Below are 60,575 nucleotides of genomic sequence, written 5' to 3'. Positions count from 1 at the left end.
AATTTTAAATATTTAATTTTAAAAATAGAGTGATTAATCTATTAATTCTATTAAAATTCAGAAATTAAACTGTAATTTATTTTTAAAAAAGTGAAGGCTATTACTCCTCCATCTTTTCTGTTCTTATTTATTTTTCAAAGTTGTTTCTTTATCAGCTTGCGTTGTATTGCAAGGACCAGGGAGGAAAGGAGAATTGCCATAAGGGCAAAATATTTGACAAGGATGTAGTGAGGTTTTCAAGATGTGGGTGGTTTCACAATCGTGAAGTTGAACATTTTGAGGGGAAGGTAAGTGCATGTTAATTAATTAGTGCAGTTTAGTCTTCGGGATTTTATGTTAGTTAGACGTACTCAATATTTATATTTATGATATTAAAATATATTAAATAAATAAAATTAATTTTTAAAATTTTTTAATAAAAATATAAATAGACTAATATGATAATTTATTAAAAGCCATGGGTCTCACCTGTGATTATCACGTGACGCCCATATAGCAAACTTAAGATAGATGACTTCAAGTATTACTAATGCATCTGCCGAAAGCAATTTCCAGTTGCGCTTTTTTTTTTTTCCAAAAAAAAAAAAAAAAGAAAATACAAGATGTCCTTGCCCTTAACGGCAAACTTTGGAAACCTATAAAATTGCAGACTGGTTGTTATATTCATTGTTCAAGAGCGGAGAAAGTGACAATTTGTATGTATTTGTTTATACATTATATATGGAGAAGAGAGAGAGTTTAGAGATAAAAGACAGAAATTTTTTTATTTAATTAGTAATATTTAAGAAAGTTCCATGGATAATTTCCATGAATCAAACATGTCAAATGAATTGTTTAACTGGACCTGAAAAGTCTCACCCACAGCCACAAGGAATAGGAAGGGAAACTGCTTGGAAGTTTTCTTTCTGGAAATTAGTTAATTAACTATCTCATATCTTTCTCAAACGCTTCAAACTATCATAATTTTTCTACTTCTGGCTAGTTCCGACAATTTCACCAACTGGGTATTACTTCTAATTGAAACTTGTTAATGGCAACTCGGGATTCTGAGACATCAAGAGAATCAATGTCCCAAGGGGAAGATGATACTGTATATGTGGCTCTGGGAAAAGATGTTGAACAGCAAAAGTTGACTTTGTTATGGGCATTAGAGAATTTTCCTGGAAAGAAATTTTGCATTCTTCATGTTCATCAGCCTTCAAAAACAATCCCCTGCGGTAAAGCTATACAATCAAATTCCTGTGGATGCATTTCTCAAGACTTCAGATTTTATTACTTTGTGGGTCCTCTGACTCTTTCATTTTGTTTTGGTTTGCAGTTGGCGGAAACTTTCTTGCCAACAGGGTTGATCAACAAGAACTCAAAGAATTCCAAGAACTTGAAAGGAAGATAATGCACAGAATCCTGGAGTATTACCTTCTCCTGTGTCACCAAGTTGAAGTATAATTCATCTTCCATTACTTGCTCATAAATTATTATCATGATGATTATTAATTTTTGTAATAGTTGAATACTGACCTCTTTCAGATCATTGTGCTAGTTTTGAATCTTTAATTTATGTTCTCTCTCTGTGCTAATATGGATGGAGTTGATCCATCTCATTCAGAAAATTTTCCCCAAAAGCAATCTTTTCAAGATCAGTTTGATGTTACATACCTTAAAAACTGAAGTATTTAAACGTTCTTGGATTGATTTTGAAGGTCCAAGCAGAAAAGCTATGTATTGAAATGGATGATACAGGGAAAGGGATTGTGGAGCTCGCATATCAGCATGGTATCAAGAAGCTTGTTATGGGAGCTGCTGCTGACAAACGCTATTCAGAGTACAATCCCCATTTATTATTTTTCTCCGAAGGACTTGTCTCTATCTGCCGAGTTACTATGTGTTATTTGTCCGCAATTGCTTAGAGAAATAGTTGAATGTCTGCAGGGACATGGCGGATCTCAAGTCCAGGAAGGCAAAATATGTCCAACAGCGGATTCCTCTTTGCTGTCAAGTTTGGTATGTCTGCAAGGGATACCTCGTACACACAGGGTACGCTTGATGATCATGCTGTTGCAGTTTCGTAATGTCTGTATACATTTGCTTGCAGATATTGGGATACATTGCTGACTAGTACCATATATTGTGTAGGGAAGGTGAATTGACATGCTCTTCTGCTAATGCACTTGGTCACCATGATTCTGCTTCATCAGAGAGAATTGACGAGACTGGTCTTGAGTTAGAATTGTGTGAAGTGCCTCAATCAGAGGAAGATATTCATTTACATAATCCTGATGCATTGGTATTCTTTGGTATCTTTTGTATTTCTATTCAGTGAACTAAATACTGTGGTAAGGTCTAAAATGATATGTATTTTGATAGGAGGAGAGTAGTACTAATCAGCTTTATGAACAACTGGAGCAAGCTTTGATGGAGGCTGAAAAGTTTAAGCGAGAAGCATTCGAAGAGTCCCTCAAGCATTGGGAAGCTGAAAAAATCGCCATTAAGGCTATTCGCCGGGTAAGATATGCTATCAGTTGGCTGTTCTTTGTCTGTAGTCTTATCCTGAGTTCTTACATGAAGCTGATGTGCATCAACCAGAGAAGCATAACTACCTTAATAGTCTTGTGAAAATTGCTCATCAGTTCATGTTTCTTGCAATCAATTTCCAGGCTAAAGCGTTAGAAAGCTTGTATGCTAAGGAGTTGAAGCTCAGGAAAGAATCTGAGGAAGCACTAGTGAAAGAAAAAGAAGACCATCAAAGGACAAAAAAACAGTGGGATGAAGATCGTTTGATTACCATGGATCAGAGACTGTTACAACAGATCCAGTCTTCAAATTTTGATAACAAGATAAAAGAAATGAACGACGAAATTCTTACTGCTGTAGAGCAGTGCAAAGAATATAAGAAAGAAAGAGATGAGTTGGAACTAGAGCGTGACATAGTTCTCAAAATAGCTGAAGAGATTTCAAAATTTCAGGCAGGAGATCTCGAGATTGACATAGCACTAAAAATAGCTGAAGAGCTTTCAAAAAGGCAGGCAGAGGATGCCTCAGCCATCCATATGGGTCAGTTTCTTTCTGTCTTCTCTTTGTCAGAAATCAAGGAAGCAACTCGCAACTTTGACCCATCATTCAAGATTGGGGAAGGTGGATATGGAAGCATATATAAAGGTGTTCTCCGTTACACGCCTGTGGCTATAAAGGTGTTGAACCCAGATAGCATGCAAGGGCCATTGGAGTTTAAACAGGAGGTGAGAGCTTGAGTTCCAGGAATTGTTATTTTAGCTTTTGCAATATGAGCTTGGCCTGTATCACATACTATGGTTTTATTTCAGGTTGAGATGTTGAGTAAATTGCGGCATCCAAACCTGGTGATTCTTATTGGAGCCTGCTTGGAAGCTTTTGCTCTAATCTATGAATATTTACCAAATGGAAGCCTTGAAGACCGACTGAGCTGCAAGGACAACAGTTCCCCTTTGCCCTGGCAAGCTCGGATACGCATAGCAACTGAGTTGTGCTCTGTTCTCATATTTCTTCATTCCAGTAACCCCCACAGCATTGTACATGGAGATCTAAAACCTGGAAACATTCTTCTTGATGCTAAACTCGCATGCAAACTCAGCGACTTTGGAATCTGTCGAGCACTTTCTCTCCAGGAAAATTCAAGGAACAGGACCCTCTATCACAAAACTGATCCCAAAGGCACTTTCCTCTACTTGGATCCTTATTTCCTTGCAACAGGAGAATTATCTCCCAAGTCAGACACTTACTCATTTGGAGTTATACTGTTACAGTTGCTAACAGGGAGATCAGCCTTTGGCATTGTAAAGCAAATTGGAGATGCACTAGATGAAGGAACTTTGAGTTCCTTTTTGGATCCTTTAGCTGGGGACTGGCCATTTGTGCAAGCGAAGCAATTGGCTCGCTTGGCTTTGAGGTGCTGCTCAATGAACCGAAACAGCCGACCAGACCTTGCGATAGAAGCTTGGAGGGTGCTTGAACCCATGAGAGCATCTTGTGGAGATTCATCATCACTCCAGTTTAGCTCTCTATGGCGTCAACAGTCTCCTTCATATTTCTTGTGTCCCATTTTACAGGTAAATGTACTGCTCCAAATCAATTTAAGTGTTGTTGGATTGTTAACATACGAGTTTGATGATGATTTTGCAGGAAATGATGCGAGATCCTCATGTGGCAGCAGATGGATTTACTTACGAAGCAGAGGCATTGATAGGATGGCTGGAGAGTGGCCATAACACTTCGCCAATGACAAACCTGGAGCTTCAACACTTCAATCTCGTCCCTAACCACTCTCTTCGTTCCGCTATTCAGGAATGGCAGCAATTCTCCAGATCCTCTTGACTTCCAATAAGCTACCAATCCATTGCTGCTCATGATTTATTGGCAGTTTGATTTAGCAGTTGAATATGGGGCATATGTACATATCTACTTACAGAAATCTTATATTACCCTAATAGATAAATATTAAATTAATCAACTGAATTTATGGTTTGAAATTCGAGTTTCATTTGAATATTTTAAAATTATCTTGATTTTGATATGATTTTAAATTTAATTATTTAAAATTTTGAAAATTGATTTTAGTTCCAAATTAAATTAATTGATTCAATATAATTTGAAATTAAATTAAATTAATTTCCATTTGAGTTATCTAAGTCTGATATGATTCTAAAGTGATAGGACAGTGTATGGCCTGCATGATTTTCTTTCTTTTTCTTTTAGTTGACCTAAACAGCTTGACTTGCTAATCTTCTTCAGCATACAATAAGGGAAGGGCTTTATATTATAAGTTATCTGTGAACAGGGTGGATCCCACCTGATTAATCACCATCATCAGAGCTAAGGCTAGGATGTGGATCCGGCATTAATCCACACGTGTGATCCCACCATTACATGTGGAGCAAGTGTGAAGACATTTTATCCATGTGCGGGTCCCCTCCTTTTTAGCTCTACACTATACTCTACTGCCGTATCATCAACGAAAGTATACTGCTCAAATGAGACGCGCTCCACTCCAAGTTGAGCCTCGTGTCATCATTCTATTGGATTCAAGAACTTAAGACTTCCCATGTTTGACTTTTCGTATTCCTCCTTCAGTTCTTGGCCAATGGAATTTTCGCTTGTGAAAAGGTTTACACATACTTATCCCAGCTGATATTAACTCTTTCATAATTATTATTTAATTTGTATTCGTACGGCGCATACGGACCATATTTACCTGTTTAGGCTGTAGACGGTAACCCTCGAATGCAATTAAAATACTACCCCACGCGCTAAGCCCTTTTACAACCACTTTCGGGGAGTTGGGTGGGTACAATCACCAACCATCTTCCACCCTCTTCTAACTCGTTGCGGAACGGTCAAAGCACGCAAGAGAGGAAAAACCTTTTATTTTTAGGCTTAATTTGTTTTAAGAAAAATATTTTAAAAATTTTTAAGTGTTTAAAATATTTATAAAATTTAATTAATAAAAAATATTTTTTAATAATAAAAGGAAATAAATTATTTATTTTTATGAAGACTTATATATAAATTTATTAGTAAATTTTATTTTTTAAATTAAAATTAAATAATAAAAAATAAATTATCCTATTAAAAATATTTTTTACATAAAATATTTTTCATTAAAAATATTTTCTAAGAACAATATTTTTAAATATAAGTTATTTTTCATAAATAAATGAAGTGTTAAATTAAAAAAAGTTTATTTTTAAATTATAAAATTAAATTTTAATGCTAAAAATTAAAAAAATATAATAAATATAAAAATATATTTATAATTTCACAATTTTTTCCTAATTTTGAAAAAGAACGAGAGTATGTCATATCTGTATAAAATCATCTAAATAATACTAAACAAGTAAAGTGAAATAAAATAATAAAATTAATAACTTTAATAAAATAGAATAACACTGATTTAATTTTTAATTACTAAATTTAAAGCAAATAATACTAAAATGATTGATCATCTCTGAATAAAATTAAATTATTTTATAATAATTTATCAATTTTTTAATTAATTTTTTAAACATTATGATTATTTTGTTTAAAGTTATATCAATTAAATTTTTATTTTTCATTCAATTAATATTATTGTGATATTATTTTCAATTCAATTATAAAATATTTTTTATATTAATATCAAAAGAAATTTATTTAAACATTTTTTTTGAATATAAAGAAATTTATTTAAACATTTAAATGTACTAAAAATATTAATCTTAAGAATTAATATTGAATAAAAAAATTAATTTCAATAATTTTAAGAGAATAATTACATGAAGTCTCCTACTAAAAGAGATTTAATTATTTATATTCAATAATAAATTCAATTGAAAAATTATCAAAAATTATTCTAAAATAATTATCAACACCAAATAAAAAATAAGAGAATAAATAAAAAATTAAATGGGTGAATTTTTTTCTTTTAAATTTTTTAATTATTTCTTATTGAATTCATCACGATTTTTATTGTATATAAATATTTAAAAATAATAAAAAATTATTCAATTTCTGAAGTATGATATACCTGTATATATATTTTTCAATGTGAAATTTTATTTTATTTATAACTTATTTTTATAATTTTATTAAATATAAAAAATTTTATTTTTTGCCGATATAAAAATGAAACTTTATTTTTATGTTTTTTTAAAACATTTTTTCAGTTTTAAATAAAATGTATAGACACTTTCATCGGTTAATATTAAAAATAAAAATATTTATATATTTTTACTTTTAAAATTATTTTTTTGCTTTCAAAAAACAGAATTACTGTTTTTTTGAAATAAGACTTTTAGAATTTTTTTTTTTTCAAATGGAAATTGGGGATCGGGGGTGATGACCGCCGAGCTTTCTCTACTCTGGGTGTGGCTGGGCCCAAGAGGAAAGCAATGACCCAAAACCCATCGAACCCTCCTTAGGTTGACCAGCTCAGCATCTTAGGTCTCGACCCAAACACGCCGGGCCGGATGGGTTACCCGCGAGCCCAGACCCAGCAGGAAGAAGCACAGCCCGGTGATGTGATGTGAGGGAGAGGAGTCGGTCCAATCACTTCGCAGTCCTGCCCGCACAAGCGCCGAGAAAATTAAATGACCGCCTGGTATGGAGAGGGGGTCTGACACGTCCGTACGTACGGGTCTAAATAACATAGACAGATAACACAATAGCAAGGAGAAAAAAAATGTGAGGGGCAAGTAAAAAGGAGAGGGTCTTCTCTGTAACAGCCCGGAAACCGAACTGCCACCGGCACTAGGATCCAGATCGACTTAAGGTCGCCGGGACCCGTAGTAAGCCTGCTATCCTGTCTATAGACCTGTGAAATCCCATACATGATCATACATATCTGTAAAAACATAAAACTTTTCTTCAGTCCAAGGCTTAACCTGTGCATGCACTCTCTCTGTGCTCTACTAATCCCTACTAGAGCTCCTCATGGCTCTAGGCGGATCAAACTCATAATGTTAAGCCTGGTTTGCTCATAAACATACAAGAATAAAGAAACATACATAAACTGATCATGTGACTCCACAAAGGGATTACAAGTCTTATACATCAAGCACCATTCTATACATATACACTATCGCTATACAATTACATGTCCACACTAGCTATTACAAAACTCTGTACTCTTTCTGTACCCTGCTGAATGCTCTCTGACCTCTGAACCTGCACAACTGGAGTTAGGGGAGAGGGATGAGCTACTATAGCCCAGTGAGTAGAATAGTAAAATAACAGGTGATAAAACATGCTCTCATGGAATGCAACATATAAGCACATCACCTCGGCCGGACGGATCAAAAAATCCCTCTATCTCATCTGGGGTACCTAAGTACCATGTGCCTGGTCCCCGTAGGGCTGTTCCAGGTCTTTGTGTTGTGCCTGGTCCCCGTAGGGCTGTTCCAGGTCTTCCTCTGAGGGCTAATGAATCCTCACGAAGTCCGTGCCGTCTCACATAAGCAATGTACAAGGAGCAATGCCAAGTACAAGGATAAATGCAATGCATCATCTTTGTGTACACTAATGCACTCACCCTATAGCATATTCATGATGCATGAAGCATGATAAAAGACTCAGTTCTCAGATTAAAACATTACATTAAATTCCACTCACCTCTGGTTATCTCTGAACTGACTCTGCAGGTTCTGACACTGGACTCACTGCTGACCTCCCTGATTCCTCTGGTCCGTACCTACACAGGTGGACTCAAATGAGGGACCAAACTCACTCAAGAACATCTCTAAGAAACTCCCCAAAACCCCTCTAAACAATCCTAAAACCATCACATAAAACATGCAAAAGAAAGCTGGACAGGGCACTTTCGGCGGCAGGTTCGGCGGCCGAAACCCCACTCCAGAGACGAAACTCATGCACGTTCGGCGGCACCTTCGGTGGCCGAAGGTCTCGTCCAGAGACGAAACTCACACACTTTCGGCGGCCGAACTCCCTCTTTCGGCGGCCGAAAGTCCCTTTCTAAACCGAAAGCCTAGCTTTCGGGGGCAACCTTTGGCAGCCGAACTGCCTCCACAAAGGGTTCGGCGGCCGAACCTTCCTTCGGCGGCCGAACCTGGTTTTGCCCGAAGGGCAGAACCCTGCTCTGTTTCATGCAAACTTTGCCCAAAAACCTACAAACATGCATATCCACTACTCCCAACTAGCATATACACATATATATGCAAAAAGGGGTCTAAAACTACCCTAAAACCCCAAACAAACATAGCACATAACACTAAAACATGCTGGAACACCACAAATCACCACAAACCTCACCTAAACCTAAACATGCTTACTACCCATACAAACGTCATAAAACCTTTCCAAATCAACAAAGAAGCTCAGGATCTTCACGTACCTCTTACACAACTTGAGGATGAAGGATCCTAACGTGGAGATATGAAGAAAAGCTCTTCCAAAGCTCCAAGCTTCAAAACTTGGTTCTTTTGCTCAAAACCTTCATAAGTCACCAAAACTCTTAAAACTCTTGAAAGATTTGAGGAAAATCATGGAAAACATGAAAGTCAACGTGGAGAGGCTGAAACTCACCTCTGGCTGCAAGTGGAGGAGAAAATACCCTCCTCTCACCGACCTTTGGCCCTTTTATAGGTGGCTGGCCAGACCACCTTCGGCAGCCGAACGTGAAGCCGCAACCATGCAATGTTCGGCGGCCGAAAGTACCCTTCGGCGGCCGAACCTTTGCATTTCTCCCTTGTTGCTTTTCTTTCAAAACTCAAGTCTTTTAACACTTCAACACATGAAAACCAGTAAAACAAATACCTTGGAAAACATATGCATTACCCTTCTCGAGGGTTCCGACACCCGAGATTCCGCCGGACTACAGGAATTCCGCTGCCGGACTCAAGCCGGGTATTACATTCTCTTTCCTTCTTCTTCTTTTGGCTTCTTCCTCAGCTCAATATATTATTTTTCTCTGCAACTCTTGCCTATCGATACTACACTAGTTCATGAATCTGACTTGAACGTCGGAGGGTCTCCACCGGGGGCATCCGCGGTAGACCCATGACCATCTTTCCTTATTTTACAGGTCCTTTCATTAAATCGAACATTGAGAGACCATATGATGGAGCAACAAGAAGACCAGATCTATAATGGAATAAGAGAAAAATATGATGTATCAATTGGCGCCGTCTGTGGGAACGAAATAGATTTTTACTATCTCTAAAGTTTCTAAATTCACCCATTGAGATCCACATGAATGTATAAAAGTTTATACAAAAAGGAAACGGGAGGTTTACAATAATCCAGCTAAAAAGAAATATTCATTATGTTCAGAAATATTTTGATAGTATTTCAGATAGTTTATTTTAATATTTATTGAATTTTATTACTACTAAATTTTTCTTTGAAATCTGGTGAAGTGAAATTTCAGATCGAAATACTTATTTATGAGTATAAAATTTTAATATTTTCTATAAAAATAAATAAATAAAATAAGTGATGTATATATTTGTTGAAATTGTGAGGTAGGCCATATATATGTTGTAAAAGTTAGATGGGCAGGTCGGCTATAGAGTCCCAAGTTAGTAAATTAGAGAGAATATTAATAAATAAAAAATAAAATAAAATAAAAAAGAAGGATCTGCGAGAAAAAATGAAGCAGGTTGGGTAGATTGGACAACTCTCTGACTGGACAACAAATAGGCGAGGTCGGACTACACAACAAATGATGAAAAATAGATCAGCAGAAGAGCTCAGGTGAAAAGACTCCAACTGTTCAAAATTGCCTCTTGTTGTGTATGCTTATTATTTTGCTTTAGAATTTTAAGACTGCCTTTAGTTACTCGCAATTATTTTTTTATTAATTATTATTGAATACAAAGGATTTGATAAATAATTAAAAGATATACTTTGCATGTAAATAATAATGCTAAATTTAATTAAAGTATACTTCTATGAGTTTAAATATCTTGATAATTGCTTACATAATATTAGAATTCAAGTATTGTCATGACAATTTTATTATTAATGTTAGCACATACATTTCTAAGCAAAAGATCATGTATTTTATAGATTGAAAATTTTTGGAGAAATTTACACATGCAAAATATTATTTATTGAATTTTTAAATTGCATGAGTTAATATTGTTAGTTAGAGCTAATATTTACATTCATCTGAAATCTAAAACTAAGTGACATGTGCGACATATTATTTATTAAAGAATATTATTGAATTAACAACGAGTATCCTCGTTATATACGCTCTTATTTTGCAGAAAAAATTCTGAATTCTAAGTGAAGACCTTGGTGAGGTAGATGACCAGTCTCAAAAAATGACCTCCGGCACCACAAAACCGGCTGAGATGGAAGCGACAGTAAGGCCAATGAGCCTGAATCCCATACAAGGCTAAAGAGCCTGGAAGCGACAGTAAAGCCAAAGAGTCTGAATCTTGCGCAAGACCTCAATGAGGTAGGTGACCGGCCTCGAAAAATGGCCTTCGGCACCATAAAACCGGCTGAGATGACGAAGCAACAGTAAGGCCAATGAGCTTGAATCCTATGCAAGGCTAGAGAGCCTAGAATCGACAGTAAGGCCTAAGAGCCTGAATCTTGCGTAAGACCTCAGTGAGGTAGGTGATCGGGCTTAGAAAATGACCCCGGCACCACAAAACTGGCTGAGATGATGAAGCGACAGTAAGGCCAAAGAGCCTGAATCCTGCGCAAGACCTCAGTGAGGTAGGTGACTGGGCTCAGAAAAAATGATCCCGGCACCACAAAACCAGCTGAGATGATGAAGCGACAGTAAGGCCAAAGAGCTTGAATCCTGCGCAAGACCTCAGTGAGGTAGGTGACCGGGCTCAGAAAATGACCCCGGCACCACAAAACCGGCTGAGATGATGAAGCGATAGTAAGGCCAAAGAGTCTGAATCCTGCGCAAGACCTCAGTGAGGTAGGTGACCGGCCTCGAAAAATGACCCCCGGCACCACAAAACTGGTTGAGATGACGAAGCTACAGTAAGGCCAATGAACCTGAATCCTATGCAAGGCTAAAGAGCCTGGAAGCGACAGTAAGGCCTAAGAGTTTGAATCTTGAGCAAGCCCTCAGTGAGGTAGGTGACTGGTCTCGGAAAATGACCGCCAGCATCACAAAATCGAGCTGAGAGGATGAAGGAAACTATTCTTTCTCCTTTTATTAAAAAATACTGTATGCTCACAGCAAACAGCGGCATACGATGACAACATGCAAAAATAACTCATAAGAACACAGCTTCGACCTCACATAAAATATTGGGGCACTGGACCATAAATGAAAAGTTAAACTACGACCTCCTAAAGGAGCTCAGGTCATAAGGTAAAGAGACTTTGATATCACACAACAACCAAAAGCACCAAAGCGCCATGCTGACCTCAAGAGGGTGCTGGAACAGAAATAAAAAATCTGAATCCGACCTCTCGAAAGAGCTCGGATTACAGGCTAATAAGACCTTGATCTCTTAAAATAGCCAGCATATAACGAAATTAAACTAAGGCGCTCCAATGCCTGTATCATGTAGCAATGCGACCTACTAAAGGCCAATGCAAGGCTCACGGCGCCAAAGCGCCAAATTGCCATGCCGATCTCAAGAAAATGAGCTCGGTACTGGTAAATCCAATAGGCAGACCAAATTAAGGCGGGGCGAATCCTAAGCAAACTGCATACCAAGATAGAGAACCAAACAAAGGACCAAGGGTAATCATAGGAGGCACTGACCTTGAGAATCAACCGCTAGCACTAAACCAGCTCGTCTAGCCTAGAGAAAGGTCTAAGCAGCAAAGAGCTCACAAAACGCTTGAGGGAAGACAGCTCAGAAAGCACTCAAGGGCAAATAACTCAAACAACCGAGACATACTCAAGGACCAAATGCTCAGATAAAGGATCAAGGGGACAAGAGCAATGTAAAATTCCAAATTAACCATTCTGAATGATTGGACGGGGCAGTGGAAAGTCTTGACTCATTGGATACAAAAAAATCGAACCCCAATATGGTCAAACCCAAAGCAGATAGTCCAACCTCTTCGACCCGGGGTCGATCTTCCCAAAAGCCCAGAGGGGCCATACATACCTCCCTGCTGAGCCTTATGTCTGTGCTGGTGAGGCTATAAACCTATAAAAGAAAGGTTAAAAGCTGAACAAATAAGCAGTCAGGCCGAAACATAGCCTGTGTAAGGCTAGACAAGAAAATAAGAAATTAAGTCCGACTTCACAAAAGAGCTCGGGGCACCAAAGTAAAGAAAATGAAATCTCGAACTCTCAAACACATAGCACAAGCAGCATCACGGGCTATAGGCATAAAAGCCTAAGCAAAGAACAAAAATCCGAGCTCCCAAACTCGCAGTACGGACAGACTCACAACAAGTAAACAATCAAGCTGAATAAAGCTAAGTGTAGAAGAAACAACAGAGAGCCGAGCTTCCTATATGAAAAGGCCCGCCAATGCGAAACGCACAAAAGGATAAACGAAAGCGAAGGGTCATGCTCACAGCTCGGATTAACCCATAGTAAACAAACACTTAGCAAAGATGACCCAGGAAGAGGAAGACGACAAAAGGCCAAGCTCCCTATCCTAGCGGAGCACATAACTCAGACCACACTGACCGCCAGAAGGTTACATCCAGAGGGACAAGATGTCCGAGCTCGTAACAAGAACAAGATTTAAAATCGTCTAATGCGAAGCACTCATGCAAATAAGACATTCCTCTAGGTATTATATATCCGAGCTCGCAGCACTGACGAGGTCATGAGCCAAAAACAGAAATGCCCTCATGAGAATAAAAAAAACTCGCAAGTCAGAAGTTTAGCCAGACGCCGAGCTCTTAGCCCGGGTCAATTCGACTAGCAAAGTCCCAGTAGAGATAGCTTGGTCCATCAATTAAGTAAAATTGACAAAGCCAGAAGACAGTCTGAGTAAAAAATAATAATGAGGTACATGCCGAGGTGAGCTATCATTCATCATCAAATACACATCTCCAGATTGCCATTCATTCAAACATCAAAGTGAATAGACAAAGAAATAAAAAGGCAAGAAAATGACACTTTTGACAAGAGAAGTTCTCGGGCCACGCGGTCTTAAATAGAGTTTAAGGATTTACCCCCTCGCCACTCATGTAATAACTGCCGAGGAGGTAAAGGGGCAATTGATGACCGCCGGGCTTCCTCTACCCTAGGTGAGGTCGGGCCTAAGAGGAGAGCAATAGCCCAAAGCCCATCGAGCCCTCCTTAGGCTGACCAACTCAGCATCTCAGGCCTCGACCCGGACACGCCGGGCCAGATGGGTTATCCGCGAGCCCAGACCCAGCAGGAAGAAGCCCAGCTCGATGATGTGATGTGAGAGAGAGGAGCCGGTCCAGTCACTTCGTAGCTGCCTGCACGTGCGCCGGGGGAATTAAATGGCCGCCTAGCGTGGAGAGGGGATCTGACACGTTCGTACGTACGGGGCTGAGTGGCATAGACAGGTAGCACAATAGCAGGGAGGAAAAAACGTGAGGGGCAGGTAAAAAGGAGGGGGGGTCTTCTCTTTCGTTCTTCTTCTTCTGGCTTCTTCCTCAGCTCAATATATTATTTTTCTCTGCAACTCTTGCCTATCGATACTACATTAGTTCATGAACCTGACTTGAACGTCGGAGGGTCTCCACTGGGAGCATTCCCGGTAGACCCATGACCATCTTTCCTTATTTTGTAGGTCCTTTCATCAAATCGAACATTGAGAGACCCATATGATCGAGTAAGAAGAAAACTAGATCTTTTATGGAGTAAGAGGAAAATATGATGTATCAGGAAGGATAAAACTTGAGACCTCTCAGATTTATTCAGATGTACTTTCCATCAAATTAAGTCTGTGAGTGCACTTTTAGAATTACTTAACATGTATTATTTGTTGTTTGATTATTTCATTAAAATATCATTAATTTTTATTATTGTAATTGAATATTTTAAATAGTTATTCCATTTTAATAACGAAAAATTATAATATAACTTTAGTTATACAATTATTATTATATTTTAAAATTAATTAGAAAACATATATATTTTTTTAAAGGAAAGCACTATAAAATTACTCGAGACAGTTTCTAAATTTTACTGAAATTTTTAAAAATTGAAAATGATTTTCAATGCTTTATTTAAAAATTAATATGTGGCCATAAATATTTTATTTTCTACAATTTTCTAAAAACGACCATGAGTTCACCGACGTGATCAAACTTTCGTACAAGATCTCTCCAACGGCGAAAGAAATTCAAGCAGTGTGTAACACGCATCGACAAGGCGCGTCACTAAACCTACCTTAGAACTTTCAAAACGCGGAAAGAACCGGTTCAATGACGGTTACCAGACGGCGTTTTCCTCATGTACCATGCTAAAACGACAAGGAAAAAAAAAAAAAAAAAAAAAGCTACAGAAAAATTCACGGCTTTTCTCCGTCGCCCCCTCCATTTCACATCTCCTATTTTCCTCTGCCTTTCAACTATCTCGTCCTCTCTCTGTAGAACCCTAGAGCTCCAGCTAATCTGTTCTCGAAATGGGTATTTATGGACCTCTGCATATAATAGTAGCTGTATTAGCTTTATCTCCATGTTTCGCCTCTGCTGGAGACATAGTACATCAAGACGATGTAGCTCCCAAGAGGCCTGGCTGCGATAATAACTTTGTTCTGGTACATCTTAACTGTACTTTCTTTTTCTTCTCTAGTCTTATTTTGAGTTCATGTTCAAATTTTATTTTGATTTTTCAATGGTTACTGTTGATTTCTGTTTGGTTGCCGGGAAAATTTCAAAAGAAATGGAAAAAAGGGGCGGATTATTTTACTCTATGGTTGGATGTTGGCTTTTGGTATTCACTATAGTAAATAAGCTTACTGGCTTAGTTAGATTGGATGCTGAGTCGCTTAACAGATTCACTTTAGTTCAGTATTTGGTTTGATATATTTTGTTTTGTTACTATTTGTTTTCTGTTTGCTTGCTTAGAAAATGGGGAAATTTGGTAACGCAAGGGAAATATGAGGATTTTTTTCCCCTTGTGCTGCTTTGGGATTGCAAAATGAAGGGCTCGATTGAATGGTCTTAATGAACCGATTAACTCACTCTGTTTTCTGTGTATGAGTGTTTAAGTGCTGAAAAAATTAGGGAAAAGTTCGATGTAAGAGCAGCAAAAAATTTGTCTAGCATTATGCATTAGGTCGTGTTGGAAGATAATTGTTATGAGAGAAAAAGAAGGATGAGGAATTAAAAATCTTAACTCTAATTTTACTGAAGATTTAGTATTAGGTTCAGTCAGGTGGTGCTTTCCGTTTTTGGGCATTAAATAGTAACATTTTTAAGTTATAAAGTGGAATTATGCCATGAATAAAATCCAATACTCTCTTTCTTTTCAGATATTGTTTCAACTCCAGGGGTAAGCTTGCTTGTTGCTTTGTGATGTTCATTTCCTCTGAATATTTGTCTATTGTATGCTATGTTTGATTTGTTCCTGTTTTATTTAATAGGTAAAAGTCCCTACTTGGGTTGATGGTGTTGAAGATATCGAGTATGTTGGTGTTGGTGCCCGCTTTGGTCCTACTCTGGAATCAAAAGAAAAACATGCCAACAAAACTAGACTCGTTTTGGCAGACCCTCCTGATCTTTGCAGGCCACACAAAAATAAGGTTTTCAAATGGTGTTCTATTTGTGATTAAGTCATTCGTTCCAACTCTCATAATGTCTTATTTTCAGAGACTTCAAACTTGCTAATATTCTAGTTCAAAGTCTGATATAATTGTTATTTGGACTATGCTGCCCCTTGGTAGCTTAACAGAGAAGTCATTCTGGTGCATCGAGGTAATTGCAGTTTCACAACCAAGTCAAATATTGCTGATGGGGCTAATGCTTCAGCTATTCTTATAATAAACAACCGAACAGGTATTTATGTAATTTTAATCTTTTATTTATTTATCTACTTTTTAAGTGTTTTCTCCTTCTTGACAAAACTATTTAAGTGTTTTCTCCTTCCTGACAAATTCACAATGACCTATTGAGTAACAAGGTCAATGTGCATTGCATATATGGTCATATGATAGGGACTTGCTTTCAAAAATTGGTACATTTGTTAGGTTGTTGTTCAATGTACACAAATGTCATTGCATTTCTCCAAAGGCCTCTGCATTAATATTCTTGTGATTTTTTCCATCAAAAGTCCTTGGATTCTTCAAATCTGTGATTAAATTAAGGAAAGATTTTCATTATTAACATTTCAAATTCTATTTGTACCGTCTTCAGTTTCTCTTATTTTCTCCTGACGGTATGTAAAAGTCAATTGTGAGAAGTTTCTGTCTGCAGTATGCAGCCATCCACCGTGAAAAATTGCTTAAATCACATAAAATCCAGGAAATATCATTTGTTTTATAATGAATAAATATTGATAAAAGGTGCAGGGAGTGCTATTCCAAGTATGTGGATGAACTCATCATTGTCATGACTTTATTTTGAACTACATTAAAATTATATCATATTTGATTTTCTATTTTACGTATTCTTTCTTACCCTAATTAGTTTGGGATTAAGGTTTATTGTTGTTGTTGTTGAAGCATTTTGAAAATTGCACTTTTTATGCAGAACTTTTTAAAATGGTCTGTGAAGCAAATGAAACAGATGTAAACATAGGCATTCCTGCAATCATGCTTCCACAGGATGCTGGTGCTAGCTTGGAAAATTTTATAAAGACCAGCTCCACAGGTATTCTTTCTTGATCTGCGCATATGCCTTAAATCATTAAGACAGTTCTGTATGCCTCTTCATTAATCTGGATGCAATGTATGCGATATATTTTCACTTTGCATTGATGCTTAATGTGATATATAGTGCATTTTTTAAGTGGGGTGTTCAATTGTTTTCACCTCCATATGTTGATCCCGCTTCATCAGTTTCTGTGCAGCTATATTCTCCACAACGCCCGCTTGTTGATGTTGCAGAAGTGTTCTTGTGGCTCATGGCTGTTGGTACCATCTTAGCTGCTTCTTATTGGTCTGCATGGAGTGCCAGAGAAGTGGCTATAGAGCAGGATAAGCTTTTAAAGGTCAAATCAGGCATTTAACAGCTAAATCTTATAAATCTTTTTGAAGCATGATCCTTTGTCAATATGTTACTGATTCTTTCCAGTGATATGTGGTTAATTTTGTGTTTACAGGATGGTTCAGATGATTTTACACATACAGAAAATGTTGCATCTAGTGGTGTTGTTAACATCAACACAACATCTGCTATTCTCTTTGTTGTGATTGCTTCATGTTTCTTGGTCATGCTTTACAAACTTATGTCATTATGGTTTATGGATGTTCTGGTGGTTCTGTTCTGCATTGGTGGGATAGAGGTGCGTTCCCCTAGTTTTGACAAAAATACTTGCATATTTGGAATATACATTCATATGAAAATAATACGGAAGTACTTTTGTATTGTTTTCTTGACTGGTTTCACATTCCTATTTATGCTTGTTTCTGAATGCTAGATCCTCATTGTTATTTTCCTTCTTATACTGATAATTTATTATATTCCACATATATAGATTTAAAAATAATAATTCGTACAGAAGTTGCTGTATTGGGACCTTCTTTTTATCTTTTTCCAGGCTGGGCATTAAAATCATATATATATATAGTTTTTGGGCAAACATTTTGGCATGAGGTCTTTAAAGTACAGATTTGAGTTCAATTTCTTGGAAGTATTTTAGTGGAAAATGACGTCTTGAAGGAAACGGTACATATAAATCACTGGTGATTTATATGCAGCTGGCTAAAGAACCATAACATATTCAGTTGGAAATAAAAAACCAATAAGCTCATTCCATCCAGCAGCTGCAGATTCAACAACAATAATAACTAAGCCTTAAGCCCAAATTGGTTGAGGTCGACTATATTTTATCCCATTCAGCTATATTAGACATCAAGTTTTTATTAAAATTCAAGACTTGTAAATCCTTTGGTACTACTTCTCTCCTTGTTATCTTAGATCTTCCCCTTCCCCTTCTCGCTCCTTCCTTGCTAACTTATTACACATGATACTTGATATTTCTTTCCCACCATTAGATATTTAGATGTATTGATGACACCACTGAGGTGAGCCCAGAAAATTTCCTTGAATTTCTTACATCCACACTGCATCAATTTCAAGATTATTTGATAATGAATTTCTTCATGCTTACAGGGCTTGCAAACTTGCTTGGTAGCTTTGTTATCATGGTACGCCTATTCTTTACCTTTCCTGCATCTTGTACATCCAAACAAATTCTGTTACTATTTAACGATCCTTTTATAAGGAAGATCACAATAGATATAAAGCATAACCTCGCCATTCCTTTTTTCTCCATTTCTTGGTATCTTTTGTTTATTTTAGCTCTAGGGAATGCTTGCATGCTTTAGTTTTAACTTTCTTGTCATTCCTTCCAGTAGTTTGATCAAGTATTTGTTCTTATATGGTGGGAGAACCACTTCATTCTGATCTGGGCTCTTTTCTTTTGTTCCATTTCTTCTTAGTAGGATACCTTTTCCTCTTCTTTGGGCTCTCTTCTTTCTTTTTATGTTATTTTCTTTCTTTTTATGTTTTTAAAAAAAAAATCTCAGAGCTCAATATGGTTATTTAAATAAGAATTGGGACAAAAAGCTAAGGAAACCTGTGAGGTACTGGTGGTGGATAATTACAGCTCATATTTTGTAGTATGAACAATTGTCATTGGTTGTTACCTCATTGCCAAAATTATTGTTGATGGAACTGGTGGAAATTTGAGCAGAAGATTGGCAAGGTCATGCTAAGAGACCTTTTTTTTTTTTGTTTACTTTGCATTGTATTCAATGTCAAGGGTGGAAAAGGATGATGATTCAACCAATTTGTTATTAGCATGCACGTTATTGATTACTAAAGAAGAAATGCAAAATGATTGAAAAACATCAAATGCCCAGCATCTAGGTGATACTTGATTAATGCAACTATTTATTTATCTTTCCCCGCCCCATGCATTAACCGTAGAGTGAGAATCATATCTTTCTTGCATTTTACTCTTGTTACTTTGTTTCAGAGTTTATGTCAAATATGGAACTGACAATGAAACGTATATAGTTTCAGATGCAATTATTTTGTTTTCAAAATTCTAAGTCAAACAAGGAACTGACAACTGATCATATATAGTTTCAGATGCTTTCAACATGCCGGAGAATCATTTGTTAAAGTTCCCTTCTTTGGAGCTGTATCGTATTTGACCTTGGCGGTCTCTCCTTTTTGCATAGCATTTGCTGTTGTTTGGGCAGTTTACCGTCGTGTCTCCTTTGCCTGGATAGGTCAAGATATCCTTGTAAGATTTATTTTTCCTTTTTTCCTTCTATTTCAACTCATTCCAGTTTATGCAAATATGGTAAAAAGCACCGATGAATTCAAAGTGAACACCGTGGTGCTCAGGCAGCTTGGCAACTCTTGAAAAATTTGATCATAAGGCTGACTCTAATTTCATTACTTGACACAATGGACAAGTAACCTTAGCTTTATAAAGGTTCCTTTATATGAAATTGTTGATACACTTTACATTCTTTTTGTTCCATCCTACAAAGTAGTATGTGACGAACAATGTTCGTGTTTGCTTTCATTTGATTCCAGCTTAATCTTAGTATGCAATCAACATTTCAGAGGTTTATCTTTACCAGAATTTATTGCTCATAAGGAGCATCTTCTACTTTTGACTCTTCTGCTACTCCTAGCTTTAAATGCTTCACTGTGGCATATATTTACTGACACTTGATATTTGGAGGTAATTTCTTGAGAGAAGGCATCTGATCAGTAATTTGCTTTTCGCCTCCATTGTTCAGGGCATTGCACTAATAATCACAGTCCTTCAGATTGTTCATATACCAAATCTCAAGGTGATTATGAAAATTCATTATGTTAGTTTGAAATTATGCTCTCTATAGAATTATTCTTATGCCATACCCTCCTTTGTTTTGCTTCTTTTAGATTAATTTACTAAAGAAACTAATTTTCTAATTTTTGTTGATGATATCCAACCGCAAATTAAAGCCCTCAGTCCAGTTAGGTTCTATTTTTACATTGACAAATGTTTTGCACTATAGAATGTTCAGAGGTTAGCTCCTGAGATTATTTAGCTTTGGTTTGCGGCTTTTAGGTGCCTTTGTAATTATTATTATCAAGATCATGGCATGATCTGTGATCTAAATGAACAGAGTGCACTTAGAAACAGTTTTACATTAATAACTGATTTTTTTTTCCTTTTTCAATATTCTGTTTATGGTTACAAATAATGGAATCAGGTTGGAACAGTTCTTCTCAGTTGTGCATTCTTATATGACATCTTCTGGGTGTTTGTCTCCAAATTGTGGTTCAAGGAGAGTGTGATGATAGTGGTAAGTAGGGGCGAGACCTGATGTTTGCATTATTGTTCTGTATTATTTATTATGGAAAAAAATTTAATCTTCTCTTGTTACCTGTTCTCTATAGGTTGCTCGTGGTGATAAGAGTGGAGAGGATGGTATACCAATGCTATTGAAAATACCTCGGATGTTTGATCCTTGGGGTGGCTATAGCATTATTGGGTTTGGTGATATCATCTTACCAGGCTTGCTCGTAGCTTTTGCATTAAGGTTGGAATTTTTAGCCTTTATAGCATACCACTCAACTGCCAAAAAATTTAATACAAGTCTTCTTCCATTTGAAGGCAATTTTTGTTACTGTTATTTATTTATTTCATGTTGCTTTGTGGGGGCCTAGATAGAGTTGATACCCATGAATGTGCAAAACAACCTACTAATTGAAATTCTCCCGTTTGCAGTTCTCATCAGAAAGTAAATTTGTAAGATAATAAGTTCAGACTGCAGCATGTAATACTTCAGACCAAATGCAATATGGAATAGGCTAGAATGCTTGGTTCATTAATCCAATGATTTCCATGTTTCGTCATCATACATCTGAATTTGTTTTACCTTGTTATGTTTTGTAAAAGCTGGGAAACTGAAGTTAGTATTTGGACTGATTATATGCGCAATGTGCTTTTGTTTGCAGATATGATTGGCTGACAAATAAGAATCTCCGATCAGGTTACTTTCTGTGGGCAATGACTGCTTACGGTTTAGGTATGAGAAATTATCAATGTATATAGATTTTGAGAGTATTATTGTTCTTGGCATGCATGCTTGAAAGATGATAGATAAACAGCCAGTGAAGGAAACTATCAATGTAACACACAGATAAGCCGAATCACAAGTACACTGGAAATTAACTGATGTAAGCAATTTCAGGCAATCATGAAATTGTAATGTATACCGTAGCTAAAGCACATCCATTTCTTGTATCAAATTTAACAGAATCAGATAATGGATGAGCTACCTGTAAGAGATATTAAATTCCACCTTTCCCATTTTAGGCATATCAAGGAAGCCGATGAGTATATGGGAAATGCCTTGCACGGTTATAATACCTCCCTCAACGAAAAGGCAAGACGATATGCTGCTCCAATAGGGAGCTGGAGATATTAGGGATTAAATAAATAATCCAGCAACTACACAAAGGAGTCCATGCATATAAGCATTGAAGTTGATAGATCTTTTGAATATCTATATCAGTAACTATTATCACCTTGGTTGTCAATGACCCCGGGAAATTTTTGCAGGTCTCCTGATCACTTACATAGCATTGAACATGATGGATGGGCATGGCCAGCCGGCATTGCTCTACATTGTTCCATTCACACTTGGTAAGTCACAATAGTTTCAGAAGGTGCATTCGCATCCTTAAATCTATCAACAAAAACGCAAATGTCGATATATTCACTAAACAGAGGAATCTCTTAATGAAGCAAATTCCAAGAGTAATTTACATGGACACTGACAAGTAATAATTTAACAGTGATGTTTAATACATTGGTGATGGGTGCAGGCACCTTCTTGACACTGGGAAAGAAGAGAGGTGAACTCAAAGCTCTATGGAGAAGAGGAGCACCCGAGAGGCCCTGCCCACACGTGCAGTTTCAGCCCTCTCAATCTCAATAACACATTCGTCAATGAACATACCTCACTGTAGTTATAGTAATTTTAGGTTGTCCTCTACACGGAGTGAAACTTTTACATGTATAAGTTTTAGGAGAGCGAGAGCTTAGTATAAAAGTTGACCTATTGCGACTGGTAATTAAGAGTGAATCTAAAGTTAGTTTGACTAATTGTAAAAGGGCTTCACCGTTGGATCCCTATGCATCACGTGTGCATGATTTGGATTTAATCTTTTCCCCCTTTTGTGACGCTTCAAAAATTCACAAAGTTGTATGTTAACCTTGTCTTAGCCTGGGGCCTACATGATAATTCTCCTGTAACGATATTGGTTATCCATTTCAAATTATAATATCAATAAAAACATTATCATTAGTCTTTGGATAAAACCATTAGTGAAGACGATGGATCCCCACAATCTTTATCATCATTGTCTAAACTTGACAATGAATGAAGAGCAGTCCCTCATTATTGTCATCAAAGGAAAAAGTCTCTATCCAGCATGATCAAGGACAGTTTGATCAAGTGAATTAAATGAGCAGAGATCTCATCATGTATAATAACCTCCCACATGAAGTCGCCCAATCAATAGAACCTCACACTACTTTGTGACTACTGAATATAACTCTTATCGGAGTCAAGTTTTCGGTTTTTTTTTTTTTTTTTTTTTTTTTTTTAAATATATAATTAATGAATTTATTTCTCTAGCTTCTGTAATTTAATTTCATAAAAATTAAAACTCTCTAATCGATTATTTAAATTTAGTTTAAAAAAAAGAGACCAAAAAATAGTTTAAAAATACTCTTATCAATGACAACAATTATTTCTATCCCTTCAAATTTATAAATCCTCTTCATTTCTTTTCAAACCCCTAAACCATCTTCATTCTCTTCAAATTTTCAAATCTTGTCTATTATTCATGTCTGGTCAAAGGAGATGGGGAGTGCAGGACCATCGCAAGCAGTAAGCAGTGCTCGATGACTAGCAAGCAGCGATAGACAACTTACAGCATGAGATGGTGAGCAATAGTGCAATGGCAATTGACCAAGCCGCATGCGATGGCGACCGACCACGCCGTGCAAGATCACGATCAACATGAGCAATGAGAGATGCGAGCAACAAGTAACACCGCTCGGCGGGAGATGCAAGTGACGGGCGACGGTGAGCAGTGGCAAGCAACGGGCGATAGTGAGCAGTGGCAAGTGGAAACAACGCGAGTGGCAGGCGACGAATTGACAGGCGATGTGAGCGATAGGCAGGAGCGATGCGAGCGGCAGGCGATGGATCGACCAGCAAAGGTAGCGAGTGACGACGAAGTGCAGGCAATGGATCAGCCAACAATAGGAGCATTGCCTGACGTGAGCAGTGGTTCATGTTGAGCAGTGAAGGACACGATGGGTAGGCAATAGAAGCAGCGATTATTCTATTAGATTTTGATTTTTTAATTTTTGATAATTTGAATTTTATCTATTTTGATTTTTGTTAGATTATTGAATTTGAATCTTAAATTTTAATTGAGTTTGAGATTTCAGTTATTGCTTCAATACGTGAAAGGACTTTGTTTTGTGTTCTTTAACTGTGTGTTCAGAGTAAAGAAAACAAAGAATAAAAGGGTATTTGGATCATTTTTTTCATTCATTAACCACATTTTTTAATGAAAATTTTGATAAAATTAAATCTCAAAATATAAAGTATTAAATTTTAAAAATATAAAAATAAAAATTCATTAATTATATTATACGAAAAAAATAATTTTTTTTAATTAGTTCAAACTAATTTTGATTTTGACATTTCTAAGACTTAAAAAATATTCTAGTATCAATGAGCTAAAACTCATTGGGAACATAGTTTCTATTTAATTCAACGCTTAATGATACAAAAAAGTTGCACTAATCAGACCCTGGGCTGGGTCTGGACACCCCAGCCCTGGTTGAACCCTATATTGGAAAGGTCATGCCTAGCTCTACTAAGATCCACACCTCAGCCTTGGTTGAACCTATATTGGAAAGGTCATGCCTAGCTCTACTAAGATCCAACGTAGAGGTCTATTTCACATGCAAGCTCAAACTTCATTTTGATGAGTCGAACCGAACTCGAGCCTGTACATGGGAGACTTGGCTATGTTTATCCCTTTAGCCCCGTGAGACAACAGACTCCATGACGCTCGGGATTGTGTCCATATAACATCAAATGAAATCAAATGGCCACCTGATAATGCGAAAGGACACAATATGTCTATACGTACGGCCAGCGTAACTATGACAGGAGAGTACAGATGTAGGACGACAGTTACATGCTACTAGAAGACAAAAGGAAAAAGGAATAAAAGAAGCAAAAGGGGACAAACCAGACAAAACTTACCAAAATAAACCTTGAACCTACCTTTTACTGGATTTTAAGACATCAATTGGCGCCGTCTGTAGAAAACAAAGAAGATCTTTTCATCACCGGAGTTCTCATTCTTATTTCACCCACTGAGATCCACATGGCCAGCCACAATGAAAACCATACTGGAAACACCCTAAATGACCTGAGTTTAACTCAGGAAGGACAACAGTTCTCATTCTCTAGCCCAACTACCCCATTAAACCAACCCTCTATATTGTTTAGCGCTTCACCAAGCTCAGCCGGAACCATACCTCGAACTACCTTGTTTGACCAAGAGCTGCAAAGTATGGCTCTTTAATTATAGAACAATACCCAATGGCTAGGCCAGATATTGCAATAGAGAGGGCTCAGCACCCCGTTGAGTGTATCACCTGCCGCTAAGGGGTTCAACATCAATGAACCCCAATCCACATTAAACTATTAAGCCCCTCAACAGAATAATAGGAGAACAGATGACGGAGATGGAGAGGCTAGTCAGAGAAACGAGCCAATAGTCAGAGCAAGAGGAAGGATAGTGAGAGAGCTCATTGAGAATGATGGGGCTGAGAACTACTCCTCCGAGTCGGCAGAAAGATTGGAGAGTGAAGAGTTAGAAAGAAACTACCGCTTAGAGAAGAGGCCTAGAAGGAAAGTCATAGATATAGATCAAAAGATAGAAAGGTTGAAAGAATAACCACTGATAAAGTTAGGGGCACGAGACAACAACAATCCCCTATTGCCAACCTCATCATTATTTGTGAGACGGATTCAATAAGAAAACATTTCAAAGAAGTTCATGATGCTAACCATGGTAGCCTATGATAGGACAGGAAATTCCTAGGAACGTGTCTTGAACTATAAGACTTTTATGGAGTTGCAGACCCACTCGAATGTCTTGATGTGCAAGATTTTTTCCACCATCTTAATAGGATCGGCCAGTGCCTGGTTTAATAGCTTAGAGGCAGGAAGCATTAAGAGCTTCATAGATCTGGCTAGTGTATTTATTAGCAAATTCATCGTCAGAGTTCCCACAGAAAGAAAGACGAGCTACTTAGAGACCATTCAGCAGAGGAAGAATGAATCCCTGAAGAAGTATGTAGCCAAGTTCAACTCTAAGGCTTTACAGATATCCGAGATGGATGAAGGGAGAGCAGTAGAAGCCATACAAAAGGGCACAACCTGTCCGGAGTTCTTTGGGTCGCTATGCAGAAAGCTCTCCACTTCCTTGTCAGAGATAATGAAGAGGACCGAGAAATATATAAGGCAGGATGACGCCTTAACCACCAGCCGATTTGCTATGAACAATAGAGACAGAGGAGGGGTTGAGGAGGACAAGAAACAAGACAGGCCGAAGAGGAGAGAGGATCGGGGATTGGAGGCATTGAATAAGCACCGGTGGGAGAGAAAGGAGCAGAGACCTTATCAACCCGGGCTCCCCGCTGAGATTACACTCTTGAAGGTGTCCAAAGCCGAAGTGATCGTGGCAGTCCAGGATAAAGATTTCATACAATGGTCCAAGTCTATGAAAGCAGAAGCGAACAGAAGGGATTCAGATAAGTATTGCCAATATTACGAAACTCATGGCCATGATACAAATGATTGCTACCAGTTAATAAACGAGATAGAAAGGCTAATCAAGAGAGAATTTCGTAAAGAAGCTACAGGGACAGAGGCGGCAATAAAATACAGCTGGAGAAAGGCTCAGAAGACAGATTGGAGCGCCAATAAATGACGGTTACAGCGGAACAATCAATATGATTGTGGGAGGGACTGGAGGCCGTATGAGTCGACGGGAGAAAAAGAGAGGTAGAAATGAAGACAAAAGCAGTGCAGAAGTGATGCAGGTTGCTAAACATTCTCCAGTAACCATCTCTTTTTCCTCGGAGGATGCATTGAGAATACAAATGCCCATGACGATGCTTTGGTCATTGAAGCCGTTATCCATAACTTCAGAGTTCGAAAGGTGCTAATAGATGACAACAGCAAAGTGAATCTATTATTTTAGAGGGTCTTCTAGCCGATCAAGATACTTGAGAAGCAGCTGAAGGGGATAGGGAGAGAATCAATAACGCCAAGGGTTCCCAATCATGCACAGATTAGAGGACAAGATTCCTCCAGAATATAACATATGCTACACGGAACCTGACCATGCTGTGGCCTGTGCGAGTAGGAGGGAGAGAATCAATCAACAACGGCAGGTAACTGATAATATTTCAAAATCTCAACACCACAACTAAAATCATTAATAATGTGCAGGAAGGAACACTCTTTCAGTATCCAAAACAGGCAAGTTAGGAAAAAAATAATAATAATAAAAAGCATAGGATATTTCAGTCAAATAATTTCATAAACAAGGGGCAACTTCAAAACCACAAGGGAAAAGAACACATACTTTCATATCCCCTAAAGGTACCATTGCCATTAATTGCTAAATGCACCGGCCTTCTCTCTTGACCCAATGACAGAAGCTCTTGCAACCTTTCAGGCCAATCTGAATCAAGTCTCCAAGCAAAATCTCCACCCTCCCTGATTCAAAAGAAAAGATCCAAAAGATCAAATGAAAAAGGAACATTGCTAAATATTGAACCCCCCCCCCCACCTTCCCTCTCTTTTTTCCTTTTAAAGTGCATCTCCAAAAAAAAAAGGAACAACACCCTGAAATTTCTAATATATTTACTCAAAGACAACATTTTGAACAGCTAAAAACCAAATCCACCACATCACATCAGCAGTTCAGATAATTACTGTGCACTGTTAGTTTTTTAGGAGGAGAGAAAACAAGAGTGTGAGACTCTTGTTTTCCTCTCCTCCTAAAAAACCAGCAGCTATTAATGCTTCCTAGTTCCTACTAGACAGTGTGACAGTTTTTCCACTCCTGCTCTGCATACTGAACCTGTTAACGTCGACCATTGATCTCCCCATATTACCCTTAGAAATGAAATTTCACATGTATGAGTTTATTTGGCCCAATTCACACTCCCAACTATAACTTCCACAAGTTGGATACCATAATGCAGCTGATGAATCCAACAGTTCATCCATTTTGTAATGTCATATTGGACTAGCTTTTAGGCATCGTTAACAAATAATTATAGAAAGAGTACTACCTGTCTTTCAATTGAAGTCAGCTCTAATAGTGTCCCGACTCCCGAACCTACTTCACCATTATCAAAGCGTGCCCGAATCATCACCAGTGACGGTGTATTTGTCCTATGACTGTATCATCCCAGCTAGTGAAATAATTAGAGGTACCCAACCCTGTTGGAAAAAAACAAACTGAAGAACATAGGAAAGAATTTTATTGAATGAATTAAGTTGCAGTACATGCTCTAACTATGCTATTTATAACACTAAAAAAAAATAAAATCTCAACAAAAAGATAACATATTTTAAAAATTAAAATACAAAAACGATGGAAAAAATATAATCTAAATCTTGAAAGATATTTTAAACCCTAAATCAAACCTATTTGGATTAATTTCAACAAAAACTAGTAGCAGTTGCACCATCTATAACAATATATCTAAATCTTGAAAGATATTCTAAACAATAAATCAAACCAATTTTGGATTAATTCCAACAAAAACTAGTCGCAGTTGCACCATCTATAACCTCCAATCCGTCTGAATACCTGCATCTTTGCCACATATAATTCCAGCCACTAATTCATATATATATAATTTTCCTTTAATTGTCAGGCTCCTAAGCGACAGAAAACTCAGCCACGCTGAGGTTAATAGCTAAACGCAGCTGAATGAGTTATAAAGAAGCTTAAACAAGACACAAAAATAGAAATCGTGAAAATTATATATATATATATAAAGAATCATTCCAAGATGGGGAGAAAAAAAGCTAAAACAACACGTTTCTATCACCAAATCGATACAAAAATGAAAAATGGTAACATGGTGATGGCAGTGATGAATGTACCTGAGAGGATACAGGAAATGGAGTAGGGATTGCCGAGAGATTTGGCAGTTGTCACTAAATTGATAAATTAGAACTCAGTCAGTTGCGCTCTGCTTCGATCGCTGTCAAGAGAGTCTGTCCCGTAAATCGTCGCCGCGCACGGGAATCTATTTAGGCTTGTTAAAACCAGCTTGTGCTTGTTATCGACGTACTGTTTATTGGAATATATATATATATACATACATATTTTAAAATTGTTAATATAAAATTGTAAATTTAACACCTTTTAATCATACAAATTTTTGAATAAAAAATTAATTTAAACTACTTTTGGTAATATTTTAATAATGCATTTCAAATTTGCAACAACCCCTCTCACCTGCACTACTTCCGCTCTTTCCCAGTTCTTTCTTCGGAAACGTGTCATCTCTTTTGTCAGGAAAAAAAAAAAAATTGGGATCGTGGAAGCCAAGGGGAGGCTTGGAAAAAACTTCCTGCACTACTTCCACCCCTTAATAATGAGGACCAATCGACAAATTAGAAGTGGAGACCAAGTTGACTTTCGATCATAATATTAAAATCATTACGATTTTAGATAATAAAGTATTTGTAACTTTGGAGTTTTCTATCATGGAATTAATGGAATTGCATAGATAAGTAGGGAACTAAAAATATGCATAGTAAAAACTGAGATGGCAGTGACAACTGCTTTTTAAAAAAACCAGAAAGCAACTTCTTTAACCATCCAGTGGTTTTCTGAATAAAATTTTACCTCATTGTAGCCGCCCATGTTGCGTGTGAAAGAAATTTGAGTTCACGTCCGAGTATTTACACTTAAACAATCAAGATATATCATGCATGTGAGAATTATGGTACGACTCGTTTAAAAAATATTTGGTGATTTACTATTAGTTAAATATTTATATACTTTTGGTGTGAGTAACAAATATTTATAACAAAATCTATCCGTACAAGTATTATATTCATACAACTCATTACTCATACATAATTTTTCCGATAGATTCGAGTTTTGTTATTCCAACAAAATACAAATATGTAAATTTTAATGTTAAAATTTACGGTTCTAATTTTGATTTTGAAACGATTTTTTAAAAGAATTATAATTGAAATAGAAAATTAAATTTTTGAATCATTTTAAAACCGAAATCGGTTTAATTTTACATATTTTTAATTTCGATTTTAATTCAATTTTAATTTTATTTTTAGTATGATTTTAGTTTGATTCTCGATTTTTGTAATGAAATTTATATTTATTAAAATAATTAAATATTTTAAACAAAATACTAATATGACTAATATTAAACAAATAAGTCCCACATTACTCATATTAATTTGATAACTAAAAATATAGTTATTTTATATTGTGAAATTATATTTTATGTGCATATATATATATAATTTATTTTAGTAATTTATATTATATTAGTACAAATTATATTAGTGTGAAATAGTGTATATATATTACATCTATTTAGGTAGAACAAACAGTAATTAAATAATTAGATTGGTTAAATAATACTGTCAATATTTAATGATTAATTAACATTGTAAATACAATACTCGTTTATATATATATGTATATATTAAAACCGATATTATAATATAATTTTGGTTCAATTTTAATATAATTTTTAATAAAAAATAGAATTAAAAATTTTAATTTAGTATGATACAATTATTTTTTGTTTCTAATTTACTTTAAGGAAAAATTACTTTTTAGTTCTTGAAATTTAACGTAATTAATACTTCTGTCTCTCTATTTTGAGAATCCAACACTTAAATTCCTCACTTTCTCCTCCGTCCGAATTCGTAGTCATTCCATCAAAAATAGCCGCTTGGTCAAAGAGTCAAAGTTGAGAGGTGAAATTTTTTACAAAAAATGCCCTTAATGAAATTATTAAAACCCTTTTCAATGTACATCCTTTCTTTCCCTCGTGATGCTTGGATTCCTCAAGAGACAGAGAGAGAGAAGAATAAGAAGAAGAAACAGCTCAAATTCTTTCAAAGAAGAAAACCCTTTTTTCTCATCATGCTGGAGTAGTGGAGGCTAATAGAAGAAGTGGGAAATAAGAGTAGGGTTTTTTCTTCTTGAGTGAAGCCATTTTCTTCTTCTCTTAACTATTCTCTTTGTTTTTCTTTCTTTTTTTTCTTGTCCTTGATGCTGGTATGTTTGAATTTGGGTGGTGCAGTTGGTGAATGGTAAAAGAAGCAGCGATGATGATGAAAGTGAGGGACTAATGATGAGAGGAAGAAGGTAGAGGACATAATGATTGTTGCAGGGAAACCTCACAGCAGCAGATGGGCCGAGATTAAGATTTAAAGGCGAGGTGGATTCCATAATCCGACCAGGTGCCTCTCGGCTCGATGGAGAAGGATGGAGGAGCCTTGAAAATGTGGGGTATGTAAAGGAAGTCGAAGAAATAAAGAGAAAAGAATAGAGAGGGGAGGATTGAGAGAAAGGAGAAGAAAGAGAGATGTGTGGAGAGGATAAAAGAAATAGAGAAGATATGATGGAGAAGAAGGATGGGAAAGAAACAGAGAAGATATTTGGGAGAAAAATGATGGAAGGAAGAAAAAGAGAAGATACGAGAGAGAAAAAGAATGGAGGGATTTCAACTCAATTTAATTAAGGGCATTTTTGGTAAAAAAATTTCACCTCTCACCTTTGACTTTTTGACCAAACGGCTATTTTTGACGGAAGGACTATGAATTCGAACGGAGGAGGAAGTGAGGTACTTAAGTGTTGGGTTCTCAAAATAGAGGGATATAAGTGTTAATTACATTAAATTTCAGGGACTAAAAGGTATGGATGTGAGGCATTTAATTTTAATAATTATAAAATTAATTTTCACATGCTGAATTGCTTATCTTGATTTTTGGCCACCTTAAAATCTAACATGATGTAAGATATGGATCAATTCGAATGCATATTCAGTAATTGCGACAATCCACTTGCTCAGCCTGAGGTCTATAATTATTTTCATTTTAAATTGAATTTCTTTTCTTTTCTGGCAAACTTTAAATTAAATCCAAACATCTAAAACTGTCATAATCGATATTATAGATTGTGACAAATACTTGGAAATTCGTTTTCTGACCTGAAAAAAAACTCAGCTTCAGTCCAATGAATATGTAAGATTAATTCTGGATAAATAAAATATAATTGGGGTGGCGCTTCTTCTTTTGTCCGAAGAGGACTGGCGTCGCCTTCGTAACGCCCCCAGTTGCAAACGTACTTTTCAATTTATTTATTTATTTTTAAAAATTGCATATCGGTGCCCTTTTCGGGTTATCCTCCTCAGTGTTCACGGCCCATATTTCCCAATCTCAATTTCCATATATACCCTTCTCCTCACCCCTTATTTACCAACTCAACCGACAAATATTCACGCAAGTCCTCAGTGCACCGTTGGGTATTTCAAGAATTTCGGTTGTTTCTAATTGAACATTCTTCACGAGGATGATATGACACGTGTCAGTTGTTCGACATCCTCTACTGGGTATATGAATACCACTGGGATTTTTCCCGCTTTTGGAACAAAAGGAGAGGTTTTTTATTTTTTATTTTTTAAAATTACGTTGTTTATCTTCTCTGGAATAAGAGACCGGAGATAGATAAACAGACAAAAAGAGAAAGCCAACTGAGAGCAATCGACCTCTGAAATTAAGCTTTCGATTCTGTACTATCAAATGCTATAGTTAGCTTTCTGCTTCAATCTACTAGTTTTGAGCAATGGCTCTCGGCAGCTTGATTTCTGGCCGGAATTTCGGTTATTTTATTGGCTCAGGTATTGCTTCTTGTCTGTAACTCGATATTAGCAGTAGTTGCACCTGCATTCGGCTTTGTGTATTATGCTTAGGCGTTTTTTCAATTTGGTGTTGAAGTCTTAAGGATTTTATTTGAATTTGGATTTTACTGTAGAAGAGGAAGGAGCAGTGTAAATTATTTAACAAAGAAGAAAAGGAGGTGTGATTGCATAAAAGCATATACATTAAGAAATTAAGCTTGGCAATTCAGTTGCTTTGGATTATTTATTGGTTTCATTCATTCCACTTCCTAAATTACTTGCTTGCTTGCTGGAATTTCTGTATAATATTTTATTTTCATAGTCATTTTTTAATTGATTGGGTAATTAATCAATCCCTTCACACATAAACAAATGATTCCATTTACTTAAAAAAAAAAACAATTTAAAAAAAAAATCCTTTGGCCTTATGTAGCTTCTTTTCAACCGCTTTTGGAGCATATTAGCCTAGTTAGTTCAGAGTTTTGTAGTATTCATTTAATGATGAACTAATTCTGGTTAAAAAGAATTCTTATTCTTTTATTATCTACTCAAATGAAGCTTTGGAGAATCCGTTTGGTCAAGAGTTGGTCCAACTTGCTTGTGTGGCCTGTGGCCCGCAGTTTGTCAAAACCATGGTTATTTTTTATGTAGTGCTAAGTCATAAGTGCTTTACAGTTTGGTAGTTTGACTCTGGCTTCTTTTTTGTATTGTTTCAGAGCTCTATAGCAGCATGTACTGGTTTATTTCTCAACTTAAAATCGAGCATAGACCTAATTTTATGTTTGCATTTTGCTAAATTCATCACCCTAAGTATTATTGTCAGTTAGATCCACTGTTTTAGTAGTTTGCAAGCGCAACTTGCTTGCTAACTTTCTGATATAAGCAGGCAACGTTTGTCAAACAGAACCGACTATTTCATATGACAAGGGAGAGCGATCAGGCATAGCTGCTAGAAAGTTTGCAAATGGGGGCATCTTTTATAGAAACCTTCATAGCCGAGCGGCCATTGCTTTTAATTCCAGATTCTCACATTCCCCATTTATACAAGTCACCAATCATTCAGGTGAAAAAGCTTCAAAATCCTTAGCAACTCATCCCCATCAAAGGAGTCTAGGAAGATGTGAGTGTTCTTCATATCCCTCTGTTGGTAATTGCAGTCAGTTGAATAGAAGGCAATGGCAGCATTTTGAGCATGTCAAGTTAAATAGAACCCGTGCTTACTATAAATCTGAGGAGTATGACATAACAGAAGCTGCTTTGGACTCACTGAAGTCAGCAGAGGGGTCAACCGAGGCTGTATTAATAGAAGGAAATTTGCAACCTTGGTGGCAGCAGTTTCCAAAACGCTGGGTGATTGTGCTGCTCTGTTTTATGGCGTTTCTTTTATGCAACATGGACCGTGTGAGTATTTCCTTTTTTTATATCATAGTAGTTCAGTTTCCAGACCTTGTCCGCATCTTTGATCTTTCTCGAGCATAATTCTTCTTTGAAGTTAACAGTAATGCAACTCTCATTATGGGTGATTCACTTTCAATTAATTGCCACATCTGAACTAAGCTGGCAATGAGCCACTCAGGATAAATAATTTATTATATTAAATCTTGATATGCATGCTTATTGATATATGCATTGTAGGTAAACATGAGTATTGCAATACTTCCAATGTCACAAGAGTTCAACTGGAACAGTGCAACAGTTGGTTTAATTCAGTCCTCATTTTTCTGGGGCTACCTTATGACTCAGGTATGATTCTGGATAACCAGAATATTTCAGAACACAAGAACATTGATAGAGTGTTCGGTGCATTAGCAGACACTTGCAATTTGAAGTCGTGTAGTTACTTGACCTGGCACTGAACTTGTTTCAAAGTAAATGCTTGTATTTTACTTACTTGAAGTATCAACCACCTAGGATTGATTTTTACTTTTTTTTTCCCTTTTAGTCTTTCAACTATAATAAATAGTTTCTTATTTCCTGGCACATAGATTCTTGGAGGCATTTGGGCAGATAAAATTGGTGGAAAGCTAGTATTGGGTTTTGGAGTGGTCTGGTGGTCTATAGCCACAGTTTTGACTCCTATTGCAGCAAGAATTGGACTCCCTTTTCTGCTGATGATGCGTGCTTTCATGGGAATTGGTGAGGTTGGTGCTTTTTTTCACCGGCTTTGGTACATTTTTCTAGTTTTTAGTTATTTAGGCACATTTTTTTAGCCATATAAAAATGCTTTCACCTAGAAATGAAAATAATTTCAGTTTTGATGGAAAAAAAATGCATTTTAAAATGAAAATAATTTTGATTGAGCTACCCTGTGAATAAATAGAAAGTATACGAACTTCGTTTATGTTTGACTATTCAGACTTTGATCCTGTCACTTAGTTGTACAACTTCGATGACATCATGTTGGCTTACATCTTATTAAAAAGAAAGATATGATAAGTCCTCTCCTTCAATATTGAATTGCTTTGAGTCCAAGCATCCAGTATTCTAAATGAGTAAGGTTTATTTTTAACAGTTGGATGGACTGCTTTTATTGTTAATGTAGGCTACTTTGTATTCAGGGTGTTGCTATGCCTGCCATGAATAACATTCTTTCTAAGTGGATTCCAGTGGCAGAGAGAAGTAGATCCCTTGCCCTAGTTTACAGTGGCATGTATCTAGGTTCCGTCACAGGATTGGCCATCTCTCCCATTCTAATCCATAAATTTGGGTGGCCTTCTGTCTTTTATTCATTTGGCTCCCTTGGAAGTGTCTGGTTTGCTTTATGGCTAAGAAAGGTAAGTTCCTGCTGCTTTTAGCAGTTCTCTGTGTATAAACTGTATCCACTTCTTTTGCCGGTTTGTGAACATTTACAGCATTAGCTCATAATACTATTTGGCAATTTCTGATTGCAAATAGCATTTTATATTAGAGAAACGCACACATACACACCAAAAAGAAATGAAGGCATCTATAGAAACACATTGAAATATCTACTATTAAAAAAGAAAGAAAGGATGTATATGCACTCTGGAACTTAACTCCAAAAGTTTTCTGCCTCTTTGATTGGTTTCTCATCAGGCATATAGTTCACCAAAGGAAGACCCAGAGCTCAGTGCACAGGAAAAAATACTTATCTTGCATGGCAGCACGTCAAAGGAACCTGCTCATGTCATTCCATGGAAATTAATATTAACAAAAGCACCTGTTTGGGCGCTTATTATTTCTCACTTCTGCCATAACTGGGGAACCTTTATTCTGTTAACATGGATGCCTACATACTACAATCAGGTAACTGAGGCACTGCATTGTTGTTGATATTTGTCTGCGATTTCAGTTCATTGTTGACATTTGTTATGATGTTGATATAGTTAATTAGAGATGTACTTTTCCTGCTTTATCCTTTCTCTTTTTAGCCTCATCATGTTCTTTCTTTTTATCCGAGTGTAATGTGTCTTATGAATCTGTTGCAGTTTAAGCAAGCATGAATAAACTGTGGATGTCCACTTGATACTTTTATTAGTATAATTCAATGTAATTCCTAAGGGTTTGCTCATAATTTTTGCAGAGGCATAAAAATCTCACTCTTCACAAATTAATCCAGCTCTGAGTGTTCACTTGCTTATTCTGGATTTCTTAGTAGATATTTGTAACATGTTACTGATTGATTCAGATAAGCAAGATCTTATAACATGTCAGCTAATCTCAGGAAGAAAAGAACTTACATTTTCCTTCTGTTCTTTTCTCAGGTTTTGAAGTTTAACCTCACTGAATCTGGGCTATTCTGTGTCTTGCCATGGTTGACCATGGCTATTTTTGCGAATGTTGGAGGGTGGATTGCTGATACACTTGTGAGCAAAGGTCTTTCCATAACCACTGTTCGAAAGGCAAGGATTATATTAGCTGCCACTCTTAGTTGTTATATTGTGTCATTATTGTTAAGCATTAGAGTTTCCAACATACTTTTTGGCTGATCCTTACTTTAACATTCTAAAATGTTGGTAGTTGTGTTTCTGTTACAAAAATAGGCAGTCAGTACACTGATATTTCCATATGTTTTCATAACATTGAGTGCTCTTTTTATTATCCAAATAACGGCTGTAATGTTGTTACTAAGAAGCCATGTGAGAGTCTGTGGGCAGTAAAGTTGGTTTTGTTTAGTCAACATCTTCTTGCTAAATGCAAAATTAATTTCATGAAGAGATAAAGAGTATGGAAATGGACTGTAAACTTTTACATGCAAACACTTCTTTTTAGAAGAAGTATCAATAAGTTTGTTTATATTTTTTAAGCTCAAAATATTGAGTTATGATGATGTCAATGTTCCGGTTTACTCTTTGGCAATGATAATTCCTTTATGAGCTCTTTATTTTGTCAAGTAATTGGTCTTTAATCTTTACATGTTGCAGATCATGCAATCAATTGGGTTTCTAGGACCAGCGTTTTTTCTTACTCAGCTGAGTCACGTTAGGACTCCTGCCATGGCTGTACTGTGCATGGCATGCAGTCAGGTTTGTAATGATTATTTTCAGTCACCCCATCTTAAATCATTTTTCATTTATCTTCAAATATTTGAATATTTATTTTTGTCAAAATATGGCCTTGAATTTTATCATCCATGATAACAGAAACCAATATTATATATACAAATTCCAGATGTACAGATCTTGCATTTCTTAGTACTATGTAAGGAATGCTGGTACGTTACCATTGTTTGTATCATCATAATTGCTTATTACCCTTGTTAAATATGCATCCTCATAAGTGTGTCGTGGTGGCTTCAGTGGGAATGGTAGAGGCTCCTTTGGCAACCTGTTTTCTTTTAAGAAAGCAAGTAGATTGGAGAATTCACTCTGTTAGCTTGACTAGATTGCTATTCCAGACAAATTTTCTTGCGACCTTTATTTCGAAATCAGGGAAGCTATGTAGAATGTGATTAGCTAACAATGAGTTTGTGTTACTAGTGATTAGGACACTTGAAGGAAATTGGCAACTCCTTGAAATTTGTTTCTTCTCGTTTTTTTTTTTTTACCTTCCTCCCCTCTTCCTCCTTTATCCTATCATCTTTTTCCCATTTTCCTTTTTATGTTGTGCAATTATTGATATCCTCACCTCGTAGTGCATTGAGCATCAAATGATTTTTGAAGGCCAAAATACCCACTTTGTGGAGGAGTACCAAGCAGGGTAGGGTAGACCACAGCACGGTTGGGCCTCAAATTAGACTGGTCAAATCCGGAATCAAAACTGGTCATTGGTTCTCAGGCCTACTTAGACTGGAACTGCCTACGGAGGGGGGGTTCCCTGTCCCTCCTCCCCCACCCCCTGAAACTGATCAGACCAATGATCGTTGGACTCACCAATCTTTTAAAAAAAATTGAAAAATTATTTTAACCATTGCTTGCCTCAACAAATATTGAACCAAAACTCATCGATCCAGTTCAGGTTCAGTTGGGCTGCAAATTAGAACCAACACATCACTGACCCTAAAGCAGGGCATGGTCCTGCAGTGCCATGACAATAAGCACATCTGCTGGTATAATGACAGGAACACCTGTATAAATTAAAATATACCATGTGCACATGTTGCCAGCAAGAAAATGTGTCAAGATGTAGGTCATAAAATTAGATGGTTTTCTGGCTGTTTACCTCTTCATTAAATTGAACTTGGAATTAAATTTTTGGTGGCAGGGTTCTGATGCATTCTCTCAGTCTGGTCTATATTCCAATCACCAAGATATTGGCCCCCGATATGCTGTGAGTTGGTTAATTTTGTGATGCAACACATATAATTGTTAATGTACCGAATGATAAGTCATCCGTGACGATACACAATGTTTGATCAGTTTGATTTGAATAATAAACCAGAAAAATTTTGGGCAATCTTTTTATATTTATATAATTTGTTATCATAAACTTAGTATGTTTCTGAATAGTAAACGGACAAACTTCAATTACAGGGAGTTCTCTTAGGACTATCAAACACAGCGGGAGTGCTTGCTGGTGTCTTTGGTACTGCTGCAACTGGGTACATTCTCCAAAGAGGTAAAAAACTGGAAGCGGTTCTGCATTCCTACTAAACTCTGTTGTGCTTTTCTTTTATCTTCGAATTTGCTGTCATGTCAAACTCTGTTGCTGCAGGTTCTTGGGATGATGTGTTTAAGGTGGCTGTTGTGTTATACATCATAGGCACATTAGTGTGGAACATCTTTTCAACTGGAGAGAAAGTTCTTGACTAAGATTGAAGTGCAAGAATGGGGTGAGGATGCTCTGCGCAAGGGAGATTGTAGGTAGGGAGATCCCAAAATAGAGAACTGAAGTAATACTGAAAAAAATCTCCAAAAAATAAAATAAAATCGCATGTGCAGGAGGAAAAACCTTGCTGAAACATTTAAGGCTAAGATGCCACAGTCGAAGTTTTGCTGCCACCTGGGTTGGCTTTAATAGACCTTTTTCAGTTACATGTCATTTTCTTTTCTTTTCTTTATCAAGAAAATGTCATTTATTTTCAATTATCATTTGAATTTACATGCTTTGCGATGTAGATGCAATGGAAAATTGCAGCTATCCATATATATGCTTCGTTTATAGTGCGCCATCCACCGAAGTTAATTGATCTGTTGGGCCTTGCTTGATTTAAATAAAAATTAAGGAATGGCCAGGGCTGCTGGACCATGCGAGACTGTAAACGGACTAAGATTTTGGTGGCTGTTTTAAAAAATTTCAGTTAATGTACCACTTGGCTTACTACCTCTGAAACTTTTACTGATTAATTATTTATATAATTGGAGAATTATCTAGCCAGCACAAAAAGAAAAAGAGGGGGAAAAAAACTTGTAAATGTCCCAATTTCGACAACTTTAAGAAAGCCTACATGACTGGTTCAATCACTCCTCGCACTGTTCCCAGCTTTTTCTCGGAAGACATTCTTGAGAGCAAGTCACCTTATCTTAATTGATTCATTTCATTCTAAAAATAATAAAGTATGACAAATATATAAACTAATACTAAACAATAGTACCAAAGAGAAGTAGAAACTTGAAAGAAAACTTCAATTAAGAAGCAAGAAAGCATAATAATTGGAGAGAACTAACGTCAATAATCACTCGATAGATTTCACACTCAAACAAAAATAGACATAACAATTAAATTAATATTGGTATCTATATATTATGAGTATTATTTTCACATTATTATTGTCCAATAATGCAATTACAAATTAAAGATGAAAGAGAAAGAACGAGAACATAAATAAAGAATTTATAAAAATTTTCTCAAGGATTGCCCACAAAATAATTGAAAAAAGCAAGAGTTAGTTCAAGAAACTCACTCAACTATTCCCTCTCTCTTTCTCTCTCCCCCATTGATGAGCAAATGAAAAGCTAAGCTATATAGAAATGATTTATGATACGAGCAGCTCCATGAACAACTGTCTTCAAAACTCGTGATGAGCAATGAAACTCACCTTTCCCCACCTTCAATTCACGCGGAGTACGATCCACCTCCATTAATGTCCATCAACAACCTCACCAATACCAAAACAAATACCTTAAACTACACCAACTACCTCTTCTTCTTCACTCCCACTAACGTCGTTACATCTGACGCCAATTTCCTTCCTCTTTGCTCTTTCTACAATTTCCTTCAAATCCCTCTTCTGCACCTTAACCTTCAGCCCATCTTTCATAAATAATGTCAGCGACATCTTCTGCTCCACCTTGTGTCCAGGCTTTACCGTCAGCTTATGCCTCAGCAACACGGCTGCCGCCACCGACTTCATTTGTAAATATGCCAAACCTCTCCCCAAGCAAATTCTTGGACCTGCATTAAATGCTACAAATTTATACGAGTCATGCAATATGAACTGCTTTCCATCTGGCGTTAACCACCTCTCTGGGCGAAACTCCAAGCAGTCGTCACCCCACGTAGACCTCATTCTCCCCGTCGCATATATTGAATACGTTACTGATGACCCAGCCGGCACGAAGGTCCCGTCCGGCAACACATCATCGGCTACTACGTGCTTTGAGTCCTCGGGCACCGAAGGGTATAGCCTTAGGGTTTCTGATAATGCTGCTTTTAGATAGATCAAGCGATCAATTTCATGAAACTCTAATGGCTCATCAACCCATCTTGACACGTCGTCCCCACGCGTCTCAATCAAAACGGTGGATATTTCGCTTAAGACTTTCTCTTCAACTGACGGGTTTTGCATGATCAACCAAAAGAACCAGCAGAGGGCAACCGATGAGGTGTCACGTCCAGCTAGGATGAAATTAAGTGCCACGTGTTGAAGGAAAGTGTCTGAGTAGGATTCTTTCTTCTTCATGAATCTTGACAGCAAGTCATCGTGGGGGTTTTCGTCTTTTTGTTGGTGTAATAACTCTTTTTTACGGGCTTCAATAACGGCCGTTAAGTAGTCGTCGAGCTGGGTAAGGCTTCGGCTCAAGCTGACTTCCATGCCCAGCCTAAGCCATTTTTTAAACTTCCACAATACTTCAGGCAAAATAAATCGTTGAAGAGAGGCTTCGGTGGCTCGATCAAAAGCTGAAGAAAAGCTGTTATCTGGAAGTCCCGGGGCGCAAGTCTGCGGGTCCTTGCCAAAAGCCAAGCCGCATATATTATCGAACGTGAGCCGAAGCAGCAGGTCCTGAAGATCGATCGCCTCGCCCTTGAGCTGAGCAGTTTCAAGAATTGGGCAGAATCTCAACTTTATGGCTCGGGTAACCCATCGAACCATAGCTTGGCGGAGAGTTCTAGTGGTGAATTCCAGTGCGGCAGTCCTACGCTGGAAAAGCCACGTGTCTCCATCAGAGTTAAAGATCCCTTCTCCAAGCAGATCATGGAAGACGGCTTGCCAGGTGGGTCCTTTGGGGTAATTGTCGAAGCGGGTCTTCAAAATGTGCTCTATATTTCTCGGGTCGCAGGTGACGGTAACGAGACCTTGCTTCTTGGCCAGGAAGGGAATTGCACAGATGCATGTCTGGTACGTGCCGCCGCAGGCACTTAGGTTATCGCAGATCCAGTCATGCAAGCGGTCACAGTTCTCAATCAAGCCAGGAAGACTCCCCAATAGGGGCCATACACGTGGACCCTTTAGTGACCGTGAGATGAAGGTGAACCACAATAGGTAAGCAGTGACAGCCGAGAAAAGCATTAAAGCCGTAGATATATCCATATTCCATAACATATCAAGAGAAAAGCTTAGCTTTGCTTGCTTGCCCCAGGAAAATGAAAAAAAAAAAAAAAAAGAAAGCTCAAATGCGAGAGCAGATTCGATAATGGCGGAAAGAGGGATTTGAGTTTTGTATCATGAGCAGAAAAAGTGAGAGAAGAGGAGAAGTGCAGAGAGATGGAGAGTGGTAGTACAAAAAGCAGAGTAATGAAAGAGGAGATTTATAGGAGAAATATAATGAAAGCAATTATTAAGGCCAGACTGTGTTCTTGAAATTGCACCACTGTCTTATAAATGCCCTGAGAGGTCGTTGAGACTTTGAAGGTAAAAAAGAAAAGGGAAAAAAACCATTTTTTCTCTTATTTTTTGCTTAATGGAAACCACTGCGTAGCAAATCCTCTCTCTATCGCTCCATATACATGAAGTGCACACCTAATTTTGCAGGCGAGGGAAGAGGGTCTTAAATTCAAGCATTGAATGAAGAGAATTTAATGGGATTGGTTGAGGAAGTAAAAGAAAGGAGATTACAGACAGAAACAAAACAGACGCGAAATTAAGCCAAAAGCATTGAGAGAGAGCAAAAACTTTTTTCTTTGAAAAAAAATGAACATGCAATGGAAATTAAAACGACTTTGGTGAGTTTTTTTTTTATAGAGAGATTATGAGGGAGAGAGAGAGAGAGAGATAAACGAAAAAGGATTGGGCATATGTGGGGTTTTGGTTAGTGTTGGGTGAGCAACCCGCCAACGATTTAAATTGTAATATAGCTAGCAAGCATGTTCACTATTTACCCTTATATTTTTTTTGGCTTCTCATCCTTTTCCCTACAAGAAAATTAATTACGTTAAATCATAAATCATGAGTACGTAACAAGAAACGTTTCAGCGATTCATCACACAGAATTTACCTTCTGAATTAATGCTAGCTTCTTTTTACCCTTTTTTTGAAATTGTAAAAAAAAAAAAAAAAAAAAGTTGCTTTTTCTGATTTGTGGTGGTAGATAATTGTTTATGTGTGCAGCTGCTACATAAAAACTTATTCTTCTCTTCTCCCGGATCTCTTTACAAGATACTGAAAGTGAGAACAACAGTTTGAGAACTTTAAGTTAAAAAAACTATATTTTGTAAATTTAATTAAGCAAATAAATTTGTTCAAAAAAATTGAGGAATTTAAATTATATATAGAATATGAGGTCCTAACGTCATAAAGATGGAGAATTGACCTATCCTCTTCATCGAATCACAAAATAACAAATGTTTTAGAGATAGGAGAAATAAATGGGGTAGAGAGTCGATGAAGCTGATCACCAATCCAAATTTCAAAGAACACCACGCTCAAGAGTCAACGTTCATTTTAAAGAAAAATTACTATTTACCTTCACCTCATTTGTCAGTTAACCATATTTTTAAAAATTTACAAACTAATTTTTTTTATAATTTCAATTTCTAATACCGTGAGAGTAATGGATGATTTTTTATAAAATTAAAATATCAATTAATAAATTCTTTTTAAATTATAAAAATTAAATAATAAAATATTTAACTATTAAAATTAATTGGATGATTAATTAATACTAATAAATAAATTTTTATTAGTAAATTTTTTTATTTTAGTAAATCCAAAATGTTTTCTTTGTATAAAAATATATACACTTAGATTAATTTAAAATCACTATAAAAGTTAAAATTATAATAGATTCTGCTTATAAAAATATGTTAATAACTTTAAATTAATTTTTATATTAATTAGTTTCGGTTGAAAATTAATTGAAATCAAATTATATATTTATTTATAAATATACTAAATAAATGAGTATATATATAAATAATATTACAGATTCAATTTATTTATTTGATATATGATTCGCTCACATCAAAAGATCTTCCTCCATGAAAGGAGTAAATAAGATACTGAAAGTTTCGTGAGGCCTCGGCTTGAGCAGTAGATCAAAGTCGATAAATGAAATGAGACTTTTTCTGTGGACGAAGTTGACTTTTGGATAAATAAATGGGAGTCATTGGAATCCGATCATTCGGGTTGACATTTTCCTCACATCAAACGATGCACTTTTTACACTATCATATCGTCAACACTTTGAGAAGAGAGTTCAAAAAAAAAAAAGAATAGATCATTAGAAACGGGTTAGTCTTTTTTTTTTATATACTTTTCATTTAGAATAAAAAAATTTATAAAAATTTATTTTAATTAAATTTTTTTAACAATTATTTTATTTGAAATATATATAATAAAAAAAAAGAAATGGATCATTGTACTAGTACTTTTTATCTTCTGTTTAAAATCAAAATTTTTATAAGAATTTATTTCAATTGACTTATTTTTAATAGTTATTTTATTTGAAATGAAGAAGAAAAAAAAAAGAAATAAGAGAATGGATCATAAGAAACGGGTTAACCTTCCTTATTTATCATTTAGAATTAATAAATTTTATAAAAATTCATTTCAATTGATTTTTATATATTTTAATAATTATTTTATTTGAAATAAAAAAAATTTAATTTTTAACCTAAAAAATTCTATTAAAAAAATAAAAATTTTATATAATTGTATAAAAATTTATTTAAATTATTTTCAGATATTAATTCCAGTTCCACCGAATTGACAATCAGAATGCTATTCTGTATGGTCCTCGTCTATTTTCAACGCTTTTAGTTTCCTTAAGGATGAATGCCAATGTTTCTTTTTAAAAAGCTACAAAATTTTGATTAGTCGGTATAAAATGTTTCACAAATTTGATTAGTCGAGACAATTGCTCTGTTATGAATTTCGCAGATCGTAATCGCTCATGGTTTTTACTTAAAATGCCTAAAAAAATTTTTATTAATGGAATTAATACTCGCTCAAGTGTCTGGCAAATACTCGCTTTGTTACTTGTTTGGCAGTTACTCACCTCATGCCATCAGTATAAAATTTCATTTAGCGGCATTAACATTCGAATGCTCGCTTGGCAATTATCCGTCTCGTGGCGTTGGCATAAAATACTTTAGAAGAATTATTAACGGGACTAAAATCCAGTTGTTAGTCTGGCGGTTACCCGACTTGTGGCTCGCTTGACGGATATCCACTTATAATATTTTTCTTATCTCCATGCTTTCATCTATCTATTTTTTATTTAAATACCAAAAAAATATTGAAGAATACATCTTAGTTCTATTGATAACATTTCCATAAATCACATACGTTCTTTCAAGAGTAATTAAAAAACTCGATCATCTAGTTTAACCAACTTATAAATACCAGGGTAAATAACATCGGGAACCTTGGGGTCCCTTTCAATTTTCATCCAACTCACCTGTCTCGACATCCCCATTTTTACTATACTCTACATTTAAAGACTCGGAGTTTGACTCAGGAGCTGATGATCTGTGACATTCTATTTCTGTAGACCCTTGTTGCCACTTGGTCCTTCTGCAATTATGTGAATACCCCATACGGGTTCATTTTCTTTAAAATTGACCAGTACTCTTACCTTAGATTCTTACCTATTTTCGTCTCTATTTTTTATAGCAAACCTCCTCAGGGTATAATTGGAACAACTGGTACTCACTCTCACCAGACTATTCCCTTAAAGTGGGAGGTCAAGGGTTCGAGTAGTGGGGGAGGCGACCTAATTTCCAAAGGGAAATTTGGGCCAAATCCACTTGAGGAATGATGCATTCAATGCAAGAACCCAAGGGGACAAATCCTGCCAGGAACCCGTGAGGGTGAATGGATGTTAAGAGCTGTTCACGACGCCAGTGGAAAGCCCGAGGTGGCAAGAGGCCAGGCGAGGGATAGCCCTGGGCCTGGAACAATTGGTATTCACTCTCACCAGACTATTCCCTTAAAGTGGGAGGTCAAGGGTTCGAGCAGTGGGGGAGGTGACCTAATTTCCTAAGGGAAATTTAGGCCAAATCCACTTGGGGAAGGATGCGACGTCGAGAACCCAAGGGGACAAATCCTGCCTGGAACCCGTGAGGGTGAAGGGATGTTAAGAGTTGTTCATACGCCAGTGGAAAGCCCGAGGTGGCAAGAGGCCAGGCGAGGGATAGCCCTGGGTGTGAACGGTAACAGTGCCGGGGATCACGTCCGGGCTGTTACAGTATACATCATAGTTTTATTCATAATATTTTCATAAATTACATACATTCTTTCAACAATAATTAAAAAGCTTGGTCATCACCAGGGCGAATAACATCTGGAACTGTGGGATCTCTTTCAATTTTCATCCAACTCACCTGTCTCGACATCCCCATTTTTACCATACTCTATGTTTAAAGACTCGAGATTTGATTCAGGAGTTGATGCTCTCTGGCATTCTATTTATGTAGACCCTTGTTGCCACTTGGTTCTCCTACAATTACGTGAATACCCCTACGGGTTCATTTTCTAGTGGATAGTTGCATGCATTATTCTGTAGTGTGCCATGATCCTCATGAAATTGGAAATATTTATTCTATCTCGCATGTCTGATTTGTCTAAATTAATCTTGGTGAGCCATTTGACCTCTTTTTTGTTTTTCCGAATCCACATAAGTATGTGCGTCCATAAGTAATTTAGTGGAGTATAGCTCTTATACTTACTTCGGTTGTCCCTTCCTTAGACACTAGATAATTTATGCGATCTCCTTCATATTCTCACCTCTTCGACTTTTAGGTTTGCTTTTAACTTGTCCTATTATTTTTCTCAGCTCCTGGACTTTGTCATCAAGTCTTGTATATTTATGAGTTTTATCCATTAGCTGCTGATAGGTAGCGGCAGGATTTTTTATTAATGAATCAATGAATTTGATGCTGTGAGTTCTCTTTTTCAGTGTCTCGCATGCTAGTTCATGGTTTAGCTCTTCTACATGTATCGCTTCAGCATTGAAACTTAAAATGAAACTCCTTAAAGACTCACCCTCTCTTTGGCGAATCTTTCACAAGTTGGAGGAGAGTTTTTTAGGAGGTATGCATATGATAAATCTGGATTTAAATATCATAAAAAATTAGGTAAATTTTAGAATAAAATCTGAACTCAGATGTTGGTACCATTTCTAAGCCAAATCTGTGAGCGTGGATAGAAATGCTAGACACAGCACAAAATCGTTGATGTCTTGAAATTACATCGTTGTTCTGACAATTGCTAAGTGACTCCTGAGGTGTGTTGTTCTGTCATATTTATTCAAACTTAGTAGCTTGAATTTGGTAGGGATGGTCTCTGCAAGGATTTCCTCGGACAAAGGCGAAGCATCGTCAAGGCCATAGTCCTCCTTCTGCAACTTTTGGTACCTTTACACAGCTTGGACCAGTTTCCAATCGACGTCCTTTGGAGTTTCGTTCGATGATTTTTCATCCTCCAACTTGGCCTTCCCTTTGGATTGTGTTTAGATTGCTTCCGTCAAAATCTTTGGAGTCTCAATGAAAGTCCTTTTCCATATTCTGGAAGCCATAAATGAGGCTTCTTTTGAGTCTTATACTACTCGAAAGTTGCTTGCAGCTTTTTAGTATATTGGAGCATTTGCTCGTTATTCAAATTGTTGAGGTATGCCTCATTGACCATAGAATGTGTGTTTTGTCCATCGCCAGGAGTGAAGGAAATGATGACCCCTTTGTTGACAGCAGATTTAGCAACAACTTGTAAATTGTCAACCATTTGGGAAAAAAGAAGGAAAGAAAGATACTCGTTTAAGAGAAAGTGAACAGAAATTCGGATATAATCCAAATGAACAAGAGAAATTCAGTAGAGCTCCCAGCAATGGAACCAAATGGTATGGCTGGGAATAAACTTCAATTGTGATTGGTCAATTTGTAAAAGAGGAGATGTGAGCTGGTTGGTACATATGAACAGTCACTCCGACACTAAGTCAGTAAATCGATAGGATTGGCGAATGTAATGAATTACTTTTTAGCTTAAAATAAGTGTGTAAGAATGCATACATTGATTTCTGTACATATTTACTTTTATATTATAAGAAAATAGAATTAATTATCGAATCTCCTGAAAATTCGACTAGTACCGGCTAGTGAATAAGGAATTCTGCATTTGTAGGTGTAGTAGAGATTTGATATATTAAATCCACTAACGGTAGCATTTTATGAATACGCGACCTGTTTAGTAGCGGGCAAGTTTTGATGAAAAATCGAGTGTTACGGTGTCATTATCTTCTTTTCTGAGACCTCTACAATCACGTATCAGCTTATTAAATTCTTATCACGTGACTGTGACTTTATTTTATGATGACAATTTATGACTTATTTTGAATTATTATTATGTCGCATCAATAGTTTTTAAATTTAATTTAAATTATTATAATTAATTTATTAAGTATACATACACTCTAATATCAATATTAAAAAATTCCCTAAGATTATTTTTGTGGTTAGAAAAATTCCCTTCAATTTGCTTGTCAGATAAAATTGAAGTGTTGCGATCTAGGTGACCAACCAAGTACAAAGCCTCTGTTATTTTGCTTTCTTATTCCTTAGTATAAGAATAGATTTGGCTGGACATGGAATTGAATGTCGGTAACCAAATTGCACATCACTATCCTATGATGTTTTACTCTTAAAATTATAATTATCATAATTTATACGTTTTCATAATATATTACTATCTTCTATTGTGATGTTGATGAATAAAACTTTTAAGGAAATATGCTACGTGATTAATATATAATATATAAGGATTTATTTTAGTTTTAGTAGCGCAACAAACATCCTCTTATGACGTGATGTAGAATCCGACTCTAATAATAATAAAAAAAAAGATGGGAAAATAATAAGCTTTCGCTCACCCACAAGATGCTCCAGACACTTCTTTCAAACTAGTAGTCTCATCTGCCTAACCAGAATGCTTCTGAAACTGTAATATAGCTTCAAACTGTGACTAAAGCTTTATTTTTTAATATGTTGCTTTTCAGATAAGGATACAAATAATTCTAAGAATTCTTTTCACTAACTCCTTATTTACTAAGGATGATTTTGCAAAAAAAGAATTCAAATGAATTTTTACTAAATCATTCATGATTTTATTTTCATATATAATGAAAATTTTTAAATTAAAAAATTTTAAATTCTCTTATTCTAAGAATTTTAAAAGAAAAGAATTCAATTTTGAATTGAATTTTTACAAAATTTTTTATTCCAAACGGAAATAATCTCACAACAGCTATAGATCCTTCTCTCTAATGTTCGGTTATCTTCACCTCAAAATGAAAAGGAGTGGGTGAGGAGAGAGGAGGAAAAAGTGAGGGTTAGATCCGCCATTCTACTGATAGTCACTGATCACCAGATATTCCCAATAGTTTTTCCTTTCATGGTTGCAGAGATTGAGCTATGCAATTCAAGACACCATCCTTTTTCTAATCCCACTTCATCAAAAATCAACCACAACTAGCTTAATGTTGCTTCTCTGTTGGTGCAGAAAGAAAAACAATGACCAAATATATGCAGGAAGCACATCTGAGAATGTTACAGACACATCAACAAAAACACGCCAAATAGTGTGCCACGAATCACAATCAAGAAACCATCCTAAAGCAAGCACATTTTAAAACAATACTTATGGAGGATCATAAAATGTAAAATAATTTAAAAATGGACAGAAGAAGGATCGGTGGCACAAGGGTTAATAAATAAAAAGATCAATTGGCCAATGCATGCATTGAAGAAAGTGAAAAATGAAGGGTAAGTTGTGGCTTTCCAGGAACTAATTTGTTGCCACATACTAAATTAACTTTTCTAAATTGGCCCCTTTCAAGTTTTGACCCCATTCACAATGTTGATCACAATAATTAGTCAATCCATTACATAATAATGATGCCATGTTGATGACTTGAATATGCACAAATTACAGTCATAAAAAATGAGGCACCATCACCTCTAACTCTTCTGTATGGTTGATCTTTGAAGAATACTTAATAACCACATTTGGTATTATCTTCTATACAAGTAGTTTGGCAGAGGAAACTTCAGGCTCCTAGCTACCTACAACATTTCAAATAAAATTTGGATGATGAGCAGTGAAATACAGTAAATAAAAGAAGGGGAAATCAGGCTCCTGCTATTTGCAACCTAATTTCAAACAAAATATGAACAAGACAATCAAATAACAAGGTAAGAGAAGCAAAGGATCACAATTTTAGACCTTGAATAATATTATGAAAAAAAAATTCAATGTAGAAACTCAAAAAGGCTACCTTCAAAGCCAAATCTTCAGTAATCATAGACCGATACCGAGTTGAACCCTCCAAAGGGCAGCTTCCTCCTTTTATAATAAAATTAGCATTACAGAGGCTGGACAATTGCATTAGGACATCTGACATGAACCCACTATCTCCACTTTCAAATCGTAGTGCACAATTTTCATGTTCTTCATCAAGTGGATCATCTGCGACAGATGATATACATTGAAATATAGCTAATAACCTCTCTAATGGGAAAGTTCCAGGTCCTTTCATGAGTAATTCCTGTTCTGCAGCTTCCTTCTGCTCCATAGATTTTACAGAAGCCCTGTGCAGGAGAATTTTCAACAAAATAAATCACTAATGGCGTAGCAAGGTGCGAATGAGGTACTAGCTTTATTTTGACATTTGAGATGAACTTACTCTTACCGTTAAAAAAGAAATAAGAGAGCCATTTGTATACTTTAGTAAATAGTAACCAACAAGGAGGTTTTGCACTTACTTCCTCTTCCGTTTGCGACTGTCTGAACCCGCAGTTGAATCAAACAAAGATGCATCAAGAGTAGCTGGATTTCTTGAAGCAAGGAATGCTGAAATAAGAAGATACTTTGCAGAAGTAGACATATGAAAATCTAACTCAGCAAAATCTTCACAACCTCTGGACTTTTTTACGCCACTTTTCTGTTTTTTCTCCCTGTTGGGTTGAACATCAAGGGAAGGCCAAGAGGGAACCCAGAATATCTCATTCAAAGAAGGGGCAATGTGTGGTTGAAAATGACTGAACATCCTTCTCTTCATCTCTTCATTGGGTACATGCTCCAAGTCATTCAAGGGATCACAATATTTTCTAAACAATGATGAAAATGCAGTAGATAACTCATCCACTCGTCTGGTAATTCTACAAAACGGTTTGAGTACAACACTGTTGACAACATGCAAGAATGTTCAGTGATTGGTTAATATAAAGCAAAGATCAAAGGAGAAGCACCATACAGAAAGCCAATTATGGTCTTACTCAAGAAAGGATGAGTAGAGCTTTTGATTTGCTTGGTTTCTCATGAAAATTTGGCGAAGATCTTCTTCTGTGTATTCAGGAAAATAAACAGGAATAGGCTCTATATATCCCACATTGGAGTAATATGTATCAGGAGAAGTGGTACTGATATATATAAGCCCCAGTTCAGGCATCTTCAAAATATCATAAAGGTTAAATATAAAAGGTAATATAATAGAACTTTTATCCCAATTTCGAACAAGCTCCAAATTGTCAAGTATCAAGTAGACCATACTTCCATGGGGCTTCCCAGCCAACTTATTTGAGCTCTTCCCTGAGTTCACTTTGAGATCATTGATGACACTCAGCAGAGATTCCCGGAGAAAATTAACAAAATCAGATGGCTTTTCACAGCGTTTTGAACTAGAATAACCATTGACTGCATTCTTTCTATGAAGCAACAGCTGATTTAAAATGGATTCAAAAAAGAGGCAAGGACTATAACAAGTCCGGTAGCTTGCATAAACAAAAGGGCGATTGAGATGTCTAAAAATTTGCAGAATACTACTGGTTTTTCCAGTAGAAGCACCCCCATAAATAAATATAGGAAGCATGGGAGAGTTCAATGGACCCAAAAGACGCGTTATCTGAGAAATCTGGACACCCCTAGCGGGAAAACTAGATAGCAGATCATCATAGTTAAGGTGATTCCCTCCAAAAACAAGATCTTTGAGTGTGGGATTGTAGGGTTCACTTATTTTTGTTTTCTCAGCCTCATTGCCTGCAGCAGCAGATGAAGAAAAGGACCGAGTTGTTCTTCTTGTAATTTGCAGAATTTCCTCTTTAACCATTTCCTTAAAGTTGAGCAGGACTCATATTTTCTGGGGCAATAAAACATAATTTCAGGAAGCATCAACTACGCATTGTAACAACATTTAACAGAATCAAACTCGAGAAACATAAACTGAGATCAACAGCAAATTACTAAAAGCTGAAAAAATAAGAACAAAATACCTGATAAAGGAGAACTTAATGCTAGAAACCTAAAAATTACTCATACAAACACGACCAGCATTTATAATGACACAAAAAAGGAACCTAATCGAAACGGGATTAGATGGAAAATGCACACTGTAAGTATAGAGTCGGGGTAATCATACTGAAATTCATAAAGGGAATAGAAGCACTGTATCATAACAACGGGAAGAAAAAGATGGAATGTCGAGGGTTACCTGAGAAAAAATTGGCAGGAAATTGCCGGAGAATAGAGTTCGGTGCGGCTACTGTGCAATCAAAACCCTAATTTTGTAGCTGGGTGGGATGGACATTTGAGGAGAAAAATAAGAAAAGCAAAAGTATAAGGTAATCTTTCCCGCCAATAAGCTGGAATCCCATAAGGTTAAGTGCACGGTTAAACTACAAATTTGACTTCTTTCTTCTTCTTTTTTTCTGAAAATTTGACTTTATTTTTACCTCTCCTTTCTCTTTTTATTTTTTTGTCCCCTCTCTCTTCCACATATAACTCCAGCCTAGCCCGGGCCTGATCCAACCCACTAGCAAGGAAAATACGATGTCGTTACTAGCATCATCGAACTTTTTCATTATGAATGAATTTCTGGAAATGTCTACCGGCGCCATAACACTAGATCATATTAAAATTAAATCAAATTGATTTTAATATGTATATGGAAACGAGAAATATTTTCACAAAAAATTTTATATAAAATAATTTTAAGAAATAACTTATGTTCATTATTTTATTATATTTAAAAAATAAGAAATATTAATAAATTTATATATATAACTATAAGAGCGTTAATAAATTTTTTAAAATAAAAAATGATTTGTTTCTGAAAATATTTTTTTAGAAATGTCTCAATTTTTTTAATTAGAAAAATAATTTTTAATAAAAATTTTAAATGGTCCAGAAGTTACAAAATATAAAAAAAAAAATTTAAGAAATAATTTTCGAAGAACAAACTGATATTAAATTTAAAATCAGCTCCAGTAAGTTTCTGATGTCCTTAAATCTTTATAGAAAAGCTGATTTTGATCTCCCCAAAATCCCAAAGCACAATCGAACTGAAAACAATGATACAATTTGATAAATATTTTCCTCTTCCTGGTCCATGATAGATCTGGTTTTCTTCTGGATCCTTTCTTATTGGGCTCCCTGATGGGTCTCTCCATGTTCTACCTGGTGAAAGGATCTGTAAAATAAGAAAGAATGGTCAGGGCCTACCGGGGGTGCCCCGGCAGAGGCTCTCCGACGCTCAAGTCAGATTTTATGGCTCAGAGTAGTATATTTAGGCAAGGGTTACAGAAAGAATAAAAATGGTGTACAGGAAGGAGAAAGAAGAAGAAGAGCCCCCTCTGCGTGGCCTCTACCGTGATATATATATCTGTCTCTCTGCCACAATGCTAGCTGTCTTCTGTCGCCTAACTCCGTATGTACGGATGTGTCAGGCGCCTGCTCCATGCGTAACGGCCATTAATTCTCCTCTGATACGTATGATTCTCCTCTGATACGCATGCGGAATGACTTACCAGCGGGGCATCTTGGTCATTTTCCCCTTTCCGGGCTGGGTTGAATGGTAGGGCTGAAGTTGAGCCTGGTGGGGGCCTGATTACTGGGCCGAGAGGTTTGGGCCGGTTTGATTGAGGAGTTTAGGCGGAGTCCGGCCCTGTGACTGAGCAGGCTGGACCTGACTCTCGAGGAGAATATTGAAACCTTCGGATCATGGACTGTTTTCATGGGCTGGCCTTTATACCGGGTGAAGAAATCCAGCGATCATCACAATTGAACGGTTAAGTCAGGCGCAAACCATATTTTGAAACAAAAATGTAATGGATATAAAAAATACGGTGAATTAATCACTTTAAAATCAGCATCAAAATTCGAAATTAAAATCATTATTAGACCAAATTAAATTTACCTATAAATTATCTTGCATTGAAAAGCTATACCACTTTAGAACAATTCGACTTCGAAAACTTGAACTTTTACCCACAGAGTTTGAAATTATTTTTTATAATAAATCATTAATTCTATATTTTAATTGATAAATAATACTTAATATAAATATATATTACTTTTGTGTCAAATATTTTATTTTTAAAAAATCTCTAAAATATTTTTTTTAATATTTAAAAAATTTTAATATATTAAAAATTGATATAATTGAAAAGTTAATAAAAAAAAATTATTTCTTAATATATGCAAAAAAGCAAAGTTAAGAAAAAGGAAGGAGTATTTTTTATTTTATAATATTAAAAATATAAAATTAAAAGTTCATAATTAAAATATTTAAAAGAATAAAAATTGAAAATAAAACCTTAATACGGTTTATTACATTTCTCAACCCTGAACCATTAGTTTCAGCCAAAATCAAATCGATCACGTCCAAACACAGACGAGCATGCAATATAGGATTGGCTGGCAGTTATTACAGATGTTAATTTGGATGGATAAGAGACGATATAGATCAAGAACAATGAATGTGACTAGGGCGGGTCTTGCTTTAAACCGGCGCATACTACACTTGAATTGCTTCAATATCGAGCCAGAAAGCACGCATCGCCAGTGCCTTCGCGATTGCTGAAATAGAATCATATTGATGGGCATTTAGATTAGATACTCGGTTATGCGCCGATCAATCTCCAAAGAAAAATAAACTGCCAAAACTAATATTATGCCATCATAATTACACAAGCACCAGCACCACCACAAATATTTAACATGCACTTGTCATTAGAAAAATAGGTCAACCACACAACAGAATACAATAATAACAACCCTGAAACACTCTCCTTCAAACATTTTCGTCATCATCTTAATTTTCATTCGAGGAACTTCCCTTGATAAGGGATCCGGGGCGATGGCCACCCACAATCACATCCTTAAGTCGTGATATAGGTCCCAGCATCCTGCCACTTTTCTGTCAAAAAGCATTACGAATTATGTCAGCATTAGTAGACTCTCATGTACAAAAAGAATAAAACATGAGGCAAGTCCCATAAACACTCATCATCAAAAATTATAATGCCCCTGCATGCCAGAAACAAACACTAGCAAAACTTATGTGGCCTACCCATGACTTCGATCATGGAGGCTGAGAAAACCTATGTGGCCTCGACAAAATAAGCTATGACAAGACTTTCAGCAATTGAACAAGCATTAAAATAATATGCTTATATATGGATTAAGTTTGTAAACAAGGGATTGTGAATTACTTCTGAACTGAGCCAGCTCAGTTGCAATTCTCTGGTACTGGTAGTTTTCATATGTTAAAATAACCATGAACCAGTGTCCAATTTTCCCACCAAGCCGAATTCCAGATAAATTAGGCACAGACCCACCAGAGTGGAATATAAGCCTAAGTTTTCAAACAATCAGATTACTGAATCAGTTAATATTATGAGTTTTTGGTATGTATTGTAGTAGTACTATCACTCTGTGAGTTTCCAGTGATCAAAGGTTGGGAGCTCAAGACACCCAGTGAGGGAAATGAGCTTCCTTCAAGCTGTAGTTTCACGTTCTCACATGTGATAAAATTAGGACAATGTTAATAAGTTAATTCATCAACTAATAAATTTCAAATCCCGTTTGGTTTTAGCTCAATATTGCATTGGATAGCATCTCAGTAGCCACGCCCGTTTCTCTCTTTCTCAAGTAGACATTCTTGCATCAGTCTAGAATGTATCATTGATTACACATCAACCAGCAGGATTATACCTTTCCAGTCCAATATAAGTAGTATGATATACGCTCAGAGCTTCACAAGTCCAAGCACATCTGCTAAATAATAATTACAATGGGCTACTTTAATAAATAATAAACAAAAAGCAAATGCATGCGCAACTCTTAATTCCATTCTTGAAACAATAGAGGCAAGATCTTCTATAACCAGATTGCAACACAAAAAAGCTTGTCTACAGAAGGAAAGAGTAAAAGTTATGTGGGGAAGAGTACCTCATGAATGCTAGCCTGCCACTTGAGTTGCAAAGCCCGCCACCTTTCCTGTTGCCAGCGCTGCCCAAGAATTACAAGGCCCATAACTGCCGCTGCAACGAAAATGGACCAAAATGCATTTGTCTCTTTCGCATGAGTATACAAGGAAGCTGCCCTTCTCTTCCACCAAGCTTCACATGGAATGACAGACCCATCATATATACCATCTTTAGCAGATTTTGGAGAGCTAGTGTCCGTAGAGTAATCCAATCCACTTTCAACCTGTTCATTTACATCAGGAATAACCAGTTTCTCCCCATATGCAGCTGATCCACCAAGTCCACTTTCACTGTGCAAAGAACTAAAAGGATCTGCACTGTATATATTCTGTTCCTTGTCATCCAAAAACTGTATTCCAGGAAACTCTTCAGGTGCATTCAACTCCTTAAGTTTGAAATTTTCTTCATTCTTTCCGCCTGATTTATCCCCTTCTTCCACATCCAGTACAGAGGCAACGCTCTCCCCAATTTGTTCATTGAGAATTTCACTATTATCAGCCTCCAATGGCAAATTCTCATGTTGGCTTGGGGGAAAGACAAAGTGATCAGACATGAACAAAGCACGAGAAGTTTCTGCTTCATCCTCTTTTTGTGCATTATCCTTGTTTTCATCCTTCAATTCAACTTCTTCCGGACCAGGAGCTGCAGCATAGGCTGATGCTGTAAGTGATACAACTTCCCACTCATTTCCACGAGAGGTATTCTCGTCTCCTTCCTCGTTAGCTGCCATCCTCCAAGGCTTCTATCTTCCTGAATGCACATCCAAACTCAAAATATTGAGAAATAATGAATTCTTTAATCAGTGTACAAATAAACAAAATTAAAAGATAATTCTCTTTCACCATATCACAACTTCCTGTGGCAACCAGAGGAAATAAGCGCACACATGAAATCATGAGAATTTGAATTTTACATTACTTAAAAATAAATCCAAATCTTCATTCGTTTCAAATATAAACCTATGGAAGTAAAAAATTGTGAAATTTCACAAATGAAATGAAATCACATTTTCATTTGGCTCCAAACACGAAGCAAGCTGCCAACGACATAAAGAGATGGAACAAAGTTGCCCCTGCTCCTTCACTTGGCATTTTCTAATAATATTCCCTATTCAATTTCAAAAACGAGAATTCGACAAGTGTCAGTCAGAAAAAGGCAATTTTTTTCAAAAAAAAAAAACGTAAGATCATCTTTTTCCATATAAAAAATATAGCTGGCTTTTTCATTGGTAGTTTTGGTTAAACACTGATGACCACCCTCAGGTTATTGAGAATGAATATTTTCTTTCAATACCATCCAAAAAACAGCAGCATACCTCTCCTCTGGCTTATTTCAACAGCAATTTCGATCAATATCATTGATTTCTAACGGTCACCAGAAACTCAATATTAACAAAATAAGATCATAAATTCATACAGAAAAAAAAAAAAAAACCTAATTAATTATCAAGTAAAACAACAACATGCCTGCTGCGGCCACATAATAAAAGATCAATCAGTCAGTATAGAACACCTGGAGGATCTAAAAAACTCTTAATCACATCATAATTAGAAACGTGATTCATCAAAGCAAACAATTGTCATCATCAAACAATAATCAGAACCTCCCATCGTATGCAATCCTATAAAAAAGAAAGCAAAAAAAATCGATAAGGACGTATTAATTCAGCCACAATACTTACAGAACCACAATCGAAAGAGATCTAGGACGAGAGAGCGGTATTGGATACCACGATGACGACGGTTTTGATGAGAATGATAACTACCCGGATAATTGTACAGAATCAAGCTTTATAATTTTATACTGGGATTTATCGGTAAGGAATGGGGTAACCTGCGGGACCGGTTTTTTCGTCCATGGAGGAAAGAGGTTTGACCGGCTATGGTGGGTAATGTGTGGGATAATATCTCATTTTATCTGGTTAATTAAGTCCGTACAGGTGTCACCGGTTTTACAAGAAGGAAAAAGAAATGGAATTAAGCGCGCGCTTGCGTGGGCGGGAGGAGAAGGAATTTACCTTCATTAATTACCATCCACTAGTCAGGAACGACAAGCCAAGCCATCCTCTTGAAATTGCGAACTGTTTATCGTCTTTTCCGCACGATATGTCGTTTGTTAATGGAGAAAACAAAATAGTCCAGACGAGGTCGTATTTGGCTATTTGCAATGCAAGAGTCAGAAGGCACATTTGACAAGTCGACTTTGGACTTCGATGGAGTTCTCTGTAACAGCTGTGGCGAATGCTTTCTTTCTGCTGTCGATGTCTCCTCTCCAATCTGGTTTGGCTGCTGAGAAAATGGAACACGAAACTTTAGAAACGAAAACTAGATTTTGAATTTGTAATTAATCTCCATTTTTAAGAGATGATTCTATTTTTCTTTACTTTTATGAATCATAAAATTGGCTGCCAAAACAAGATGAGCGGATTTGTTCCTTGGTTAATGTTTTCAGTACCAGGTGGAAGTTTTGAAGCAACTTCAACGGAAACCAGAACGCCAGGGAAAGACATTGCAGTAAGAAGCCTCGATGTTTGCTTTTTAGTTGTTAAAAAATCTGGTCCGTTAATGGACCTTTTGCCAACCTTCTGGCCTCATTATTATTTTTCCTTTTTCTCCACGATGAAAACTAAAATGGAGTCCGCTAAATTTAAATTTCATTTTCTTGGAACATCGACTTGCAACCCTAAAAAAGTCATAGAAGAGCCTGAATTGAGAGAAATTTTACTATGCAACTGTTATATGTATTGTAATTCCCATGTATGTTCGGCCAATATCTTCTGAATGATGTATTGAATAATTTCTTCTAAATTGGATGGATGCCACTTGTACTTGTCAATTTTCTTCTTTCTTTAGGCACCACTAAGCTGGATCTATTATTAATTCTCTTGCCTTCGTTATTTTTTACTGAAGGCATGGTTCTATATTAAATTCAACGTGGAAGCGGAAAGTAAAGAATATATTTTCCAAAACTATCAGTAACTAATGCAAATTTTAACCTCAGTAACGAGACCATGTTTCTAATAAAAAGGTGTGAATGAGAGAGGAGCACATAATCAGGCATGATTCTGTAACTCATCTGCTGGATGTCTTATGGCTTAAGGAGCAAACCACGCACTGATGCCAAGGTATGAGCACTGAGTCACTGAATGCTTGGTAAAATCATGAGTGACACTCCCAATAAAAGATAAAAACACATCAGGGATATGCGTACTACGCACAGTAGCCAGATTAGGAAGTGAAATGAGATTGGAAAAGAAAATGGAGGGGGGAGTATACTGCAAAGTGAAATGTACAATGAACTAATATTAGATTTAATGTGTCAAAGGTTGCATGTCAGGTAGATCCTAGTAAACTACAATTCTTCTTTCAGATGCTCAGCAGTATCACTCGTCTTTTCCTTCTCTATCTGAAGCTTCTCAATAACTTCTTCCACGGGAGGGTCTCCAGGTCTACGGAAGACTTGATCCCCAATCTTGATCTCATAAGCCTCTGGTTGGTTTAATATGAACTCCTTCAACTAGTAAAAGAAGATGGAAATGTGAGATGCTAGAAGAACATGAAATCAGATTCTCAAATAATTGGATATCAAACTAATAACACTGAACAAGAATGCAAAGCAGGCTTCAGTGCCAAGATATGGATGAAAAACAAAATATTCAGTAAATTGAGTTCTTCTTTAAAATATATATACATATATACAGTTCCAGTGTCTTTCATGGAAATGGGATTCTTGTTTGATGTGGACATCACTAACGCATTCAATTTAGCAAATGATCAACCACTGAAGTTGGGAACGATTAAATTGTAGCAATCAGCAGTCAAAAAACTTACAAACACTTTACTTTGAAGTTATAAATATAATGAGCTTACCTCAATTTTGTTTTTACCGTTTTCCATCGTGAACATGATTGTGCTGGTATCAACACCATTGAATCTTACCTCCATTGCCCCAGTTCTTAGAACTTTTGTCCATTTCATAGCAATCTCACCCACCATATCCTGAAAGTAAGTTAAGCTTTACAACAAAATGAGTAATACAAGATTACGAATGTAGACAAAAAACAGAGTTGTTAATGGTGAAAGAGCATATGATCATCTACAGACCAATACAAGCTTAAGCAAAAAATACCCAACGAAACGGGAATGAACTTCCAGTCCATCATTATTTTCAGTTTACAGAAAGTTATTTCGTCCAATTTCACCCAGAATTTATTGCAAAATTTCATAATTCCTACCAAATGTTTGGTGCTTCATATTCCATAAATTTCCAATCCATGCATTTCAAATTCTTATTCTACCCAAAACACATTAAATTAAAGAATCATAGGCATGATACTGAAAACCATTAATCCATCTGAAAACAAAAAAAAAAAAAACAAATCCGAGCTAGACTGGGCCAGAATCGAAAAAAAAAATGAAAAATCCGTTTACCGGAGTCCGGCGAACACCCAATCGAAGCTTAACAAACCCAAAAACCGGCCCGAGATGCTGCTTCATCATCAACTCCTGGATCTGCGACATGTCCATGTTAGAGAAATCGGAAGGCGGTGGATCAAACTCATCGGAATCGGGCGTTGCTTTCTTGCCCCACTGCTTCCAGGCCTCATCCTCCTCGTCGTCAATCACGTCGTCGAGATCGTCCGTTATGTGGATTCTTCGCTTCCCTCCCTCGG

At 36.4% G+C, this 60,575-nt stretch overlaps 8 protein-coding genes and 1 long non-coding RNA gene across 15 annotated transcripts in view; 4 read left to right on the top strand and 5 right to left on the bottom strand.

Moving 5' to 3' along the window:
* Window positions 1-833: 833 nt before the first annotated feature.
* LOC110614952 (U-box domain-containing protein 33) lies at window positions 834-5,391 on the top strand. The gene is made up of 9 exons (XM_021756644.2): window positions 834-1,217; window positions 1,319-1,440; window positions 1,701-1,822; window positions 1,930-2,034; window positions 2,134-2,284; window positions 2,365-2,502; window positions 2,655-3,236; window positions 3,321-4,082; window positions 4,156-5,391. The coding sequence occupies exons 1-9, from the start codon at window positions 1,031-1,033 to the stop codon at window positions 4,345-4,347; spliced, it is 2,361 nt and encodes a 786-aa protein (XP_021612336.1). The 5' UTR covers window positions 834-1,030; the 3' UTR covers window positions 4,348-5,391.
* A 9,484-nt stretch (window positions 5,392-14,875) lies between these two features.
* LOC110615282 (signal peptide peptidase-like 4) lies at window positions 14,876-22,737 on the top strand. Of its 3 annotated transcripts, XR_006350724.1 has the most exons (15): window positions 14,876-15,152; window positions 15,981-16,139; window positions 16,281-16,392; window positions 17,086-17,205; window positions 17,394-17,545; window positions 17,657-17,839; window positions 18,670-18,704; window positions 19,648-19,810; window positions 20,319-20,372; window positions 20,778-20,870; window positions 20,965-21,107; window positions 21,296-21,344; window positions 21,526-21,596; window positions 22,133-22,216; window positions 22,399-22,737. XR_006350724.1 is itself a non-coding variant. In XM_021757087.2 (14 exons), the coding sequence occupies exons 1-14, from the start codon at window positions 15,018-15,020 to the stop codon at window positions 22,509-22,511; spliced, it is 1,617 nt and encodes a 538-aa protein (XP_021612779.1). In that variant the 5' UTR covers window positions 14,878-15,017; the 3' UTR covers window positions 22,512-22,737. The 3 variants fall into 3 exon arrangements, 2 of the variants coding, with proteins under 2 accessions (XP_021612779.1, XP_043812693.1); XM_021757087.2 differs by lacking the exon at window positions 21,296-21,344 and having other exon boundaries at window positions 14,878-15,152; XM_043956758.1 differs by lacking the exons at window positions 20,319-20,372; window positions 21,296-21,344 and having other exon boundaries at window positions 14,878-15,152.
* A 3,003-nt stretch (window positions 22,738-25,740) lies between these two features.
* Window positions 25,741-26,604, top strand: LOC110614642. Its single transcript, XM_021756235.1, has one exon. It carries the CDS (start codon window positions 25,741-25,743, stop codon window positions 26,602-26,604), a length of 864 nt encoding a protein of 287 aa, XP_021611927.1.
* A 477-nt stretch (window positions 26,605-27,081) lies between these two features.
* On the bottom strand, window positions 27,082-28,983 carry LOC110616325. 2 transcript variants are annotated; one of them, XR_002488186.2, is made up of 3 exons: window positions 28,803-28,983; window positions 27,980-28,148; window positions 27,082-27,398 (listed from the first exon to the last, which is right to left on the bottom strand). It is a non-coding gene; the product is annotated as an uncharacterized LOC110616325 (long non-coding RNA). The 2 variants fall into 2 exon arrangements; XR_002488185.2 differs by having other exon boundaries at window positions 27,980-28,130.
* A 3,340-nt stretch (window positions 28,984-32,323) lies between these two features.
* On the top strand, window positions 32,324-39,075 carry LOC110614495 (ascorbate transporter, chloroplastic). 3 transcript variants are annotated; one of them, XM_021756045.2, is made up of 11 exons: window positions 32,324-32,590; window positions 33,495-33,991; window positions 34,226-34,333; window positions 34,576-34,731; window positions 35,149-35,364; window positions 35,648-35,857; window positions 36,316-36,453; window positions 36,976-37,077; window positions 38,255-38,320; window positions 38,524-38,608; window positions 38,705-39,075. In XM_021756045.2, the coding sequence occupies exons 1-11, from the start codon at window positions 32,536-32,538 to the stop codon at window positions 38,800-38,802; spliced, it is 1,731 nt and encodes a 576-aa protein (XP_021611737.1). In that variant the 5' UTR covers window positions 32,324-32,535; the 3' UTR covers window positions 38,803-39,075. The 3 variants fall into 3 exon arrangements, with proteins under 3 accessions (XP_021611737.1, XP_021611736.1, XP_021611738.1); XM_021756044.2 differs by having other exon boundaries at window positions 33,477-33,991; XM_021756046.2 differs by lacking the exon at window positions 34,226-34,333 and having other exon boundaries at window positions 33,477-33,991.
* A 578-nt stretch (window positions 39,076-39,653) lies between these two features.
* LOC110614753 (cytochrome P450 86A8) lies at window positions 39,654-42,346 on the bottom strand. Its single transcript, XM_021756405.2, has one exon. The coding sequence runs from the start codon at window positions 41,751-41,753 to the stop codon at window positions 40,113-40,115; it is 1,641 nt and encodes a 546-aa protein (XP_021612097.1). The 5' UTR covers window positions 41,754-42,346; the 3' UTR covers window positions 39,654-40,112.
* A 6,986-nt stretch (window positions 42,347-49,332) lies between these two features.
* LOC110614984 (origin of replication complex subunit 5) lies at window positions 49,333-52,551 on the bottom strand. Its single transcript, XM_021756683.2, has 5 exons — window positions 52,126-52,551; window positions 50,915-51,774; window positions 50,402-50,821; window positions 49,915-50,227; window positions 49,333-49,702 (listed from the first exon to the last, which is right to left on the bottom strand). The coding sequence occupies exons 2-5, from the start codon at window positions 51,742-51,744 to the stop codon at window positions 49,652-49,654; spliced, it is 1,614 nt and encodes a 537-aa protein (XP_021612375.1). The 5' UTR covers window positions 51,745-51,774; window positions 52,126-52,551; the 3' UTR covers window positions 49,333-49,651.
* Window positions 52,552-54,624: 2,073 nt separating this feature from the next.
* LOC110615329 (ATG8-interacting protein 1) lies at window positions 54,625-57,738 on the bottom strand. Of its 2 annotated transcripts, none has more exons than XM_021757172.2 (3): window positions 57,585-57,738; window positions 55,866-56,653; window positions 54,625-54,831 (listed from the first exon to the last, which is right to left on the bottom strand). In XM_021757172.2, the coding sequence occupies exons 2-3, from the start codon at window positions 56,631-56,633 to the stop codon at window positions 54,727-54,729; spliced, it is 873 nt and encodes a 290-aa protein (XP_021612864.1). In that variant the 5' UTR covers window positions 56,634-56,653; window positions 57,585-57,738; the 3' UTR covers window positions 54,625-54,726. The 2 variants fall into 2 exon arrangements, with proteins under 2 accessions (XP_021612864.1, XP_021612866.1); XM_021757174.2 differs by lacking the exon at window positions 54,625-54,831 and adding an exon at window positions 55,463-55,688.
* Window positions 57,739-59,050: 1,312 nt separating this feature from the next.
* LOC110615331 overlaps window positions 59,051-60,575 on the bottom strand; it is a 1,739-nt gene continuing 214 nt past the window's right edge. The window contains exons 1-3 of the mRNA XM_021757175.2: window positions 60,334-60,575; window positions 59,773-59,901; window positions 59,051-59,419 (exon numbers count right to left, since the gene is read on the bottom strand). The exon at window positions 60,334-60,575 is cut by the window's right edge and continues 214 nt beyond it. Coding sequence (XP_021612867.1) covers window positions 59,255-59,419; window positions 59,773-59,901; window positions 60,334-60,575 — 536 coding nt within the window. The 3' untranslated portion in view covers window positions 59,051-59,254. The remainder of the gene's footprint in view (window positions 59,420-59,772; window positions 59,902-60,333) is intronic.

This window comes from Manihot esculenta, chromosome 5, assembly GCF_001659605.2.
Source record: "Manihot esculenta cultivar AM560-2 chromosome 5, M.esculenta_v8, whole genome shotgun sequence".
In the NCBI taxonomy this organism is placed as follows: domain Eukaryota; kingdom Viridiplantae; phylum Streptophyta; class Magnoliopsida; order Malpighiales; family Euphorbiaceae; genus Manihot; species Manihot esculenta.
The sequence above is the reverse complement of the archived record's forward strand: the minus strand, read 5'-3'. Positions and strand labels throughout refer to the sequence as shown.

What these genes read in the sequence shown, in the direction of transcription:
- LOC110615329 (XM_021757172.2), bottom strand. Translation starts at nt 56,633, where the DNA reads ATGGCAGCTAACGAGGAAGGAGACGAGAATACCTCTCGTGGAAATGAG. An exon ending in GGCAGGCTAGCATTCATGAG is followed by an intron (nt 54,832 to 55,865) that starts GTACTCTTCCCC and finishes GCTTTTTGACAG; the next exon opens with AAAAGTGGCAGGATGCTGGG.
- LOC110614642 (XM_021756235.1), top strand. Translation starts at nt 25,741, where the DNA reads ATGGAGTTGCAGACCCACTCGAATGTCTTGATGTGCAAGATTTTTTCC.
- LOC110615282 (XM_021757087.2), top strand. Translation starts at nt 15,018, where the DNA reads ATGGGTATTTATGGACCTCTGCATATAATAGTAGCTGTATTAGCTTTA. An exon ending in TATAATAAACAACCGAACAG is followed by an intron (nt 16,393 to 17,085) that starts GTATTTATGTAA and finishes CTTTTTATGCAG; the next exon opens with AACTTTTTAAAATGGTCTGT. An exon ending in TTGGTAGCTTTGTTATCATG is followed by an intron (nt 18,705 to 19,647) that starts GTACGCCTATTC and finishes GATCATATATAG; the next exon opens with TTTCAGATGCTTTCAACATG.
- LOC110614753 (XM_021756405.2), bottom strand. Translation starts at nt 41,753, where the DNA reads ATGTTATGGAATATGGATATATCTACGGCTTTAATGCTTTTCTCGGCT.
- LOC110614952 (XM_021756644.2), top strand. Translation starts at nt 1,031, where the DNA reads ATGGCAACTCGGGATTCTGAGACATCAAGAGAATCAATGTCCCAAGGG. An exon ending in CCATTAAGGCTATTCGCCGG is followed by an intron (nt 2,503 to 2,654) that starts GTAAGATATGCT and finishes ATCAATTTCCAG; the next exon opens with GCTAAAGCGTTAGAAAGCTT. An exon ending in TCTTGTGTCCCATTTTACAG is followed by an intron (nt 4,083 to 4,155) that starts GTAAATGTACTG and finishes ATGATTTTGCAG; the next exon opens with GAAATGATGCGAGATCCTCA.
- LOC110614984 (XM_021756683.2), bottom strand. Translation starts at nt 51,744, where the DNA reads ATGGTTAAAGAGGAAATTCTGCAAATTACAAGAAGAACAACTCGGTCC. An exon ending in CTCTACTCATCCTTTCTTGA is followed by an intron (nt 50,822 to 50,914) that starts GTAAGACCATAA and finishes TGTTGTCAACAG; the next exon opens with TGTTGTACTCAAACCGTTTT. An exon ending in AGTCGCAAACGGAAGAGGAA is followed by an intron (nt 50,228 to 50,401) that starts GTAAGTGCAAAA and finishes TCTCCTGCACAG; the next exon opens with GGCTTCTGTAAAATCTATGG.
- LOC110614495 (XM_021756044.2), top strand. Translation starts at nt 32,536, where the DNA reads ATGGCTCTCGGCAGCTTGATTTCTGGCCGGAATTTCGGTTATTTTATT. An exon ending in TTGCTTTATGGCTAAGAAAG is followed by an intron (nt 35,365 to 35,647) that starts GTAAGTTCCTGC and finishes GTTTCTCATCAG; the next exon opens with GCATATAGTTCACCAAAGGA. An exon ending in TGTGCATGGCATGCAGTCAG is followed by an intron (nt 37,078 to 38,254) that starts GTTTGTAATGAT and finishes TTTTGGTGGCAG; the next exon opens with GGTTCTGATGCATTCTCTCA.